The 59,830-nt window shown below is 58.0% G+C and overlaps 4 protein-coding genes across 4 annotated transcripts in view; 3 read left to right on the top strand and 1 right to left on the bottom strand.

Moving 5' to 3' along the window:
• Positions 1–346: 346 nt before the first annotated feature.
• Positions 347–13,478, top strand: USP43 (ubiquitin specific peptidase 43; the record flags this gene model as incomplete). The annotated part of the gene is made up of 15 exons (XM_080356769.1): positions 347–871; positions 2,970–3,110; positions 5,562–5,662; positions 5,954–6,046; positions 6,358–6,493; positions 6,610–6,733; positions 7,407–7,578; positions 7,671–7,782; positions 8,705–8,808; positions 9,193–9,270; positions 9,363–9,492; positions 10,091–10,427; positions 11,134–11,292; positions 12,566–12,682; positions 12,763–13,478. 15 exons carry the CDS (start codon positions 347–349, stop codon positions 13,476–13,478), a joined length of 3,045 nt encoding a protein of 1,014 aa, XP_080212895.1.
• Positions 13,479–15,656: 2,178 nt separating this feature from the next.
• Positions 15,657–40,449, bottom strand: ARHGAP44 (Rho GTPase activating protein 44; the record flags this gene model as incomplete). Its single annotated transcript, XM_080356625.1, has 21 exons — positions 15,657–15,793; positions 16,909–17,250; positions 17,340–17,437; positions 19,812–20,033; positions 20,317–20,334; positions 20,882–21,062; positions 21,813–21,904; positions 22,024–22,137; positions 22,223–22,303; positions 23,207–23,288; positions 24,574–24,685; positions 24,807–24,934; positions 25,770–25,851; positions 25,926–25,994; positions 26,258–26,375; positions 27,115–27,191; positions 28,033–28,144; positions 28,912–28,988; positions 29,056–29,160; positions 31,031–31,070; positions 40,397–40,449. The coding sequence occupies 21 exons, from the start codon at positions 40,447–40,449 to the stop codon at positions 15,657–15,659; spliced, it is 2,340 nt and encodes a 779-aa protein (XP_080212751.1).
• A 10,182-nt stretch (positions 40,450–50,631) lies between these two features.
• Positions 50,632–55,857, top strand: LOC308047949 (cytochrome P450 2C5-like; the record flags this gene model as incomplete). The annotated part of the gene is made up of 9 exons (XM_080356770.1): positions 50,632–50,808; positions 51,263–51,425; positions 52,335–52,484; positions 53,260–53,420; positions 53,576–53,752; positions 53,840–53,981; positions 54,405–54,592; positions 55,351–55,492; positions 55,664–55,857. 9 exons carry the CDS (start codon positions 50,632–50,634, stop codon positions 55,855–55,857), a joined length of 1,494 nt encoding a protein of 497 aa, XP_080212896.1.
• A 2,946-nt stretch (positions 55,858–58,803) lies between these two features.
• The window catches only part of LOC308047950 (F-box/WD repeat-containing protein 10-like), a gene marked incomplete at both ends in the record, with an annotated part of 12,095 nt that continues 11,068 nt past the window's right edge, over positions 58,804–59,830 (top strand). The window contains one exon of the mRNA XM_080356771.1: positions 58,804–58,870. Within this exon, the coding sequence (XP_080212897.1) occupies positions 58,804–58,870 (67 nt within the window). The remainder of the gene's footprint in view (positions 58,871–59,830) is intronic.

Here is a 59,830-nt window from a genome sequence, read left to right on the forward strand (position 1 = left end):
CTGGTGTGATGCTGGGGACATCAGGCTGGGGTACCCGCGGTGATGCTGGGGACACCGGGGCAGCCGGTGCCGCCCGCCGCCAGCGGCAGCAGCAGCTCCCGCTGCCGCTCCCTCCTCCTCCTCCTCCTCGTCCTCCTCCTCCCGTCCCTCTCCCCGCTCGCAGCCCCAGCCCGGCCGGGGGAGGAGCCGGCCGCGCACAAAACCGCCCGGCCGGTCCCTCCGGCCCCCGCAGCGGCACCGGCACCGGCGGCGGGGCTGCCCAGCGCCCGCCCGGGGCCATGCGCGCCGCGGCGGGGCCGGGGCCGGAGCCGGAGGTGCCGGGGGAGGGCGGCGGCCGCCCGGGGCCATGAGCGCGGCGGCGGCGGGGGGGCGAAGCGGCCCCGGGCGGCGGCGGGGCGGCGGGGGGAGCCCGGCGGGGCGGCGGGCGGGGGGCGGGCGGCGGCGCCGCGCCCTGCGCTCCCTGGGCAGCCTGGCCGGGCGGCTGCTCCGCACCTGGGCGCGCCTGGCCGGGGGCCGCGGGAGGCGCCGAGCCGTGCCGGAGGACGATGAAGGCGGGTTCCGGGGGGGCGGCGGCCCGGGGGTGGGGGGCCGGAGGCGGCGGCCGGGGGGAGCGGTGGCGGAGGCGTGGGGCGGCGGGAGCGGCGGCGCGGAGCGGCCGCCGGGCGCGCAGGGGCTGCGGAACCACGGGAACACCTGCTTCATGAACGCGGTGGTGCAGTGCCTCAGCAACACGGCGCCGCTGGCCGAGTTCCTGGCGCTGGGCCGGTACCGCGCCCGCGGGGCCCGCGCCGAGGTCACGCACCGGCTGGCGGCGCTGGTCCGCGCCCTCTGGACCCGCGACTACACCCCGCAGCTCTCCGCGGAGTTCAAGGTACGGCCCGGCACAGCGGGACCCCGCGCACCGCGCCCGGCCCCGCACCCACCGGCACCTCCCGCACCCACCGGCATCCCCTGCCCTGCGCACCCACAGGAACCTCCAGCACCCACCGGCATCCCCGGCCCCACGCACCCACCGGCCCCCTCTGCCCTGTGCATCCTGCCCGGATCGCCTGTCCCAGCACCCACCAGCATCCCCTGCCATCAGCACCCAATGCACCCACTGCCCTGCGCATCCTACTCAAAGCCCCTGCCCCACAGCACCCACTGGCACCCCAGCTCACAGGACCCACCAGCATCTCCTGCTCCCAGCATCCCCCAACTCTGGCACCCACCTGCATCTCCTGCCTCCGGCACCCACCACACCCCCTGCCCTGCACATCCCACCTGCACCCCGTGCCCCCCGCACTCACTGGGACCTCCTGCTGCTCCCAGCACACCCAGCTCCCAGCACCGTCTCCTGTGCCACGTCCTCCCCATGGGCCTTGCTCTGCCCTGCCAAATGCCCCCCAGCCCTGCTGTCCCTCCAGCCCCACTGCCGTCACCCACCTCCTGCCTTCAGCTGAGCTCTGACCTCCCTTGGGTGGGCGAACTCACTGTCCCGGCCACCGTCACGGAGCCCAAGAGTGAGCGCCATGCTGGTCTTGGTGGCGCCACCAGGGGATGGTGCCACCAGGGGATGGTGCCATGGGAGCCCAACCCAGTGGCCTCAGGCCCTGTGGCTGAGTGCATGTCACATCCCTGCAGGGCACAGGCCAGTGTGCTGCAGACCTGCACCCATTTTAGGGACAAGGACAGGACAGCACTTTGATCCTGGTGTGGCAGCCGCCTGTGCTCAGGGACACACGCCTGTGGGGTGACATTTCCCCAGGGACTTGCTGCTGCAATTAAACTGCTGCTGCCATTAAACTTTGCAAAGTGCTCAGAGGAGCTGCTGAGGGGCTGGACCTGCCCTGGTCAGGGTTTCTGGCGCTGCTGGGAGAGCTCATCGCCTTTAATTTCCCTGTAGCAAAGTAACCAGCTCTTGCAGCACTGGGCACAGGGTTTCCATGCCCTCTGCTCCCAAACACGCAGGTTTCTTGGGCACAGAGAGGCAAACAAACCCAACCAAACAGAAAAAAACACCCCAAACTTGCAGCCTTTGCTTTGAATTTCCTCCCTTCAGGTGGTTATCTCCATCTGCCATGTATTGCCACCTTATTTTAATTGTATTTAATCTGTCTAAATAAGATTTTAAAAATCAGAAGCGAGTCTGTGGCTCATGTTGTTTAAGGCCATCGGGGTGGCCTTGCTCCCTCTGCTGCCAGGAGAGCGGGGCTGGGACAGGCGGGGTGGTGGCCAGAGGGGTCTTGGCTCTGGGGGGTCCCGGTGGTGCTGGAGCTCTGACCCCTGCCCTGACGTGCTGGTTTGTGCTTTCTCTGTTGGCTCTGAGCAGCTGCTGCCAGCCCAGGCTTGGAGACAGGTCCTTGGGGACCCCAAGCTCTGCCTTTTGGGGAGCTCCATGGGGGAGATGGGGGCAGAACGCTCTGGGGAACCCTGTCAGCAGCTGGGGACCCCCTGAGGGGCTGGGGGGAAGGAGGAGAGGGGACAAGGAGGGGGCAGCCTCGGGGAGGGGGAGCTGGCAGGGCCTTGGGTGGAGGGGCAGAGCTTGGCAGGGCAGGCAGCACCCCAGCACTGCCCTTGGGGGGCTGGTGGGAACCCCCTGGCACGTGGCTCCATCAGGGACATGTCTGGTCCACTCCCCGCTCTCAGCTGCTCCGCTTCAGTTGGAGAGTGCAGAGTGCCAGCTCTGCTGGGCTGAGCACCCCCGGTTTTGGGTGCAGGAGGTTTGCTCAGGGGCTTTCCTCCTGCCTGTGCAGGCAGGGCAGGCAGGGCTGGCAGCTCCCCTGCCCACGGGCCACACTTTTGCTTGGCTGTATGAACAGCCCTTGTCTCTTGTAGGGCCGTTCTGGCTGTGTGTGCTCAGCTGTCCCCAGGGTGGCCGCAGTGTCCCTGCGGAGGCAGGAAGCAGGGAGGGGTTTTTGTGACGGGTGCTAATGAACTTGCCGTTCGTTAGCGCCAGGCTCAGCGCCGTCCCTGCCCGTCTCTTGCAGAACATCGTCTCCAAGCACAGCGCGCAGTTCCGGGGCAACGCGCAGCACGACGCGCTCGAGTTCCTGCTCTGGCTGCTGGACCGCATGCACGAGGACCTGGGTGCTGCGTCCCCCACCCAGCACCCTCGTGTCCCCGAGGAGGTGGGTGGCCCTTGCCGAGTGGCTGCACCCCCTGGCTTTGGGGGGGATGTCCATGCTGGGCCTGGGCCTGGGGAAGCCGAGATGTGCTGGGAGGGGCCAGGCTGGAGTTGTCCCCCATACTGGTATGGAATGGGGATGCGGGTGATGTGGTTTGGCCCGTGTGGGAGGGGGGAGGCTGTTGGGATCTGGGTGCTGCGGGGCTGGGTAGGGTGGTTGGGTGCTGGGAGAGCGCAGGGCTGTCAGCAGGAGCTGGTCTGTCGGGGTGAGCACCCCAGTTCTGGTGGGCACCGCAGTTCTTGGGGTTGCTTGGCTGGGAGGAGATGCACCCCCCGTGCTTCCCCACCTCCAGCTAAGCTGTAATTACAGCGCTTGGCAGCTTTGCTGCTGGCAAACCCAGTAATGAAGTCTCCCTCCATCCATCTGCGCGCACGGCTTCACCTGTTGCAGCGGATGGGTTTGTGCTGGGGGTGGTTGTGCTCGGCAGTGCTGTCCCCGTTTTGGGGGTGATGCCAACCTGGGGCACAGGGCTCCTGGGACCATCTTTGTGCTCCGTGTCCCCAGCGTGGGACGCGGTGGCTGTGGCTGAGGGGCGGGGGCCGGGGACCCCGCGGGCAGCCCCTGCCCGTACCCCAGCCTTGCCTGGGCTCTGTCCCCATGGGAGAGCTCAGCTGCAGTGCCCGTCCCCAAACCCTGGGGCTGGGGCAGCCCTGTGGCTCCTAGAGCTCCTTGAGCAGGGTCTGCAGCCGTCCGTGCACTGAGCTGAGTTGTTCCCAGCCCTGCGCGCCTTTCCCTGGGGGTGTGTGGATCCCCTCGGCTCTCAGGGAGAGCCTGGCAGCGAGCAGCTTGTTTAATGCGAGGTGCCACCAGCTGCCATGGGCTATGGTGTGACACCGCTGGCGGTGCTGTGGCAATGCCCGAGATGCCCGCCTGGCTCCAGGGACGGGACTCTGTGTCCCCCCAGCACCCGCAGTTTGGCTCAGCCTCCCCCAGCCCCTCATTGTGGTCTTGTCCCCTTTTGGGGTGTGCCACCCAAGTGTCACCCGTGTGCTTGTGTCCACGGGGACGGGGTGTCCCGTGGGGGCCACGAGCATGCGTAAATGGCTCTGAAGTGCCTGGCTGGAGCTGGGCACACATGTGCCCATCCTGGTTCAGGAGGGGTTGTCGGGCATTGGAACAGGCTGCCCAGGGCAGTGCTGGAGTCACCATCCCTACAGGGCTGGACAGATGGAGATGAGGTTCTCGGGACATGGGGAGTGCCAGGGGTGGGTTATGTTTGGACTTGATGATCTAGAGGGTTTTTTCCAACCAAATGATTCTATGATTCTAAATACCCTCCTGGGTGTTTGGTGGCTGCCCTGGTACACAGCGGCTCTGGGGCCACCCTGGTGGGGACCAAGGTTTGGCTGCTGGGAGGGCTGATGGAGGAGGAGGTATCCCCTTGGGTTTTGGGGGGATTTTGGGGGCCACGTGGGGCACAGAGTCTGGGATGACGTGGGGCACAGAGTCCAGGTCCACAGCACATGGACCCTGGCCCTGCACAGACTGTGAGGACACGTCAGGCACAGCAGGACCCGGTGCCAGCAGATGGCACGAGGAAAATCTACCTCCCAGCCAGATAGCTCACTGATTTTCAGTCTTGCTCATTGCGACTCCAAAAATCTTCCCTCTTGCCCCAAAACAGCTCAGTCCTTTCCCAGTCTATTGAGGCTCCTTTCTGTGACATCTCTTCTGCCATCAGGCTTTGTGTGCCCATAGCAGGGGGTGAAGCTCGTGGCTTCTGTCCTGTGTTTGTGGGGACAGGGACTCCCTGTGGTTCCCAGGGCAGCGGGTGCCAGAGAGATTGCGTCAGGGAGATGTTGGACCAAAAACCCAAGTAACAAGAGACAGGATGAGAGGAAATGGCCTCAAGTTGCACCAGGGGAGGTTGAGGTTGGATCTTGGAACAATTTCTTCCCCAAAGGGCTGTGGGGCATTGGAACAGGCTGCCCAGGGCAGTGCTGGAGTCACCAGCCCTGGAGGGCTGGACAGATGGACATGAGGTTCCCAGGACATGGGGCAGCGCCAGGGGTGGGTTATGGTTGGACTCCATGATCCTGAGGGTCTTTTCCAACCAAAATGATTGTACAATTCTGTTATTCTGTGTCTCCTAACCGGGCAGGTCTGGCTGCATAATGTGGTCATGTCCCAGTGTCCCTGTTCCCTGTGGAGCAGAGCAGAGGACCTGGTTCCTCTTGGGCATCCTGGGTGCAGGTTCTCACCTCCCACAGCCGGTTCTGGCAGCCCCTGAATATGGCAAAAGCGGCTGCCTCCCTGGCTGAGTGTCCTGCCTTTCCTCGGGATGGATGCCACGAGGACACCAAAGCTGGGCTTGGTTCACTGGGACGAGTCCCCAGCCCCTCAGTGGTGGGGGGTCACCTCTGCACCTTGCTCACTTGTCTCTTGTCCCCACAGGCTGGCAAGGATGGGATCATCGATGCCAGCAGTTCCCCACCGGCCGCCTGGCAGCCCCGTGGGCAGAGCTTTGTGCAGAGCCACTTCCAGGCACAGTACAGGTGAGGGGGGCGGACAGTCCTGCCCCAACGGGGCTGTGCTGGGGGGTGGCCGGACTCTGCCAGCCTAGCGAAGGGATGAGCCAGGAGCACTCAGCCCTGCAGAGAGGCTCCATCCATCCCTCCCACCCTCCATCCTGCCAGGAATGTGGTACCCAGGATGCGGTCCCCGGGATGCGGTACCCGGGATACAGTACCTGGGATGTGGTACTGCCAGCAGGGTGGTGCGGCCCCCGGTGGGGACCCTGGGGTGCTGTCCCCATGCCAGTGACATGCTGCGGCTATGTTCCTCAGGTCCTCCCTCACGTGCCCGCATTGCCTGAAGCAGAGCAACACCTTCGACCCCTTCCTGTGCATCTCCCTGCCCATCCCGCTGCGCCAGACCAGGTGAGCCCGGCCCTGCCCCCCCCAGCTGCTCGGTGCGGTGAGAGACATGGCTGCAGCCCAGCAGGGTTTTGGCTTCAGTGAGAGAAATGTGTGTATTTTGGGGTAAATCATTAATTCAGGAGGTGGTGGCAATGTTGGGACAAGTGACAGCCACCGCCACGGAGCTGTGTCCGATGGGTGTTTGCTGTCCCGGGGTCAGAGCTGCCGTGCAATGGGTTCCTCCGGCGTGGTTATGAGTGGCATCAGGTCTCGGTGCGGTGCGCAGTGGCTTCTCCGCTGAGCTGTGCGTGTGTGTCCCCCGGTGTCCCCAGGGCTCTCAACGTCACCCTGGTGCTGCAGTGCGAGCGCTGGCGGTTCGTGCGGGTGGGCCTGGCCGTGCCCCTGTTGGGCACCGTGGCTGAGCTGCGGGAGATGGTGGCGCGGGAGGGACACATCCCCCCGGAGCAGGTAACGGGGACATGGGAGGGGACACCCCTCCTGGGGGACACTGACAGTGCTGTCCCCTAGTGTTGGGGACATGGGAGGGGACATCCTCCAAGGGACACTGAGGTGCCACCCCGCAGGTGATCCTGGCCGAGGTGTCCCCGCGGGGGTTCCTGCGCTCCCTGGGTGACTCGGACGCGCTGGGCGGGGCCGGGGAGGGGGCGCCGCTCTACGCCTTCCAGCCGCCCCCTGCCCGCCACACAGGTACCGCTCCCCCATCCCCATTGGCTGCGGCTGGCACCTGCAGAGTGCTGATTGGTTGGGAGCGGCTTGTGGGTGGTGGGGGCATCCTTGGGATTGGTGGTTCCTCTCACTGTGATTGGCGGGGGAGTGGTGTCCTGTCTGTTGTGATTGGTCAGGGGCAGCTGCTCTCCACTGGGATTGGTGGGAGGCTGATATCCTTCGCTGTGGGTTGCATGCCTGCACTGCTGTGATTGGTGGGAGCTGCGTCCTCTGCTGTGATTGGTGGGAATCTTGGCACTCATGCTATGGTTGGTGGGAGGCAGGTTGTGCTCTGCTCTGATTGGTGGGAGCCTTCCCCCCCGTCCCCCTCCCCAATTGGTTGGAGGCAGGTGTCCTCTGTTCTGATTGGTGTGAGTCTTGTTTTCCTGCTCTCCCCCTGCCTCGTGATTGGTGGGAGGTTAGTGTGCTCTGCTCTTATTGGTGGGAGTCTTTTCCCTCTCTCCCCCTGTCCTTTGATTGGTGGGAGGCAGGCATGCTCTGCTGTGATTGGTAGAGGCTGTGGTTGGTGGGCAGGAGGCAGCGCTGCAGGCAGGGCCCCCGTGGGGAGGTTGCTGCGGGAGAGGAGCATGGATGCTAATTAACACCTAATTAATACTAAACGAGAGTCACTGGCTGACCCTGGCCCTGTCTGCAGGGTGTCCCCGCAGCCTGCCCGCCTCCCCCGGGGGGGCCCAGCCCGAGGGACAGCGCCTGCTGCCCGCTGCCACCCGCTCCTGCGACTGCCTGCACGGCTGCCTGCACGGCCCGGGCGGCCGCATCCTGCTGCTGCTCTGCAACACGGCGGGCACCGGCCCCCGCCTCGCCAGGTACCTGCCCGCCCTGCCCGCGCCTGCCTTGCCCTGGCGGGAGGGGCCCCGGAGGTGTCCCCTCCTCACCCAGTGTCCCCTGTTGTCCCCAGGTTCGGGCCCCCGCTGGTGCTGCGGGAGGAGCGGGGCGTCTCCTGGGAGCAGCTCCAGCAGAGCATCCTGGCCCAGCTGCGGGCGCTGCTGCGGGGAGAGGTGCGGGCACAGGTGAGCAGGAGAGGGGACACTGCTGTCCCCTGCTGGGGACACCGCTGGACAGGGCTGCTAGCACTGCAGCCATGGTGGGGATGGGCTACAGGTGGCCAGGGTAGAGCTTTGAGTGCCTATGGTGTCTCCATGGGTGTCTGTGGTAGAGCTGTTGGTGCCCATGGTGGGTGTCTCCATGGATGGCCATGGTAGAGCTGTGGGTGACCATGGGTGGCACCATCACTGGCTGTAGTGGCACCATGGGTGACGATGGTGGAACTGTGCTTGGCTGCAAGGTCACCAGTGGTGTCATCATGGCTGTTTGTGGTGGCCTTGGGGTGGTTGTGTTGTTGCTGCTGATGGTCCCTAGCGGGGGGCCATGCTGTCCCTGGGGGTGATCATATTTGCACTGCAGGCAGCCAGTGGTGTCACAGTGTGTCTCTGCGTGGCAGTGGTCTCCCTGTGGGTGGTCATGTTGTCACCACAGCTGGCCGGTGGTGTCACCATGGGTGGCCACACTGTTTCTGTGGGTAGCTCTGGTGTTCCTGCAGGTGGTTGTGTTGTTGCTGCAGGCAGCGAGTGGTGTCACCGTGGGTGGGCACGGCATGGCCATGGCTGCCCGCAGTGCCAGCCGGCTCCCACGGCAGAGCCACCCCAGCCCAGCCGCCCTCTCCAGCGCCCAGGTGCCACCATCCCACAGGTGCTGGTGTCCCCGCGCTGCCCCTTTGTCCCCAGCCGCACTGCAGCGGTGGGACAGGCCATCCCTTAGCCCTGCGTCCCCAACTCCATGGGTGTCCCCTGCCAGCCCTGTCACAGGGACTAAAGGAATCTGGTTTTTGGGGCTTTTTTTGTCCTGTGTCACAAGGCATGGCTCCCCATGGGTGACACCAGAGGGTGGGGGGGCTGTGCCCCACGCACCCCACAGCCCCTTCTCCCCTTGCAGGGCGCAGGGACCCTCTTCCGCATCCGCCTGGCAGGGGGCTTGGCCACCTGTGCCTACCTGTCCCCGCAGGACCCCTACCCCCTCTGCCACCCCGCTGTCGACAGGTAAGGGCGCTGCAGGGACAGGATTGTCCCCAGGATGTCCCCTCACTCCCCAGGGCTGGCCAGTAGTGGTCACAGTGGCAGATCACAGTGTCCCTGTGGGCGGCCGTCATGTCCCTGTGTGTGGTTGTGTTGGCACCATGTGGGGCCAGAGGTGTCCCTGTGGCTGGCCAGTGTCCCTGTGTGTGGCCAGTGGTGTCACCATGGGTTGTCACTATGGTGGCCACCCCCCTCCCTGGGGACTAGGTCCCCAGCCCTACGTCCATGCCATGGATGCTGCATGGGGAAGCAGTGGCTGTCCCCAACTGCCACTATGGGCTGCAGAGAAGTGGCCCTGTGGGTACGGGGGACTTCAGGGGGCCATCTCACTTTGTCATTGTCCCCCAGAGCCCTGCAGCTGAGCCAGGGGGGTGGTCCTCCCCACGTGAAGCTAACGGTGGAGTGGGACATGAGCACCAAAGAGCGGTGAGTCACGTGCACTCAGGGCTGGCGGGGGACAACCCAGCACCCAGGTCACTGACCCTGCCTGACTTTATGTCACCCCCCTGTCCCCACAGCCTTTTTGGGGACATCCAGAAGGAGGAGGTGCAGGACGCGGAGAGCGTGCGGCTGCAGCAGCAAGCGCACCGGCAGCAGCACAGCTGCACGCTGGACGAGTGCTTCCAGCTCTACACCAAGGAGGAGCAGGTACCGCACACCTTGCCTGTCCGCGGGGCCAGGGGTGGCTTTGGCGGGGTCGGGGGTGCTTCAGAGGTGGCTGTGGCACAGTACTCACCTGGAGCATTCACTGTGTGCAGGGCTGAGGACAGAGGAGAAAAGGAGATAAAGCTACTGGAGAGTGTCCAGAGGAGGGACACCAAGTTGGTGAAGGGTTTGGAGGGGAAACTGTGAGGAGCGGCTGGAGTCCCTGGGTTTGTTGAGCTGGAGCAGAGCAGACTGAGGGCAGAGCTCATGGGCTGCAGATTCCTCAGTAGGAGCAGGAGGGGCAGGGCTGAGCTCTTCTCTGTGACAGTGACAGAGCTCAGGGAATGGCAGAAGATGTGCCAGGGAGGGTCAGTGGGACGTGAGGAAAAGGTTCTTCACCCAGAGGTGCTGGACACTGAACAGGCTCCCCAGGGAGGTGTCATGGCCCCAACCTGACAGTGTTGAAGGAGAGACTGGCCGACGTCCTCAGACACACGGTGTGACCTGTGGGGTGTCCTGTGCAGGGACAGGAGCTGGACTCCATGATCCTGGTGGGTCCTTCCAGCTCAGGACACTCTGTGGTTCTATGTGTTGTCCCCAGCTGGCCCCAGACGACGCCTGGCGCTGCCCGCACTGCAAGGTGCTGCAGCAGGGCACGGTGAAGCTGAGCCTCTGGACGCTGCCCGACATCCTCATCATCCACCTCAAGCGCTTTCGGCAGGTGGCTGAGCACCGGCACAAACTCACCACGCTGGTGAGGTTCCCGCTGCGGGGCCTGGACATGGCCCCCCATGTGGCACAGCGGGGCCAGGCCAGCGGGCAGATGTTGGGGCGCTGGGTGCCCTGGCAGCCCCCGCCTTGCTCCCCCAGCGACTACCTCTACGACCTGTATGCAGTCTGCAACCACCACGGCAGCATGCAGGGGGGGCACTACACCGGTGAGTGGGGTGGGGCACTGCAGGGGTGTGGGGCCTGGGGTGGGGTTTGGGGTCCTGCAGGGTTGTGCCATGGGGTGTGCTGTGCAGTTGGGGGGCACTGCAAGAGCTGTGCTGGGGGCATGTTATGGGGTTCATGGGGGTACTGCAGAGGGTGTGCCGTGGGGCAAGGTGTGGGTTTGGGAAGCAGGGGATGTGCTGTAGGGCTGGGGCACTGCAGGGGTGTGCCATGGGGGGCACTGCAAAAGGGGTGCTGGAGGGGCTGTGATATGGGGTTTGGAGGGGCACTGCAGAAGGTGTGCCATGCAGCTTGGCAGCAGAATGGGGGGCACTTTGGGGGGCACAGCGTGGGGTTTGCAGGAGCACTAAAGGGGCTGTGCTGTGGGGCACATTGTGGGCTTAGGGGCCACATCAGAGGGATATGCCATAGGGCACAGTGTGGGTTTGGGGGGGGCCACCTCGGTGATGTGTGGGGGCACAGCATGGGGTTGAGGGGCAGCTCAGGGGTATCTGCTGTGGGGCAGAGCACCAGGGAGCAGGGGCATAGGGGACACACAGGACGGTGCTGCAGCCGTGGCACAGGGATGTATCCCCCAGCAGCGTCCTGCACCCCCAGGCTGTCCCTGCACTGTGGGGTGGCCAGGGGGGACAAAGGCAGAGCCTGATCCCGCCCCACCCCCTGTGTCTCCCCCCTCACCCCCTGCCCCAGCCTACTGCTGCAATGCCCTGGACGGGCGCTGGTACAGCTACGACGACAGCCGGGTGGAGGGGGTGCGGGAGGCCGAGGTGAGCACCCGCAGCGCCTACATCCTCTTCTACCAGCGCCGCAACGCTGCGCCCACCTGGGCGGCCGGCAGCTCTCTCCGGGGTGAGCACCCACCTCCCTGCCCGCCTGCACCCCACAGCACCCACAAACCCTAAGGCTGCCGCCCCGGGCACGTGTGGCACGGCTGGGTGCACGTATGTGACACAGGGTGCAGTAAACGTGCAGCAGAGCCACAGGTGTGTGCGTTCAGCATGTGCACGTGCAGCGTGGGAGTGCACACAGAGCGTAGGTGCAGGTGTACACAGGGTGATGTGCACACATGCAGAGCACTAATGCATGTGCACATGGAATGGTGTGTGCATGCACACATGCATACAGGCACACATGCACACCCATGCATGAACTGGATGGCCTGCAGATGCATACACACATGCACATGCTTGCCTGTGCACATTGGCATGCACGGTGTTGTGCACACATAGCACAGGCTAATGCACACGTTTGCAGACACATGAACAGTGTGGGAGGTGCACATGCACTGTCACACAGCACAGCTGAGTGCACACACGTGCACACAGCATGGTACCTGCAGCAGAGCTGAGCACGTGCGCATTCAACACATGCAGCATAGTGTGTGCATAGCACAGCTGCATGCACAGACATGCATGCACATGGACAGGTGTGCACACCTGTGCATGGGTTGTATGGCAGGCAGGCACACATATGGCATAGCCAAGTGTGCACATGTGCATGCCCATGCACACAAGCATGCACAGGGTTTTGCACAGACAGCACAGCCACCTGCACCCCCTTGTGCACACATGCACAACCACTGTGATAGGTGCACATGCACAGATGGCACAGTCACATGCACACATGTGCGGTGTTGTATGTGCACATACAGCACCACTAAGGGCATATGTGTTCAGCACTTGCACACACAGAGTAGTGCATGCACACAGACATATGTGCACACCTATGCAGGGACAGTAAGGCAGACAGGCACACACAGAGATACACACACACCTACGTATGCAGTGTTGAGCACACGCAGTACAGCTGAACATGCCCTGGCATGCACATGCACGACCAGGTGCACGTGTGCTGTCCCAGCAAGCCAGGTGTGCACGTGCACATACCTGTGCATGGAGCTACACACCAGAGTGGGCACACACGCTAGCACATGGTGTGGCAAGTGCACACAAATCTTCGAACTGCAGCCACACGGCACACACAGCACAGCCCGCTCACACCCACCATGTACTTGTGCAGATTCACACAGGGACTTGCACCTGGTGCAGCCCAGTGCTCCCCATTGCTGGGCACCCCGGGGTGCAGGGTTGCTGTCACCCTCCCCACCCTCCTGCTCCCGCAGGTTCCCACTGGCTGACGCGCCTGAGCACCAGCACAGGAGACACCGCAGCTGTGGGTCACTCGGCCACCCGGCCCTCGCCGCCTGGCACCCCTGATGCCACCACTGCCCTGGAGAAAGGTGATACTGATCCCCCTCACCACTCCCAGCACCCCAGGGTGGCTCCAGAACCCCCCACTTATTATTTTTTCTAATTGCAGGTGGCTTCGAGGCCAGACCCTTGGTTCGGGGTGTCCAGGGCCGCAGCCTCAGTGTGAAGCTCCCACCCGCCAGTGCCCCCTCAATGGCTGTGCGCCCCCGCTGGTCTTTCTCCAGCAAGGAGCGGGGCCGGCTGGGGGTCCCAGGGGGGCTGGTGGCATATCTGGAGTCAGGGCGCTGGCCTTCCTGTGCCCGCCGCTCCCTCCTCCCGCTTGGCACGGGTGGGGAGAGTGACCCCGCCACCCCTCCAACCCCCAGCCCCCCGCCAGGTGGCCCCCTAAAACAGCCCGGCAAGGGGCAGGAGGAGCCGGGCGCTCCCCGAGCCCCCCGCCAGCCCCTCCGTGTACCCACACTGCGACGAGCCGCCAGTGCTGGTGCCGAGAGGACCCCGCGCCAACCCCCCAAAAAACAGAGCAGCCCGAAGCAGAGTGGGGAGGGGACAGGGGGGCTCCACCACCCCAGGCGGCCGCAGCCGGAGGGGGATGTGGGTGTCCCTCCAGCACATCTGTCCTCCAGCCCGGTGGCCATAAATCGCTCACAGAGCTCGGCCAGCCTGCCCCTGCGCCCCGAGAGAGGCCTGTGGCGCTCAGCCTCACTGGGCAGGGGTGTGAGGGAGCCACCCCTGCCCGCCTGGGGTCCCCCCAGCACCACGCTGCAGCGAGGACGGCAGCCCGTGGGCTCTCTGTGCCGCCTGGCCGTGCCAGAGTCCAGCTTCTGAGCCACAGCCCCCGGCAGCACCCCCCCGGGCATCCCAAAACAGGGCTCCCAAACTGGAGGTATCTCAACCCAAGAGGTCCTGAGCCAGGGGACCCCAAACCAGGGCATCCCAAAGCAGGGTCATCCTGAGCTGGGAACCACCCCAAGTGGGACACCCCAACCTGGGGGCTCCCAAACTGAGGCATCCCCAAACTGGAGGCATTCAGGTATCTTGAAGCTGGGTCATCCCAAACTGAAGGCTCCCAGCCTGGGCGCATCCCAATGCAGGAGCATCCCAAACCTGGAGCAGCCTGAAATAGAAGCTCCCAACCCAGCGGCATCCCATCCTGGGGGCTCCTGACCCAGGGGAAATCCCGAACCTGGGCATCCCAAACAGGGAATCCTGACCTGAGGGCTCCCAAATAGGGGCATCCTGATGCAGGTCATGCCAACCCAGGGCATTCCAGACTGGGGGCATCCCCAAATGGGGGTTCATGACCCTGGGGCGTCCCAAACAGGGGTCATTGCAAACCGGTGGCTCTGAAAATAGGGGTATCCCAACCCAGGGGCATCCTGAACTGGGGACATCACCCACTCACCTCCTCACGTCCCTTCCCAGGGAGCAGGGGGGCAGGCATTGGCTCCCGGCTCCGCCACCTCTAAGGCATGAGAGTTATTTATTGTACCAGGAGAGTTTTATTCAGAGACGCTTTTTGTTTTCTAAAAGGCGACTATTTTTGGGGGGGCGGGCGGGTCCCCCACACCACGGTCTATGCAATACGCGATTCTTCCAGCCAGCTTTTTTATGTGGGGGCTGTGGCCCCACCGCCGGCGGTTTCTATTAAAGACACGTGAAAGGAGCCTGGTGTGGTGCTTGGGGACAGTGTCCATCCCAGGAGATGTATCCAGGGCACCCAGCCTTCCCCAGCATCTGTGTCTGCCCACAGTAGTGATGGTCCAGAGGCACCTCCCCACCACTCAAATCCAGGCTGAGACCACCCAGGGCCTGATGCTGCCCCATCCCTTGGGACCATGACAGCCCACATAGAGTAAAAGCCACCATTCTATCAACCAAACCTCCAGAAAAGCCCATTTCTTGCAAAAAAAAAAGCATCTTCCAAGAGCCTGTGTCCTAAATCCACCAGTGGGCACAAATGTGGTCTGGAACCACCCCAAATCCAGGCTCAGACCACCTTAAATCCAGGCTCGAACTACTCCAAATCTGGGCTCAGACCACCCAGAATCTCGGGTGGGACCACTCCAAATCTGTGCTGGAACCACCCCCTGCCTGGCACTGCCCCATCCCACCTTACCAGGACCCCAACATCCCACACAGCCCCTACTCCACCCTTTTACCCCCCCAACTCTCATCCCTCCTCACCAATGCTTCCCCCCCGTGGTGACACGGGTGCATTAACCAAAGGCCAGCGCTGCCAGGGGGGTCAGAGCAGGTGGCACATGGATTTATTGATCGCTTTGGGGTGCTGGTGCCCCTGGTACCCGCCTGGGGCGAGGGACACAGGGCGAGCAGGGTTGGGGGGGGCAAAGCGCTGTCATTTCCATCCTCCCTCTGTGCACCGGGTGGGTGGGAATGGCTCCAAGTAAAACAAATCTCTATATATTTTTTCTATATATATACAAATATATAATATATATATCTCTGCCGATATATATATATATCTCTCTTCTGTCTCTCTGGAAAGGATAAAAGGTTAATTTCTCTTCACATGCACAACCAAAGCCATCAACCCATGGGGACAGCGGGTGCCAAGGGATGCATGCCCTCGCCCACCGGCACCCCGAGAGCCCAGGGGGCCACATCCTGCATCCCCAGGTTATTGCTGATCAGGTCCCGTCCTGCTCCGGCAAACAAGCGGAGGGGGAAGAAGCCAAAGAAATGAAATTCCGCTGCAAAGCGCTGGCAAGCTCGTTGTAACCTGGCCGGTACCCAGCGCCACCCACCATGGGGACACAGAGGAGACGGTGGCATCACCGCAGGACCGTGGGTGCTGCGGGGTGGGGGTGGGAGAGGAGGCACAGGCACCCAGTTGAAAGGCAAAGTCTTGGATAAGGCGAAAAAAAAATGAAATAAAGAGCAGCGACCACCCCCAAACTGGGTGCCTTGCCGGTGGCCCTCGGTGCCGGTGGCCGGTGCTGGCCCCTGGGTGCCACATGGGTGAGCTGGGGGCCAGGGACACTGTCATAGAGCTGTGCTCTCCGATTCCTCCTCCTCCTGCTGCTGCAGCCCCGAGAGTCTCTGCGATGCCTCCGGCGGGTCCCGGCGCATGGTGGCATCCGGGGGGACATGGAGCGAGGGGACCTCAAAACGGAGCAGACCTGCGGGAGGGCAGAGCCATGGGGGACACTGCGGCAGGACGCCTCACCAGGGCTGGTACCATGTTAGTGCCACCAGCAGGGATGTCACTGCTGCTTCCTGCTCTGTGCCACCCCATCCTGGCCAGAGCCTGTGACACCAGCACTGATGTCCCCGCATGCTGCCTGTGCAGGTGCCATATTGGGGCTGCACTGGTGCCAGGGCCGCAGCCCCCCTGGAGAACAGTGCAGCCTGGCTCTGCGGGGTCCACAGGGGCTCAGTGTCACCTGGGCTGTCCCCATCTCGTAGGTCCCCAGAGGAGCAGAGTCCCCATGCCCAGCTTGGCCAGAGCCAGGGGCTCCCAGCTGTGCCCTCACTCCCCCAGCCTCTGTGTCCCACGGTGTCCCTGACGCCACCTGGCACTTCCAAAGCATGCCCCTGACTGTCCCCTCCAACAGCCCCACTGCTGCGAGGACACCGTGGGGACACACCGCAACAAACCCCAGGGACAGGGAGGTTGGGACAGCAGCATTGGCTTGTGCTCCACGGGGATGATGCCACCTTCCATGGGACACTGCCATCTTCCTGGGGACAGTTCTGCCATGTCAGAAACATTGCCACCCTCCTGGGGACACTGTTGCCTTCCCAGGGTCATTATTACCTTGCAAGGGACATTGCCACCTTCTTGAGCACATTGCCACCTTCCACTTGAGGATGCTGCCACCTTCCCAGTGACACTTCTACCTTTCCAGGGACATTGTCACCCTCCCATGGACACAGCCAACTTTCCAAGGATGTTGCCACTGTACACTGTCACCTTCCTGGGGTCATCATCACCTTTCCGGGGACAGTTCCACCTTTCCAGGGAGGATGCCACCTTCCTGGGGACATAGCCAACTTCCCGAGGATGCTACCATTCTCGAGCACACTGTCACCTTCCTGAGGACACTGTCACCCTCCCAGGGATGTTGCCACTTTCTTGGGGACACTGTGACCTTCTCAGGGACATCACCACCTTTTCCAGGGGACATAGTCACCTTCCTGGTGACAGTTCCACTTTTCCAGTGACACTGCCACCCTCCCGGGGCCACCAGCACCACCGAACCCGGGGCCACCAGCAGCCGCCCCCCCGGGTTACCTGTCAGGGCTCCGTCCCCCGCGGTGTCCGTGCGGGGCAGCTCCGGGGTTTGGGGGGGGGCGGGGGTAGGGGGAGGCTGGGGGGGCGGGGGCAGCGAGGGGCGGGGCCGCGTTTTGGGGGTGGGGCGAGACTTAGGGGCGGTGCTGGCGGGCGGGGGCAGGAGCGGGGGGGGCGGGGGAGGCGGCGGGGGGGGCGGGGAGGGCTGCGGGGGGAACAGGCAGGGCCCCGGGGAGGGCGCGGGGGGGCCGTAAGGGGAGGGGGTGCTAGGGGGCGTGGGGGAGAGGCTGGCGGGGGAGGGCTGTGTCCCCCCCTGCGGCGTGATGGGCGCCAGCTTCTTGGCCACTGCGAGAGAGACACGGGGGGTCAGGGTGCGGGGGGGTCACAGCGAGCGGGACCCCCGTACACCCCCACACCCCCCGCCCCGCTCCTACCTTTGCGCGGGGCGTGCGGGCTCTGCTCGGCGGGCGCGGGGGGGGCGGCAGGCGGCGGCTGCCCAGGCCCGGGGGAGAGCTCCTTGGGCTTTAAAGTGCTGGGGGGAGACGGGCGGAAATGGAGCGGAGAGAGAACGGACCGGAGAAGAGCAGCAATGAAATAACAATACTTGTAAAAAGGAAATTAAAGACAAATTTAAAGAAAATAAGAAGACAAAATAATAATAAAAAGAAGAATAAAAATAAACAATTTGAAATAAAATAATGCAAAATTTAAAAAAAAAGTAAACAATAAAAATAATCAAATAATGAAAAAGGAAAAATAGAATTAAAGGAAAAAGAAGAGAAGAGAAAAGAGAAGAGGAGAGGAGAGGAGAGGAAGAGGAAGAGGAAGAGGAAGAGGAAGAGGGAGAGGGAGAGGGAGAGGGAGAGGGAGAGGGAGAGGGAGAGGGAGAGGGAGAGGGAGAGGGAGAGGGAGAGGGAGAGGGAGAGGGAGAGGAGAGGAGGAGAGGAGAGGAGAGGAGAGGAGAGGAGAGGAGAGGAGAGGAGAGGAGAGGAGAGGAGAGGAGAGGAGAGGAGAGGAGAGGAGAGGAGAGGAGAGGAGAGGAGAGGAGAGGAGAGGAGAGGAGAGGAGAGGAGAGGAGAGGAGAGGAGAGGAGAGGAGAAAGAAGAGAAGAGAAGAGAAGAGAAGAGAAGAGAAGAGAAGAGAAGAGGAGAAGAGAGGAGAGGAAAAGAGAGGAAAAGAGAGGAAAAGAGAGGAAAAGAAAAGAGAAAAGAAAAGAAAAGGAAAAAAAAAAGAAAAGAAAAAAACGAAAAGAAAAGAAAAAAAGAAAAGAAAAGAAAAGAAAAGAAAAGAAAAGAAAAGAAAAGAAAAGAAAAGAAAAGAAAAGAAAAGAAAAGAAAAGGAAAAGAAAAGAAAAGAAAAAGAAAAGAAAAGAAAAGAAAAGAAAAGAAAAGAAAAAAGAAAAGAAAGAAAAGAAAAGAAACAAGGAAAAGAAAATTATAAAAATAACTTGAACAGGAAAATAGAAATAAAAGAATATAATGCAAAATAATACAAAAAGATCTGAACTAGAAACAAAAAATGGAATGCAATAATAAAATGAAAAATAAAAGAATAAACATTAAAGGAAAATAAAATAATATAAAATAAAAATATGAATTTAAAAAAATGGAACCCCCTCAAATTAAAATCCAAATGAAAATAAAATGTAAATTAAAATAAAATTAATAATAAAAAATAGAAAAAGGAAAAGCAAAAAAAATAGGGAAGGAAGGCGGCAGAGCCGCGAGGTCCTGCCCCCCCGCCCCCCCCGCCGCTCCTCCCGCTGCCCCCCCGCGCATCCCGGGCAGGGCCGGGGGGGTCGCTCCCGCCTTAGCGCGTGTTTCTCGGCGCCCAGCCCGGCTGCGGGGCGCGGGGCCCCCGGTGACAGGTTCCCCCCCCCACCCCGGTGCGGTTCCCCGTTACCTCTCCGGGCCGAGTCCCGCGGCGTGGGCGGCGGGGCGGCTGCCCCGGGGGGGCGGCCCGGGGGGGAGCCAGATGGGGGAGCAGTGCCAGGGGGAGCGGGAGCAGCGGGGGGCGCAGGGCTGGGCGGGGGGGAGGGGACTGAGCGGCGAGGAGGAGGAGCGGGGCGGGGGAAGGCTCCGGGTGCAGCCCGGCCAGAGGGGACGGGGCCAGCAGTGGGGGGACAGGGGGACCCGCTCGTCCTCGGGGCGGGGGCGGCTGCACCCGCCATCCAGCCAGGCAGACACCAGGTTAGCCCTGCTGCAAAATGTCCAGAAACGGCAGAAAAGAGGCAAAAGAACAAAAAAGGAGGGAAAAATAATAAAAGAGCAGAAGCATTGGCGAGGGGGGGACAGGGGAGAGCAGTGGTGGAGCCCTCACGGTGCTGAAATCCCCCCACCTCGTCCCATCCACAGCATGACCCCAGCCAGGGCTGCCACCCCACCCATGGGTGCACCCCAGGGCAGAGCCCGGCTTGCAGGCTGCTGCAGTGCTCAGCTCCTCTTTTGGGGGCAGAAAAGTGGAATTTAGGTGCTTTCTCATATCTGGCCCATACAAATTACAGCCAGACACAGACTGTGGGCAGAGGAAGGGCTTGGGGGACTCTGGGCTCCTTCAGTCTTTTCCTTGCACCTCCAGCCCAAATTTCACTACAGCCCAGCAACACCCAAAGTGAGACAGACAAGGGACCCACAGGAAAATCCCTGAAGGTAGCACAGGTCCGGCGGGACAGGGACACTGTGGTGGCTGCAGGGATGCTGAGCATCCTCTGCCCCCCGGATGTGGCTCCTCTCCCAGGGATGCTGAGCATCCTCTGCTCCCACTGTCCCTGGGCTGCTGCTCCTCTGCCTGGGATGCGGAGCATCCTCTCCTGCTGCCTCCAGCATGGCTGTGGGGTTGTTTTGCTGCTTGATTCACACACAGAGATGACACCCAGGCTGGGGACACGGGGGTGCCGGTGGCCTTACCTTGTCCGCTCGGCTCCTGGGGGGAAGCCGAAGCTGGTGGGAGGTGGGGAGGGGGTGGCTGAAATATCCGGTGACTGCTCGGGAATGGGTGAGTGGGGCACGGCGGGGAGCTCGGCGGGCGGCGCGGGGGGCTGAGCGGCCGGTGGGGTGGATGATGCCTTGCGCACCCCCGAGGTGCCTCGGCGAGCCACCCACGAGGTGTCCATCACCCTGACGCCCATGCTGGGGGGGACACAGAGACAGGCTGTCAGCCTGGTGGGAAGGGACCGCTGGCACTGTGTCAAGGCTCCTTTGGGGTGCCTGGTCCCTAAGAACTTCTCTTCCACCGGGAAGCTGCTGGGAATGAACCTCCACGGCAACAGGGTGGGGGTGGCAGTGTGGGACCCATCAGCCACCTCCCCCTTCCCCAGGTACCAACAGGTACCAGCATCCTCCCAGTAACCACCCAGCATCCTTCCAGCAACCACCCAGCATCCTCCCAGCACCACTGCAGAGGATACAGTACCTTTGGATTTTCCTAAGGCTGCATGGGCAGAAACACATGATTATTAGTGTAAAAAATAGCCCTAAAACCATACAATGCACAGGGTGAGAGCACAGTGCCTGGAAAAGGAGCTGCGAGGTCATGGGGCTTTGAGGGAGGGGGCAGGGGGCACAGCAGGGACCAGGCTATGTTGGTGATGGGGAAAGCCCTGGGAACGTTTTTTGGAGATGGGGAGAGCCCTGGGGGTGTTTTTTGGAGCCGACCTGACCGGCTGCTGTCCCTGTGAGATGCATGGGGGTGGTCATGCACAGTGCAGAGCTTTCCCCAGGAGCAGAGCCCACAGACCTTGGGGACACCAGGGCATCTGACCCCATCATGGCACAGGCCACCCCACTGCCATCACCAGCAGGCTGGGGACAGACATCAAGCCCTGTGCTCACCTGAGCATTCCCAAGAGCAGGAGAGCAGGGGGGTCCTCCCACCCCAGGAGCACCCAACATCCACCAGCTCAGTGCCACTCCCACCAAGGGTGATGGCAATGCCACTGTCTCCCTCTCCCAAAACCCTGGCCCTGCGGAGACCCTACCCATCCTTCTTGTAAAATTCCAGCATCATGTTGTCTGTGGCCACACTGAGGGGCCGCCGAGCCTGGTCGTGCTGCCGCCGGTCGGCGTGGTCCATGTCCGGGGAGGGCATGGAGCTGTAGTTGGCGTTGTGGTTGACGTGCATGGGGCTGCCGTAGTTCCCCGTCACATTGAACTCAATGTCTGGGGAGTGCAGGAAGAAAGGAGAAGGGGCGATGTTGGGTTGTGGGTCCTCAGCGAGGGGTGGGATGTGGGTATTGGCACTGCAGGAATTCTCAGGGGGTGCGGGAGCGGCTGGTTGGGCTCACTGCTGTGATGAGTCTTGCCAGATCTCCCCTTGAGCCCCAACCAAACCAAGGCAAGTGGGGGCTGGTGAAAAGAAATATGGAAGCTCAGCAGAAGGACAATAGGACAAGGAATTACTGGAGAGAGTCCAGCTACAAAGATGCTGAGGGTCTGGAGCATTTTTCTTACAAGGAAAGGCTGAGAGAGCTGGGGCTGTTGAGCTGGAGAAGAGAAGCTGAGAGGGGTCTGATCAATGGGATCAATATCTCAGGGTGGGTGTCAGAGGATGGACCAGACTCTGTTCAGTGGTGCCCAACGCCAGGGTGAGGGGCAACGAGCACAGACTGAAGCACAGGAGGCTCCATCTGAACAGGAGGAGAAACTTGTTTGCTGGGAGGTGCCAGAGCCTGGCCCAGGCTGCCCAGAGCGGGTGTGGAGTCTCCTTCTCTGAGACATCCAAACCCCCTGGACCCACCTGTGTGATCTGCTCTGTGACCCTGCGTGAGCAGGGGCTGGACTGGGGGATCTGCAGAGGTCCCTTCAGACAACACCAGCTTGGGATGCTGTGATTCAGCTCCCGCTCCCCAGGGAGGGCCGGGGAGTCCCCCAGAGCCCACCCCCCCGCCATGGCCAAGGGACACAGCCTACCTCCGGGGAAGAACCAGTCTGCATGCTGGATGAGCGGCTCGATGATGCCCACGATCTGCAGCGAGACAGTTGTCATCATCTCCGTCATGTTCCTGAGAGGTGGTGGGCAGCAGCTCAGCAACCTCACCACAGCCTGGCCTTATTCCCGGTGGGATTTTTGCCCCCTCGACCTCCATCCCCAGCATCCCTGTGGCACAAACGGATCCCTTACCCGTCCGCCTGTGGCCAGAGGAGGTTGGGCCCCAGCACAATGGCCACATTGCTCGGTGTCATTTTATTTGTGTCCTGGTACTCGGTCAGCTTGGCCAGGAATTTAATCAGGTACCTGGAAAGCAGAGCCAAGATGTGTCGGTGTATCAGAATCACAGCTGCCCTGTCCCCTCCCCGGGTCCCACTGTCCCCAGGCTCACCTGATGTTGTTGTAGTTGGCTTTGGGCAGCTTCTCGCAGGCGCTCCAGAGAGCCTGCAGCCGCTTCTCCTGCTCCGGGATGCTGCGGAGAGGTGGGCGAGAGGCTCATCCCCATCCCCAACCCACCCTGGGGCTTTTGACCCCTGCAGCCCTGCCTTTGGGGACCCAGCCAGACCCTTGGGCTGCTGCCAACATTATGTCAGTAAATTAACCCCCAAAACTCAGGCAAAATGAGAAGGGAATCGTTCAGCTGCAGGGTGGATACTGGTCCTCTCCTCACTTCTGTGCAGTCCCCCCAAGGTTTGTCTTTTGGGGATGTATTCGCTTTGGAAGGGGAAATTACTGCAAACAGTCCCCCAAAACAACAGCCCTCTCCCCCATGTGCCACCCTTGGGGACCGTTCCCTCCGTTGAGCCACCACCATGTCCCTGCTGCGCTCCAGCACTCCCAGGGCAGGTGGGGGACATGGTCAGATCCATATTCAGATACCATCGAGGTGGGTCCCACCCCAAAAGTGATGCTCCTTTTCCTACCGCTCTCTGCCCCTCTGTCACCTCCCGTGGTGGCACAGGTTGGTGCCACCTCAGCTGGCCCAATCCTGCCGGGTTTGGGGGTTCCAGGGTGCAGAGCACCCCAGCAAAGCAGGTGGGAGCTCCCTTGGCCAGCTGTCCCCAGGGTCAGCACACCTGTCCAGAAATGGCACCAAGGGCTCACCCTAAGCTGCTGAGAGAGCTCAGCCACCTCGCCCAGGGTGCTCTGGACCATGGTGGGGACACCATGGGGGACATTGAGGTCACTCTTGCTGCTGGGAGCCATGATGTTCAAGGAGCATCACTGAAACCCTCCAGGCTCTCAGATTCCAGAGGAAACATCCCAAATGCTGTGAGCCACATCAGAAATAACTCATGACCCCCAGACCATCCATGGGGACCCAAGATGCCACCCCCCGTGTCACGGAGGAGTGGTGGAGATGCCCCAGACTCACTTGGAGGCCTGGATCCACTCCTCATACAGCTCAAACGTCATGAGGGGCTCTGGCAGCTCTCGCAGGTAGGACTTGAGGGCTCCTGTGACACACGGGGGACAAGGGCTCAGCAAAGTAGGAGGTGCTGCGGGTGGCACTGGCCAGCAGTAACCAAGCAGTTTTGCTCTTCAGCATTTTGACTCCCAACCCTCCCCACCCACATGTCCCCCAGCACCCGTTAGTCCCTCCAGCCTGGTGGAGGTTCCCACAGAGTCTCTCCTGATCAGCATCACCTCATCAGCGTCACCACCCTCATTAGTGTCACCACCCTCATTAGTGTCACCAGGGCCCTGAGGTCACCTCAGATTACAACTGCATCCCTGTTTTCTTCCTCACTTGTGCCCAAAAGTGCAGCTCAAGCCCTTGGCTGGAGGGGACATATGGGTTGGGTTTTGTGCTCCTCGGTGATGGCAACTCCTAAATGTCCCAACTGCCACCAAGAGCTGTATCTCTGCACCTGCATTTGTCCTCCTGTACACTCTGTCTTTGCTGTTCAAAGGCTTTGGAACAAATCAGAGAAGGGGTGAGGTGGGAAGGGACCACTAGATGGTCCCCTGGTCCCACGCCCTGCTCCAGCAGGACCACTCAGAGCTGGTTGCCCATGACCATGTCCTGATGGCTTTGGAGTGTCTCTAAGGATGGAGACTCCATCACCTTCCTGGGCAACCTGTGCCAGTGCTCAGTCACCCACACAGTGACAAAGTGTCTCCTGATGTCCAGAAGGAACCTCCCATGGTTCACCTGGTGCCCATGGCCTCTGGTCCTGGCACTGGGCACCACCAGAAAGAGGTCTGTGCTGCTTCGCACCCTCCCTGCATGGCTTTATATCCATCCTGAGCCTTCTCTGCTCCTACTGTCCCAGCTCCTCCAGCCCTTCCTCCTAGGACAGATGCTCCAGGCCCTTCAGCATCTTCACAGCCTTTCACTGAACACTCCATTATGTCCAGGTCTCTCTTGTTGCACCCAGCACTGGACCCAGCGCTGCAGGTGGGGCCTCCCCAGTGTTCAGCAGAGGGGAATCACAGAATCATTTGGGTTGGAAGAGACCCTCAAGATCATCAAGTCCAAACATAACCCAACCCTGGCACTGCCCCATGTCCCTGAGAACCTCATCTCCGACTGTCCAACCCCTCCAGGGATGGTGACTCCACCACTGCCCTGGGCAGCCTGTTCCAATGAACATGAAGATGTTAATCACACACATAGTACCAACTACACCGCTAATTACTGGCCTCCAACTAGACCCCACACCAGCAATGACCACCCTCTGGGTCAGTGCCTGTGGGCTGCAGGGGCCACCACAGCACCCCCGCACCGAGGAGCGGTACCTGCGATGGCGTGTGGGTCAGCCGAGTACTCCTGCACGTCCACCACGCAGCAGTCCAGTGCAGCCTTCAGCTTCTTCAGCTTGGAGGCCGAGGGAGCCACTCGGAACAGACCCTTTGCAGAGGACACAGGAAGGTATCAGAGAAGCTTTGGGACCGGCGATGTCCCCAAAGGCCCCCCGGTTCCTCATCCCCCTCCATCATGGCCAGCGGCAGGTGGTGGGGCGCGGACGCACCTCCTCCTGCATGCCGCACTCCAGCAGCATGGTGACACACGCCTCCACCGGGAAGGCGATCTCCCGCCCGCTGACGGCCAGGTGCTCCTCCAAGGGCTTCCCAAAGGACGGCTTCTCCATCCACGCCTCTGTGACGGGCAGAGGGGGTGACAGGAGGGGACAGGACTGGATCCAGCATCCCCTCCCCAAAAAGGTGCTTGGATCACAGCATTTTGGCAGCAGAATATTCCACGTGGATGTTGTTAAAACAACAGGACCCCACACCGCTGTCCTGGGTGGCTCGGGAAGGGCTTTTTAAAGATGAAATCCAAACAAAATGTTTTCCAGTCACCACACAGGACATTTTCAAAGGGGCTGGATAATGTTTTCCGGAGGGAGCAATCACAGGCAAACCTTTGCAATATATTCCCCCTTCTTCCATCACAGTTTGAGGCAGGAATATTTTGTGGGATTGAGAGAAAAAAATAGAATACAAATCACTCCCTGCTGTGCTGCAGTGATGGCAGCACCCCAAGCCCTGCCCCGGGAAACGCGCTGTCCTCGGGCCATCGTGTGGGGCTGTCCCCAGCCTCGGTGTCCCAGCCCCAAGCTGCAAAGCGAAGCTCCCAGATCCCACCTTGGCGCTGGGTTCCCCACCCTGTGTTGAGCTCAATATGCTGGCAGGTTCCTCCCCCCATCCCCAGGACGCTGGTTGGATCCTGTGCCCTGCGACTGAGAGGGATGGGATGAGATGGGATGAGGATGGGATAAGATGGGGACGGGATGGGATGCCCTCTCCAGTGCCAGGACAGGTGGGATGCAGATTGTGGAGCACAGGGAGAATGCTCAGCTGCAAACCCAGCACCACGCCACAGGGTGACAACGCAACCGCTCACCACCACGGTGAAGCCCCGCACGGCTCCGGCGTGACACAGAGCCCTTGGCCTCATGGGTAGGAGCGGGACAGAGCCCACGGGCACTTACCCTGCTGGGCTTTAATCTGTGGCAGAACATTCTGCAGAAGCGCTAAGGATTTCCGATGGTACTCTGCCTGCACCTCGATCAGCTGTGGGGAGATGGCACCAGCTGTCACCCCCTGGCCTGGTACAGAGGAGTCTCGTGGGGACGGGTGGCACTTACGGTTTGAAAATAGTTTGCATAGTCTACTTCTTTGGCCACAAAATTGTACATGTCAGCCGAGAGCTGGTCCTGCAGAGAGCAGAGAATTAGTCACTGTCCCACTCGTGTCACCCTGATGCCACCATGATGGCCCTTTCTGAGGCCACCGGGAGGGACCAGCTCAGTGACAACAGGAGTTAGTTGGAAACAAGCCACAGCCAAAGGTTGCACATCCCAGCACAAATTAAAACCCAAGAGGGTGAAGACCGGGATAAGAGGAAAGGCTGCAGGTTTTCTGCGGTCCCCGGGATCCGAAGGTCTCCCCATCCCAGCAAGGAGTGGCTCCCCGGTACCCTGCAGATCTCCACTCTGTTGGCTGCCTCCTCCATCTCCTCCCGCAGAGCGTCGGCTTTGGCGCCCGAGGGCTGCAGGTTGCTGGCCAGACCCGAGGACTTGGCCGACTGTTGCCACCTGCGGAGAGAAGACAGGGCTGTCACGGGGGGACGGGGACCTGCGCAGAGCAGTGTCTGGAACCCAGGGCCCCATCTCAGCCAAGGCCACCACGGTCCCCAGGGCTGAGCCCATGGAGATGGTCCCAACCCAGGATGGGGTGCAGCACCCACTCCCAACCTCAGCATCCCCACTCCCCGCAACCAGTTGCATGCACCCAGCTCTGATAAAGCAGTTTATTTCAGTAGAACGAGCCTCATCCAGGCAGGAGGAGAGAGGAAGGTGATAGAAGAGCCTGGACATGATGTTGGGGACAACGGACACCTCCCAGACCTCTCCCCAGGGCTTGGCCAACTCAATGACAGAAGCCAGAGTCCAGCCCAAAGTCCCACCACAGTGTCTGGGACACAGAACAATCCCAAGGGACAGCCCTGCGCCATCCCAGCACTACTCTACAGCCGCAGGAGCACCCGGCTCTTTGAGCTCATGTAAGAACTCACCCAGGTAGGGAAAAGAGGAAAAAAATAAAGATTTGTGCCAGTAAAAAGTACAGGCAAGAAAAAGGGATCTGCAAACTCTGCAGATGAGCAGAAATCTTGGCTCATCACAGAGCTTGGCTTCAAGGCACATGGTGACACGGCCCAGACTTATTGTCCCAAGGGAGCTGTGGTACCAGGGCTATGGGACGTGCCCTCTCTGGCGCTACCCATCACTTGGGAGTTTTTCTGTTTTATAAAGCAGCTTTGAAGCTGCTTCTTACCGTGTCCTGGAGGAGTCCATGTCCAGCACAAGCTTTGCCAAGTGCTTCCTCTGCTTTTGGATATTTGGGATTTCCACCTGCAGCAACACACAGGAATGGGAGGAGATAAACACCCTGGAGAGGTGACAGGGACAGGGGGGACCTGACTGTGACACTGCAAGATTGGGCTGGTGCCAGCCTGGTGGATAAGGATGGAGCTCATTAGTTTAACATCATTAAGGAGATGGCACCATTTGTCCCTCCTCCATGTCCCCACCTGGGCTGTGTCACCCCCCTGACATCCCTGACTGTAGAACCCGCATCCCCAAGAGGAGCATCCTTGGGGGACCAAAGCTCCCTGCACTGGGGAGCGGGGGGAAGGCACGAAAAGGGCTTTTAGGGACAGCAAATATGAAGCCCCCATGCACAGACACCGCTTGGAAAAGGAGACAGAAAAGGCTGAAAGCCCTGAACATCAGCACAGTGATAAAGCTCTTGTTTCTGCTGGGGAAAAGAAAATCAGAACCAAGCCTAAGACATTTTGTGAGATGTTAAAGTGGGGCCAAAAAGTGTTGGGTGAAATAGAAAAACAAAGTTGGCAGCAGAGGGGAAAAGGGGGAAAAACTTTATATAATATATCAAACAAGAATGGGTCAGAAATAAGAGTGTTAGTACCTCTGCCTTCAGGAGAGGCAGAAAGGAGCACGGGCAGCAAGAGTGGAGCTTGGGGGGACGATGGCCACACAGCAGCCCAGCGATGGAGCAAACGCTGCCCCAGGGGAAGCTCCAGCAAACGGCTCCGAGAGAAAAGTCACTCACCGGAGCCAGGAACCAAACACACCGCTGGAGCAGCGAAACCCTGTGTTCCCCGGGCTTGTTTGGGGTGTGAGTCCCCAGCACGGTGACACCCTGAGCCCAGGACCCCTACCCACCGCTCACCTCAGCCAGCACGAAGAGGGGCTCGATGACGTCCCGCTCCACCTGCAGCTCGAAGTGGATGAGCTCCTGCGCCAGCCTGTCCTCCGCCTCCCCGCACAGCCGCAGCATCTTCCTGCAAGGGCAGCGGCAGCGCTGGGCACCACAGGGGACAGGCAGCCATCCCACACCCACCAGTGTGGGTGACGGTCACCCAAAGCCCCTGGGGGTGGCAGCAGTGGGATGGAGGGAGGGTGGCAGTGCAGGGACTGTGGGCATCCTGCGTGTTAGGAAAATCTCGTTTCCTGACTTTTGTACTAATTATAGTCAGAAATCGTACGGACTTTCTTAATATAGATTATATTATATAGTGTGTGACTAAAGGACCCCAACTTATCACAAGGAGGAGAAGAATAAAGAAAACTCCTGGACTATAAAGGTGCCTGTAAGAAGGATGGGGACAGACTTGTGAGCAGGGTCTGTTACAACAGGACAAGGGGTGATGGTTTTAAACTAAAGGAGGGAGATTCAGGCTGGACATGAGGAACTGTTGGCCCTGAGGGTGGTGAGAGCCTGGCCCAGGCTGGCCAGAGAGGTGGTGGATGAACCATCCCTGGAGACATCCCAGGCCAGGCTGGACGGGGCTCTGAGCAACCTGAGCTGGTGAAGATGTCCCTGCTTATGGCAGGGGGGCACTGGGGGAGCTGGGAAGGTCCCTTCAACCCAAACCATTCTGTGATTCTATAATTCTATGACTACCAAGATCACACCAGCATCCCAGCCCCTCTGACACCGCTGTGAAACCCCTCGTTGTCCGACACCACAGAGAGAGAACCACAGCAATTCTCAGCAACAACATCCCAGCATCATCCCAGCTGCAGCAGAGCAGCCAGGCCCCCTTACCCCAGCAGGGAGTCGTCGCCCAGCACAGCCGATCCCTCCATCAAACACTGTGCCAGCGTGGTCAGCGGCAGCTTCTTCTGCAAAGACAGGGCTGCGTTCCCCACCGCACCGTCCCCCAGCCCCCCGGCCCTGCCGCAGCCTCACCGAGCGCTTGTCGGCGTCCACGCCTTGCTGGCCCTGCAGACATGCCGTCAGCTTCTTGTGGGTGCTGTGTGAGACCTGCTTCACCAGCTCCAGCCGCTTCTCCACCTGCGGACAGCGCTGCCCATCACCGGGGTGTCCCGCCTGGTCCCGCACCCACCGTGCAGGGACATAAGGGACTTCTTGCCGGTCAATCAAAGCCATTTTAATTGCTGCTGTATTGGATGCAATGGCCTCGGAGCCCAGCACCCCCGCGGGCAGGGATGCCTTGAGGTTTCACAAGGATGATGCTGCCCCATCGCAACCCCAAGGGCCAGATCCAGAGCAGCCACATGTCCCTGGGCAAGGGCAGGAGGTGTCTGACAAACCAAACCGGCTGCAGCTCCAACGCAGGGCTGGAAATTGCTTATTTGCCTCTGCATTGAACAAATTAACAATTTAATCCCAAAACTCAGCGAGATGAGACATTAAATATCAGCAACCAAGACCTGCTGAAAACCAAAGCTGAGAGACTCAGGGAAAACATGGAAATCTCAAAGTCTGGAAACAAAAAAGTCCCTGAAGTTTGAAATCTTGGGAAATGATCTGCAAAACAAAATACTCCCTGCCCGGGGGCAGCGTGGGAAGCGCTGAGGCCACAGAGAGTCCTGGAGGCACCTCGCAGAGCCTGGCACTGCAGCCAAGCTGCCCTCTGCCACTGCACTTATAGCTATATAATCATATGTATTATATATGCTAATATAACAATAATATGTGTTAGACACTATATATAAAAATATTTTATATATATAACTAATAGATCTCTATGATGCCCAGCTGAGGCAGAGCAGCCTTTGCCATCTCTGCAACATATACATGATCCTTTCAACATATACATGGACATGTGTGTATATATATATATATATAATTTTTATATAAAGTATGCATACTATTCGTATATATGATCTACAAATCATGCGCCCTGCCCATCCCTGGGGACAGCAGGACATGTCATCACTTTTGCCAAGAAGGTTGGACCAGATGATCCTGGAGGTCCCTTCCAACCCAGGATTCTCTGAGTCTCTCATTCTGTGCTGTGGTGGCCAGAAGGAGTTAAAGGTCACTCTGCAGCCACTGTCACCCGCAGGTCGCTGCCTCCTGTCACCAGCATCCTTGCACTCCGGTTTGCTGGCTGTTCCTGCACAATTTGCTACCTGATAGCAACGGCATGCACCAAATTCCCAAGCCGGAAGGTAGAAATACACCAATTTACCCTCAAAATAAGGTTTTGAAGTGGATCCAACAGCAGCCGGCCTGGCTGCCACTGCACCGTGATGGAAGAGGAAGGTGAGCACCCTCGCCGAGGGCTGGGCAGCGGTTTTGCTCATCTGTGCCCGAGTTACCAGTCATGATTTAGAGAATCTGTGAGTTGGAAACCTCATAAATGCAGTGGTGGATTTGGGAATTCATGCCCCTTTGCTGGCACCTTCTCAGCTGCCTCCATCTCTGGAGCAAAACGCACCAAGCTGAGATGTCCCCGAGAGACCATGACCTGCCACATCACAGCCGTGCTCCAGGGCACCACGTGAGCTTTTTGGCTTGGGCTGTTTTGCTGAAGTCGCCCAAACCATCAGCTTTATGGGAAACTCAACCCATCAGCTTTGGGAACTGTCCCCTGCTGTCACACGTACCGCCCCCCAGGGCAGGTTCTGCAGCACAGATGGGAGACCCGGGTGCCCGCAATCCGGCCAGCGGTATCACATCGCCATCCTGACAGAGCCAAGACTGGATCAGATTCCAGCTGACCTGAAAACCAGGCTGGGAAAGGGCTGGGAGGGCGTGTGGGAGGGAGTTGATGCCGCTTCCCACGCTCCCAGCCTCCTCTCAGCTCCTCTCATCACCGCCGGGCACCGCGGCGCCGACCAGCTGCCACATCCCACACCCACGGGTGGGTACCCGGGCACCCAGGGTGGGTTGGACCAGCTGCAGAGCATCTCACCTGCAGGAGATCTTCACTCAACACCTCCGTCTTCTCAGCCCTGCGAGACAAGAGAGAACACTCAGTGTTGGCGAAGGGTCCGGCACAGGCGGCAGTGCCAGGGCTGCACGCTGCGGTACCGGGCACGGCTGAACGTGCTCTGCCATCCGGATGCAGCCGGTGATTTACAGCTCTCTGGGTCCACCAGCCATCACCTCATCTCCTAAATAAGCAAGGGATGGAGCATCTTCATGGCTCACTGTGACCATGCCAGAACCCAGGGTCCTCCCCTCACCTCCCTCTTACTCCTCCATCATCCTCAGCAGAACAGGGATGCTAGATTCCCAGCAGAACGCGGAGGAGCGGGTGTATCTACGCACACAAGCAGCTCCCGGGGCCGAGCCGGGGATTTCAAGGACACAACCCATCTGCACGACTGAGCCGCTTCGCTCCGACGCAGCCACCGAATCTGCAGCGGCAGCTGCCACCCGGGGCTTCGCCGCAACCCTCCCTGCTGCTCGTCGGAGCGGATTTACCGCTCCAGAGCTCGTGTTACCGCTGTCTGTTCTAGGGAGGAGCCGCGGATGCAGGAAGAGACACAAACCTGCTGCCAGACCCTCCCTGGCCCCGCAGCATCCCTGCCCGCGCAGCCCCACGGCTGCTCAGGCTTAGTTAAACCATCACACTCTGGATCATTTACTCATTTCTTTATGTTTGTTTGTTTTTTACCATTTTAACGCATCATTTCTCTTCGAAAAATGACCTCCGTCAAGATGCGCTTGGGCAGAACTGTGATGTAGTCAATTAGTCCCTAAAAATTCATTAACAAGTAACAAAAGCTTGGTGCTCTCATCTTTCTTAAAATAACACCTTTACCGCCTGAGCCCTGGATGCTTTCTGCTGTCCAAGCTGCTTTCTCAGCTTTGAGAGACTAAGTAAAGTATTGAAAAAGGACACAAGGAGCAAGCACCAGCAGAGCCGGGTTCAAAGAGCAGCAGCGGCACCAGGCAGGGCCAGGCTTGGGCTGTGGGCTCATCCCCAAGTACACAGTGTCCAAAGACGTTTAAAAAGTGTAAATTAACTGCGCTAAATCTGACGTTGGTTTTAAAAATGAAAAAAGTGCTATTTATTTTATTTGTTTCTTTGTAAAAGAAAGGGGTTAAATGAACGCATGGTTATATCTTCTATCTGAAATGCCAGTGATGTGCTGGCCACCTGGGAGCAGGTTTTCCTCCTCTTCTGCAAATCGCCTCTGCTATCATTTACAGACAGGGCTGAAAAAGCTGCAGAATTAGCAGAAACGGGGAAAAGAGCAGCAAATATTCACTGGCACAGCCACCGCGGCCGTCCCCACTTCCCTGCTCGGGGTATATTTAGCATCCCGAAGGAGGAGGTGGCAGGGAAGCAGGCGAGCAGCGCGCACCCACGCGCAGGCAGCGCCAGCACACATCGCTGCTCTGCACCCCAGAAATCGCTGCCAAACTTCACAAAGGCTGGAGGAGAACCAAGTCCCTGCATCCTTGCACTGTTGGGAAAACACTCCCCCAAAAAGTGATGTTTTTAGCATGTTTTCCCCTCTTCCAGCCGAGCTGCTGGGTAGGCTTTGCACATCCCATAGTCCTACACCAGCACATCTCTCTCCCAGCAGCCACAAACCAACACGTGCTACGCTCTCACACACATTTTGGAAGCAGAAAACAACATTTCAAACAGGATAACAAAAATCTGCCATCGTTTTGCTTATCAGCACATCATCAGCATGAGAAATCTCAGTGTCCCGCACCCACAGCCCCGGCACGGACACCTGCGCCAGCCCTGCCACGTCCCGGGATGCTCCATTGGGTTGTGGGGCCTGCCAGAGATTAACTTGGCTTTAAAAACGGGGGCAAAAGAAGTCTGCAGCATCTAATGGACAGGAACAACCACAGAGGCTGCTGGAGCCACTCGACAGCCGCCCAGGGCCGGGTGGAGTGACAGGCACACAGCGGGAGCACAGTTTTTCCTGCCTGGTTTTGGCGTCTGCAGGAGCCGGGATGCTCCCTCCTCCCCTCCGGCTTGTGATGGGGATGGGGCTCTCTCTGTGGTCTCGGGGACACGCCGCAGTGGCACAGGGCTGGATGTGGCACTCTGGTGTCACCTGTGGCAGCGGGAGCAGGTACCACGTCCCCAGGCATCCCACTGCTCCCACGCCTTGTTGTGCGGAACAGGGCAACGTGTGTCCCCAGAAGCCACCACAGGGTGTTTTTGGAAAGCCAGAGCAGGGGACAAGTCTCCTGCCTTGGGGCACCTGGACCCTGCGGGTGATGCCACCAGCAGCCACGGCCAAGAGCCTGGTCCCGGCTCCACCGAATGCGGTTTAGCAGCTGCAGGTGAGACAGATCCTGCTCCTGTACCCACGCACAGTCCTGTTGACCAACGTCCTGAAACCCCCTCTAAAGCTCCTTATTAATTTCCAAGAATGTATCAAATAAATACAAATAATTGCCCTTGTCTCTGCACTTGCACCAGCAGCACTGCAAAAACTGCAAATAATATCCAGGAGCGTGAGAACTTGGTAGTGCCTCCAAACCCACAGAGCGCCCAGCCCAGGCTGCTCCGCATGGTCACGTTTTCTGCAAAGACTGAAAAATAACGTCATCCTACTGCACTGACATCATGCTGCATTACACCTCCGTGCTAATGCCACCAGGAGAAATCCCATTATATCCGTTATGTTTCTAAAGTCTCAGTCTAAAGATAATATGGTTTCACAGGAGCTTAGATGGTTTTATGAGCCATCCTGCGAACCTGCAGCAGGTGACGCTTGGCGGCAAAGCACCAGCGTGCGTGTCCTGCCAGGGAGCAGTTGGGGACATGGAGACTCTCCTGCTCCCCCCAGGCTCCATCCTGCCTGGGTAGGGTGTTTTTTGGGTGCTGAGCCCTGGCCGGCACTCAGAGATGCTCAGGGAGATCCTGGTGTCCCAGTGTCACCTCCCTGGTACCCAGGGGTTTCCCTGGGGCACCCGGGGGGATGGAGAAATATCATCCCACTTGCCTTATATTGGAGCCAGTTGGCAGCATCTTTTCGAGGATTTTGGCAAAGCACCTTCAGCGGGCTCGGCCCTTCCTCTTCAACAAACCTTTCTGGTTTGTGCTTTATTCTCCCTCCCCATATCATGCTCACCTTAGCATCCCACCCACGGACAGCTGTGCGTCCCCACGTCCCCCCCAGGCCCTCTCACCTTGGCTTGCCATCCCCAGGCAGACCCACTCGCTGAACCCCCTGGGATTCCGGAGCCCCAGCTCCCGGTTTGCTCTCAAGTGCTCAGTTCAGACCACGCGGGAGCCCAAAGCACAGTGCTGCTTCTGAACTGCAGCCCTACAGAAACTCATCAATAGCGTTGAGAGGAACCAGTTCGGATGCAACTGACGCTGGGAAACGCGTCGCGCTCCAGCAGAGATGCTCTCTCTGTTCCAGCCTGGCATCTTGCTCCCAAGCAATGAACCCCCAGCCCCTCCAGTCCACCCCAGCACCCACCAGTCCATCCTCAGCATTTCTATGCACCAGTTTAAACCAGTGTCAGCTCTGGGCAATTCCTTTCACCCATTCATTTTCATGTGGGTGTTTCCAGCCTTGTGTCTCAGAGCTCCCCCACTGAGCCACAGCCTTTCTTGGGGAACCAGAAACTGGTTTTGCTTATGCAAGGTGACCTCAGCAAACAACAGCACCCAGAAGAAGAGGCAGGGACCCCGCAATTTCCCTGGCTGGTCCCTAATCCCCCAAAACTTTATGCCTTAGGAGTTACATGCATCCTGTGGGAGCAACCCTTAGCGAGGCAGACAAGATTACTGGCTTTCAGCACTTTCATCTTTCCTTTAGGCAAATAAAAACTCATTCCTCCCTTTCCCCTCCAGATTTCCACCCTGAAGCTGTTTCTCTCAGCACAAATCCAGACAATGCTCAGCCTCAGTCAGCACTCACATCCCTGCAAACAGCCAGAAGAAAAGGACAATTAATATGGAGAGTTGAAAGCAAACGAGCAGGGAATGCAGCTGCAATTTGGTTGGGCGTTCACTTCTGCAAAAAACTAATTGCTGCCAGCAGGAATCAACACCAATCAAGCAAATTAAGTTGATTTCCAAATAAATACTACATGAGCTGCCAGTGTCTTGACCTGGGGAGTTATAGCAAAGCTGGTGCTTCTCTGGAGTATCTCCCAATGTCAGATATCTCTATCTCGTTGGATCATCCATCGCCAGCATCCACCCTGTGTCCCCACCACCATCCCCCTTCTGATGCTCAAACCACCCAAGACAAGGAGCTCCCCGTCTTGGATCTGACCCTGAGCCAGCAAAACTCAAAGCATGACGGGGATTTCACGGTGATATTCTGTCTGAATGGGAAAACCACGACACCCAACTCAGGCAACACTTTGGCTGGTGTGCGGATGGGCAGGAGCCAGGACGTGTCTCTGGAGGTCAAGTGTCCGTGATGCCCTGAGAAGGCCTTTGCCCATGCCTCCTGCGCAAAACACCCCTTTCGCCCCCATGCCTGGCCACCCCTTTGCTGCAACATGCCCATAAATATGTCTTCACTATTGAAGTACTGATGCCAGCCGTGTCTTCCGATTTCTGTTTGCTCCAGCCTAAAAATAGCCTCGTGGGCAGACGGAGGCACAAAAATGCGGCCAAGGTCATCCCGCAGCAGGAGGGTTAACCCCCCTGGACGGGTATGTCCTGCCATCCCACACGGGGATGAGGATGGTGCCCGGCTCCATCCCGGTCCTGCTGCATCCCCCTCCTGTGCCGCCACACGTGCCTGGGGGCTGGTACCTGCGGGAAAACACAAGGTCCTTGAGCCCCCAGAGCTCAGAGGTGAGGCTGGTGTGGTGAGGTTCAACCACGCAGCTGGATGGAGGTGGAAGCCCCTTGGGTCTCATCCGGGCAACCCCTGGAAGCGCTGGGCATTGCGCTCTGGGCTGGATACTGCTCCAAGGACCATGCTGTCCCAGCGCCGGCACCGGCTGAGCGCTCCAGCCACCACGTCCCCGGGGACACGCAGCCCGACGGCTCGTAACCAGGATCCAGCAGAGGCCAAACAGGGCCGCGGATTTTTTTTCCAGTGCGTTTTTAGCAGACGAGAAGCGAAACATCAAATATTTATATCCTCAAATCGCTGCTCAGATCCCTCGGGGAGACAACTGCGAGCTGCAACATCCAGCGAGACGCGGTGAGACGGCCCCGCCGGCGCCTCTTCCAGCGCAGCCCAGGCGTGTCCTGCCCCAGCGGGTGACTCAGAGTGACGGTCCCTGTGTCCCAAAGCCACAGCTGAGGGCGGCAATGCCCACCCAGCGGGCACGGGGCCAGGGTCGCCCCAGCAGCTCGCCCACTGACCAAGCCAGGCTGGAAAAGTGGGATGAAAGGAGTGGGGAAGGCTGGTCCAGCTTTCCTCCGTCCTTCTGCCCACCACTGGGAAAACCAAAGGACTCAAGGCAAAATGGGGGATGGAGTTTTAAAGGCAGAAAAGCCTTTTTTCCTCATCTCCCTTGCTCCTGGTGCATCCCCAGCAAAGGAAAACCCACCCCAGGGTTCCACCCTGACCACACTGCAGTCCCCATTTGAAAATCACGGCAAAGCCTCCACAAAGCCTGGGGCCCGGAGGTTGCTGCTGCGAGGACAAAACCTTCAGGCTGCTCCATGCATACTGCAGTTTGTCAGCGCTGCCGCCTCGCCAGGAGGATAAAAATATCCTCCGGGCTGTGAGGATGCTGCTGGCACCATCTGAGGGGTGCGGCGGCACTCGGTAAAGCCAAAAACCCAAGGAGGGTCGGCTGACGGTGAGCCCCAGCAGCCCAAAGTGCAGACGGGGAAACCAGCTATTTAAAGCGCGTTGTTCCCTCCTGCAAATCCCCTCGGAAACATCCCAGGTGGTGGTTTTATTCCCTCTGTCCTTATTTCATACACGCAGAATAAGACATCCCTGTTCCTTGCAGAATATTCTTGCTGCACCAAGAATAAAACCTCGGTACTTAAAGGCTTTACATTTACATGCAGACGTCCTGGTGCTTGGAAAATCATCTGCCCTGAGAGCCGCCAAAGTGACGTGCACTCTGAAAAGCCACTGCTGTCCCCCGGCATGAGGGATACGGCTTGGGGATGCTCAGAAAGGACCAGGAGGACAGAACAACCCCCGCTGACAGCGGCACTGTCCTCCCCAGCGTCCCCCATAGTGTCCCTCCCAGTGTACCCCCGTTCGGCAGCACCGCCGTGCCATTCCCCATCCCCATGCGCCTGTTTTATTCCTGATGGGGAAAACAAATCATACTGAGCCAATTCTAGAAAATTCATGGGGTTCTTCTGCTGCTGGAGCCAGCGCTGCCACACGTATGTGCGCACGGTCCCATGGCCTCGAGGCGAGGACACGAGCTCCTGCCAACGGAACAGGTGAATAAATAGAATTTGGTTTTTTAAAGTGCTTTGCAGGGAGCATCTTCAAAATGTTTTACAGCCATTTAGCGATTTCTCTTCCCTTTTTGCACCCTATGGAGCTATTATGGCCCCCTAAAGACCAGGGGCAGTAATTCTCCCGAAGGTTGGGTATGAAGCACAGGTCTGGGCTGGGATGAGCATCCCCAGTTCTTTGTATCTGGTGAAACGACCTAAACAACATAAATAAAGTGCCCAGGGCACAGCAGAGCACGGTCTGCTCCGGTTGGCCCTGGATGACCCTGATCCTGACCCTAACCCTGACCCCAGCCCTAACCTTGAGCCCGGCCCATCTCTGCTGTTCCTGCACAGGTGACCCTGTCCCTTGGCCACCCGCCCCGCCCCCCCGCACAAGTGCCAGCTGTGGCCGCCTCGCAGGGACAAAGGCTCCTCCTGCCTGTCCCCTGCCACGGGATCTCAGTGAGCTGCTCCCAGGGGAGACAAAACACCAAGTTTCTATTATTATTCCTTGTTTCCATTTATTATTCCTTATTTTCATTTATTATTCCTAATCTCCATTCATTACTCCTCATTTACATTAATTATTCCTCATTTACATTAATTATTCTTTATTTCCATTTATTATTCCTTGTTATTCCTTATTCCCATCTATTATTCTCTATTTCCAGCCAGCTGGAGAAGGCTGCTCAGGGCTCTGCAGTGGAGAAGAGGGATAAAGAGTCAGCCCATGCTCCAGACAGGACTGACAGACAGGCAGAGGAAGAGGATGGTCCCTGAGCTCCTGCGGAGCCCTTGGAGCCTCCAGCCACCCCATCCCAGTGCTGAGCAAAGAGGGGCCCACACCCCCACCCCGTTAAACCAGCCTGAAGAGCCGGCAGCGCAGGCAGCCCTGCAGGCAGCAGACGTGCCAGGGCACTGTCACGAGCCGCCGTCGCAGCGAGCCCCTAAGAGGATTAGGGGTTTAGTGGCTCCGAGCCCCCCCGGCCACCATCCCCGCTCCCCAGGCTGCCAGTCGGGCACCGCAGGGACCCGGCGCGGCCCCGCGCTCCCAGGGATGCGGGAAGGAGGATGAGGATGCTCGCCTCGGCAGCGGCACCATTTTGAAGGCGTGCGAGCAGTGCCCGGCTCACGTCTCCCACGCCGCGGTGGAGGGACCTGGGGACAGCCCTCCCTCCCCTGCAGCCCCCAGCCGCGCTGGAGACGCATCAAACCCCCTCCGCCTGTCCGGAGAGCAAACACAGCCCAGTGCAGACACAAGGGGATATTCACATGCTGTGTCCTCAAAATAGCCTCCTCCTGCTGCTCCCCCAAGGGAGCTGGTCTCCCACACCATGTTCCCTGTACCACACTCCCACACAGTGCTCCCACACTACGTTCTTGCATCAGGTTCCTGTACCGCGCTCCCACACCGTGCTCCAGCACCATGTTCCTGCACCGCATTCCCACACCATATTCCTGCACCATGTTCCCACACCGTGTTCCCGCACCACGTTCCCACACCACGTTCCCACACCACGCTCCCACACCGTGATCCCGCACCAGATTCCTGCAGCACGCTCCCAAACGTGTTCCCGCACCATGTTCCTGCCGCTGTGCCGCTGCACCGTGCCGCCGCACACCGCTCCCGCACCACATTCCCACACCGTGCTTGCTCCCGCACTGCACTCCCACACCGAATTCCCACACCACGCTCCCGCGCTGGATTCCAGCAGCTCGCTCCCAAACCGCGTTCCCACATCCTATTCTTGCACCACGCTCCCGCGCAGCCACTGCAGCCCCGGGATGGTGTCCTGCGGCCACCCCAGCCCTGTGCCCGTGTGCTGGGGCAGGAGCTGCTGCCACCCACCCCCTCCAGCCTGGCTGGGGATGTAGAGCCAGCGCAGTGTCCCCATAACCATGGGGGACACGGTGAGGGGGGATGCGGGGAACACCAGCAGAAGTTCAAGCCCTCGACTCCAGGAGGGGATGCTGAGCCCGACACCCCAGCCGTGGCAGTGCCAGCGCCCCAGTGCCGCACTGGGAATGAAAACATAAATAAAGTCCCCCCAGCTGCAAAATCTCCAGGAATTACACAAGAGCCACCACCAAACCCTGTGTGTAGCTGGGAACTGGCACACACAGGCATCCCCGTGGGCATGGCCCCTCCACCCACGCCCCAGTGCACCCCCTGCACCCCTGCCCCACAGCCAGCCAGGGCCACCCATGGGTGCTGGGGTGGCGCAAGCCAGTGGGCCACCCGACAGCACCAGGGCTGAGGTGTCCAGACGGCAGGTGACCCTGGGACACAGGGAAAGGGCAGTGGGGCAGGCAGGGGAGCAGCAGATAAAGGGGGCAGTGGGGCAGGTCAAGGGGGCAGTGGGGCAGGGTGTGTGCAGGAGGACAAGCAGGGGTTAACAGGCAGACAGTGGGGCAGGCAGGGAGCAGGCAGGGAGCAGGCAGGATGAGGGCAGCAGGGCAAGTGGCACACAGGGAGCAGGAAGGTTGAGGGCTGGGCGCACAGGCAGTGGGGCAGGCAGGGGCAGCAGGGTGGGCAGTGTGGGAAGAACAGGGGCAGCAGGAAGAGGGCAGGGAGCAGGCAGGGTGCAGGAAGGGAGCAGGAGCAGTGGGGTGGCAGGAGGCAGCCCGGTGGGTGGGCGGGGGATGCGCAGGGGCAGTGGGGCAGGGAGGGAGCGGGCAGGGGGTGGGATTAGTGGCCGTGGGGTGGCAGGGTACAGGCAGGGAGCAGGGGCAGTGGAGCAGGCAGGGACTGGGCAATGTAGAGTGGCAGTAGGGCAGGCAGGACACAGGTGGGGTGCAGGTCTGGGGCAGTGGGGCAGGCACGAGTGTACAGGGAGCAGGGGCAGCAGAACAGGCAGAGAGGGGGCAGGATGCAGGCGCAGTGGGGCAGGCAGGACATCGCTAGGATGCAGGATCAGGGCAGGGAGCAGGCAGGGTGAGGGCAGGGCCCGTCCTCATCCCTACCTGCCCACGGTCTGGTTGGCGAGCTGGCGCATGCGGTTGAATTGCTTCTTCATGGTGGCGGCGGGGCGGGCGCCCCTCGCCCGGGCAGCGCGGGCGGGCAGCGGGGGCCGCGGGCCGCCCCTCCCGCATCCTCGCCCGGGCTGAGCCGGGCTGGGCTGAGCCGGGCTGGGCCGAGCCGGGCTGGGCCGAGCCGGGCTGGGCTGAGCCGGGCCGAGCCGGGCCGGGCCCGCCGCCCCTGCGCGGCTCCGCGCCTCCGCCTGCGTTCCGCGCCCCCCGCTCCGCGCCGCACCGCCCCGCACCGCCCCCGGCCGCGGCGGCGATGGGAAATGTAGTCTGGAGCCGCCCGCCCTGGAGGGCTCTGCCGGGCAGAGGGGCCCTTGGAGTGGCCCTGGCCCCGAGCATCCCTCAGCACCTCCTGGCATCCCCCCAGCATCCCCTGGCATTACTTGGCATCCCCAGCATCCCGCCAGCATTCCCATAGGAACCCCCTGCGACCCCCCCAGCAGCCCCCATCACTGCTCTCCAAAGCCCTGGGGATTTGGGTCAGTCAGGGCTGTGGCAGGTTTAAGCAGCAACTCACTGCTGCGTGTCCCTAGACATAAGGAAGAAATTGTTGGCCCTAAGGGTGGTGAGAGCCTGGCCCAGGTTGGCCAGAGAGGTGATGGATGAACCATCCCTGGAGACATCCCAGGCCTGGCTGGATGGGGCTCTGAGCACCCTGAGCTGGTGCAGATGTCCCTGCCCATGGCAGAGGGGCACTGGGGGAGCTGGGAAGGTCCTTCAACCCAAACTGTTCTGTGGTTCTATGGGAGGAGCAGGAACCTGCCTGCAGCCTGCGGGCAGGGCAACAGGAGCCGGTCCCAGCTGGGACAGGGCTGGGGTGGCTGGGACGTCACCACCCAGCTGCTCCGTGTCTGCTCTGCACACCCCGAGGGGAAGGATGGGTGATGCTCACCCTGGTACCATCACCCCAGCTGCCTGCGCAGGGCCTGCACAGCGCTGAGCCCTGGAAGGGCAGCTCTACCCATATTGGCATCACTCCCAGTTTAAAGGGCACTTGATTGATTTAACTTCTCTGTAGCTTCTTGGTGTGGAATAAAAATCTCTTAGGCACTGATGCCTGTGACCGGCTTAGCAAAAGCTCCACTAACACTCTCTAAAGGCACCTGCATCCTCCCCATCCTGCATCTGGATCCGACCCCCAGAGACGCCCTCGGAGGGCAGTGCTGCCCGCAGAGCTGTGCCAGCAGCTGCTCTCTCCACAGCAGCAGCCAGGCTCAGGTAGCAAGAGCACTTGCGCAGCCCCTGCACTGGGCTGCGAGATCCACTTTGAAACACTGCTACCCCCAGACAGTTTCCATATGTCCATGTTTCACTCTGCTAAAATGGGCTCAGGAAACCCATGCTCGCTCTTGGACTCTTGAAGCATCTGCTCCATCACAGCCGCTCAACCCTCGGTCTCAATCTTCCTGTTTGTGAAATGGGGCTAGAAAGGTGCTCCCGGGATTTTTACATCCTCTTCTGGGGCTGATGGGACTTTCTGGTAGTCAGCAGCTCCCACAAGTTTCTATGGGCACTGTCAATAACCCCCCCAAAATAAGACGACAGGATGCTGTAGCTGCTATTTCGGTCAGTCCAAACAAATCCCCGAAATAGCGTCTCCCCCGCCAGCTCCAGGGTGATGCTCATTGCAGGCAGGGCATGCTGCCCACCAGGCGTGTGGAGGGCGGCTGATGCACGCTGGACACGGGAGCATTTGTGGGGCACAATTCCTTAAGTAAATGATCAAGCCTCAGCTGTTCTCGTCCCAGCTCTCTGAAAACCCAAGGAAAAAAAAAAGAAAACAATGCTCATCTAACAGAAAGATCTAAGAAATTTTGCGTTAACGGAGAAGAACAAAGCTGCCCTGGGTGGTCCATGCTGGGGGCAGCACTTGCTTGCTCCCCACGTTGTGCTGTGACCCTCTCCTCCCATTCTGCTTGGTGCCATCTGAGGGAATTCCCAAGCTTTGTGGGGTTCTATGTTATTTGTAAAATAATGGTCCTCCCTCCCCGTTATGGTTTTCTCGCAAACCCCACGCCCGCGGGCAGCACCGCAACCCGCCTCCCCGGTCCCTGTTTCGGACAGCTGCCTGAACTGTCTCTCACAAGCTCCTCAAGCCAGACCGAGCTGAGCCCCGCATCCAGCCCCCACCATCTTGGCGTCGTTGAACCTCCAAGATCAGATAGTGTCGGCCCAGATGGGTCAAAGCTAATTAGCATCAAAACAACCCATTTTAGTGGAAAACCATATGATAGTTAACAGCACTGACGTGAACTGGGCACTGGCCCAGTTGCCCCTACCCGCAGGTCCAGCACAGGCTCCTCCTGACCCACATCCATCACTTCATGACCTGACCTGCTCCCAAAATACATCACAAGCAAAGGTCACATCCCACTGAGCCTCTCTTTGGGCTTTGGTGGGTGCTGAGCTTGGGCTATGTGTTGGAGGAAGAGCAATACCTCCTGCTGTGCTGATGACAGCCCTGGGGGCCCAGGGATGCTCTCTCCCAGCAGCGATGAAGCTGATGTCCTTTCTGCAGGGTGATAAATTCCTCTGTGAAAAGGCTTTAATCATATTCCCCTGTTTTCTGTTCCAGGAGGCAGAGATGACAAAGGCCATGGTGGAAGCAGTGCCTTGCAATCCCCACCGCAGGAAAACAGGAGGAAAGGGAGGTGGGGAGCTGGGGAATCATAGAGTCATTTTCTTTGGAAGAGACCCTCAAGATTATCAAGTCCAACCATAACCCACCCCTGGCACTGCCCCATGTCCTCAGAACCTCATCTCTGTCTGTCCAACCCTCCAGGGATGGTGACTCCAGCACTGCCCTGGGCAGCCTGTTCCAATGCCCCACAGCCCTTTGGGGAAGAAATTATTCCCCAGATCCAACCTCAACCTCCCCCGGTGCAACTTGAGGCTGTTTCCTCTCGTCCTATCGCTTGCTGCTTGGGAGAAAAGACCAACCAGACAGCTCCCAGTGACGTCCCATCCCTCATCATTTGGTTTACTGGCACCTGCCTGCAGCAGGCAAGCCCGGCCAAACCCGGCTGGCACCCACCATCCTTACCATCACCAAACCCCTGTGGCTGAGCTGCTGCTGGAACACAAACCTTCATACAACAAAGGGCACTGCTGCCCAAAAAACAGGAAGCACCAGACTCTGATTTCAGGTTTATTCCTGTGCAAGTGTAAATACCAATTTGGACCCAAAGGAGTGCAAAGGAACACATTCCCAAGCAGCAGGGCTTTGCTGCCATGCCTGTGCCGCATCCCTCTGCTCCCCACGCCTGCTCGGATCTGGCTGCTGCCGCCTGGCACACTGCCGTGCCCCGGAGCCATTCGCCGGGGAAGGGCAGCTCTGCTCCACCTGCCATCTGCTCACCTGGCTCCACGGCGCCTGTCCTGCTGTGTCACATATGGCACTGGAGAGGCCCCTTTTTGGACGGGTAACGAGGGATGCTGCTGCTCGGGGCCGTGCCGGTGGCTCCTGCGGAGGTTCCAGCTCATGGGTCCCTTCTGCAGGGAACGTGTCCTGCTCACCTGTGGCTGACGGTGACAGAGATACTGGGGGTTAAATCCCCTGGGAGAGAGACCTGGCTGACACACAGATGTGGCCAGAGCCCCTTGTCCCCACCCCAAAGACATATGGGTTGGTCATGCAAGTGCACAAGGCACAGCGAACCCCACTCTGCCCTCCCTGGCTGGAGGGGAGAGGGAGCCCTGAGCCCCAAACCAGGACCTGTTACCCGGTTAGAGAAACACAGAGAAAGGTTTTTGCTGGCAAATCCCCGACAGAGCTGCTCCCTGTCCCCGGGGAGTGTGCTGTCCCGTCTGCAGGGACACGGTGCCGGTGCCAGGTCGCCCGCCTGGCTCCGAGCTGCGTCTCTCCCAGACGTGCTCGGGCGGGTGCAGCATCGTGCTTGGCTGCATTGAGTGCAAGTGCTGTTTTTCCCCTTTCTTGGAATCAACCTGTATTAATGAGGTTTATAGATGTGGTGAAAACACACGCGCTCAGAGCAGAGGAATGGCGTGCCCTGGGTAAGGATGTGATGTGTTTGCAAGGTGGCAGAGGAGGAGGGAGGGATTTTTTTCTCTGTAATTATTACAGCAGGATGGGAAGATTTCAGGTCAGTGCAGCTGTTCTAAGAAATCCCATGTATTTTACATCCTTTAAGTGATTTTCATAACAACTCACGTCCCCGCTGGGATGCCCATCTCACTAACAGAGAAAATGGGAGCATGGTTAAGGCTCGGCTAATTTTCCATGTGCACAGCACAATATTTCCTCTCTCCAGACATTCTGGATGGTACTTGGGCTCCTGGCATGTTCTCCTTGCCAACCCCCACTGGAAATCATCTTGTTTAACAACAGAGCCATGTTTACAAGGAACTGGGATCAGGACCAGTGCAAGTGGTCCCATTAGAAGCGAGGGTGCAGGGACAACAGCAGGATCCTTTCCGGAGTGATCTGGAGCACAGAATTGCATCTTTTGTCCATAATCCAGACCCAGTACCAGCAGCACAAACTGATCCTCCCTGCTGCAGCCAGCCTTGCTCCCCATGGAATTACAGGGGGAGATTAATGCTGTGTAATTAAGCAAGCGCAGGCCGTACATGGGGCGCCTGGTGCAGCTGTAAGTCCACCACATTCACCCCTTGCTCCTCATGCCCGACCGCAGTCGACACACATCGGACAGGCAGCACGAGGAAGAGGGGGAAGATTAAAAATTACAACATTATAAGAAAGTTAATCACATATTTTTTCAATCACAAGCACGGTTTGAGGTAGTTTCCCATGGTGGGGACGAATTTCCACCCCTCGCTGATTCATCAGGCTCATTTGATTCACCATGTGGCAACAGGGCTGTACGTGCACCCGGAGACCAGGACCACGCTCTGTGTCGCCAGCCAAGTATTAATAGATATTTGGGCTGTCTTTGTGCCTGGCTCACCCAGTTGAGTGACCTTCAGGGCATGCCTGCCTCTGATGTGCATCGCTTTGGAGCAGGCACTTCAAATACAGTCTGCTTTTGTTTGCCTTCTGTGCAAGCTCTGATTAACGGGCAAAACGTCTGTCTCTTTTTTTTGTTTCTGACCACTGGAGGAATGAAAATGAAGACTGGCAGTCCCTGATTAACCATTACCCTTTCCACGGCTGTTCCCAGTCCTGGGATCATGCTCTGCTCTCCTTTGCCACTGCTGTACAGATCACCCGCTGTTGCCACTGTATTAAAAATAAGCCATGGTAGACTAGAAGCAAGTTGATGATGATATTATTGAATGCAAATGGGATTTTTTTAATCTTCTTGCTGGAATTATGTTTTTCTACCTGGCAAGACAGGCAGCAGGAGTACTTGCCCACATCTCCCACTTGCAGCAGGACCTGGAGAAGTCATAGAATCACAGAACAGTTTGGGGTGAAGAGACCTTCCCAGCTCCCCCAGTGCCCCCCCTGCCATGAGCAGGGACATCTGCACCAGCTCAGGTTGCTCAGAGCCCCGTCCAGCCTGGCCTGGGATGTCTCCAGGGATGGTTCATCCACCACCTCTCTGGCCAACCTGGGACAGGCTCTCACCACCCTCAGGGCAACAATTCCTTCCTCACATCCAGCCTGAATCTCCCTCCTTTAGTTTAAAACCATCACCCTCGTCCTATCGCAAAATCTCTGGGACCAAACCAAAACAATTTTATTACTGAAACAAATCAAACCGTAACTCTCCCACACGCTGGGGCAGTTCTGGGTTGTTCAGTGGTGTAAAACTGGATTTTCTTGAGGGATCCCATAGCAAGCCCCAGAAACAATGTCCCAGGAGTGTGAAAGGGGCTTTAGCATCACACTGCCTTGGAGCTATATCCCAGCAAGAGGAGACGACAACGATGACAAATGACATTCGCCCTATAATTACGGCCAGGCTCCGATGCACTGAGTACTGCTGCATTATTAAGAGCAACCAAAAATACTCCCAGCTTAGTCATTAGCTGGCCTGAGCTGCGCAGCAAGCGGCTGCCGGGGCTGTCTCACCCCTGTGCTTACAAGGGGAAAAGGGGAGAGGCTGGAACCGTTCACAGCTGTCTGCACATCCTTCGTTCTGCGCGGGGGAGGCCCCAGGGTGGGCAGAGCACTTCCAGAGCCTTTGGGCTGCTGACGGGGAAAATTGCATTAGGATAATATTAATTGCCTTAGCGTAAGTGTAAGAGCTTACTCTAAGCCAGCAGAGCAGGGGAACCTGCAGTCATAGCTTTGCTTCATACCCATGGTAGGATCTGGGCATCAGCCTTGAAAAATGGCTTCAAAGCGGAGGGTTAGAGGAGGAGGGCATGGAGGTGGGGTGGGCTTTGCAAAGCCCAGGCTGGAATCTCGCACAGCTCCCCACCGGTGCTGCCACCAAGACTGTGTCTGAAAGCCTATGGACCAGAAGTCTCCAGAAATGTTGTTTGACATCTTTATGACATGACACGGATGATGGGGCAGGGTGCACCCCCAGCAAGGGGGCAGATGCCACCACATGGGGAGGAGTGGCTGATGCTGCCATCCCAAGGGACCTGGACAGGCTGAAGAAATGGGCTGAGAGAGACCTGGAGACATTCAGCCAGGGGCTGTGCCCAGTGGTGCCCCTGGGGAGGGACAGCCCCAGGCACCGGGACATGCGGGGGTCACCCAGCTGGAAAGCAGCTTGGCAGAGAAGGCCCCAGGGGTCTTGGAGGACACCAAGCTGACCATGGGCCACGCCTCAAGTTGCACCAGGGGAGGTTGAGGTTGGATCTGGGGAACAATTTCTTCCCCAAAGGGCTGTGGGGCATTGGAACAGGCTGCCCAGGGCAGTGCTGGAGTCACCATCCCTGGAGGGTTGGACAGACAGAGATGAGGTTCTCAGGACAGGGGGCAGTGCCAGGGGTGGGTTATGGTTGAACTTGATGGTCTTGAGGGTCTCTTCCAACCCAAATGATTCTGTGATTCTATGGGCCAGCAATGCACTCTTACAGCAAAAAGGCCACCAGCTTCCTGAGCTGCATCAGGTAGAGGGCAGGGGACAGATCCTGCCCCACTGCTCAGCACTGGGGAGACACATCTGGCTGTTGTGTCCCATGTTGGTCACCCCAGTAGAACAGAGGCATGGACATGCTGGAGCAAGCTCAGCCAAGACTGAAGGCCTGGAGGATCTCTGCGAGGAGAAGAGGCTGAGAGAGCTGGGACCATTCAGCTTGGAGAGGAGGTGGCTCAGGGAGATGGCAGCACCGGTGGGGAGCTGTGCGAGATTCCAGCCTGGGCTTTGCAAAGCCCACCCCACCTCCATGCCTTCCACCCCACACTCTTCACTTTGAAGCCATTTTTCAAGGCTCGTGGCCAGATCCCACCATGGGTATGAAGCGAAGCTATGACTGCAGGTTCCCCTGCTCTGCTGGCTTAGAGTAAGCTCTTAGGCTAAGACAATTAGCTCTGCTCCCCATCCTCCTCTCTGTGATACTGGATGTGTCCCGCTCCTCCCCGCAGTTTTCACACCGTCTGCAGAGAAGCGTTAGCAGAGAGACAGGAACAATCGTTATGATTTCCTCCGGCAGATCTTCCCAGATCTAATAACCCCAGCAGTTTATTGACTTCTCTCACTTCTGCGCTGGCGTGTTTGCTTTGCAGCTTTTCCAAATACACGTCTGCACCAAAAAATACCCCATGAGCATAATTTCTTCTAATTCTTTGATTAGATACATGTACGTTCTGATTCAGCAACACAACCCTTTAATTGAGTGATGCTTTTCCCTGTCTCTTGCAGCCGGGTAGGCAGGAGCCGGCTCCATCATGGCACAGGGACCAGACGTCCCCGCTGTAGCGGGGCCAGCATGGGCTGCTCTGCTCCCCCAGTGCTCTTACATGTTACATTTCTCCATGAGTTTAGTCCCAAAATGTGACTTTGAACTAAAATCCAAAGGCCCTGGCAATCTCTAAATGGATCTTAAAATTTTTTTTAGAAGTCAGAATATTCTCCTTTGTCTTGGTCACGTCACATGTGGGTTTTTTAGCTGACCCTTTCCTACTGTTTCAGATTTTGGGGCAGAAAGGTCTCACCACCTGCTCCTGAAGGGATCCCAAAGCCTTGCAGCATTCTGCTTCGCTACAGACGTGTGAAAGACAGACAAAGTACCAACGATTTTGGGTCCATATGAAGCGGTTTGAGCTCACGTTGGGTCCCAGCTCCCCAGAGTGCTGACACGGCTGCACCAAAGCCCATCTGTGCTCTTCCCTCCTGAGTTGTCTTCAGGAAAAGGGGCATTCAGCTGCTAAAAGTTAAGGTTTTTCCCTTCTTTTTAATGCACACTTGATAAGAGATAGTACAGGGACACAACACTGTGGGTCTTTTGCTTCAGTTTATTCTATAGATTGTGAAGAGAAACCAAAGTTTCATCAAGCAGCTCAAGAAGACAAATGCAACATTTCATCATCCCTGGGAGTTACTTCTTGTTATACTGCTTGTCTGGTAACCTGGACTCACAAATCCCAGGGTGATTTTGTTTTATTTTCTCTATTTTATTATAAAATGTGATATAATATGTATTTTTTTGTAGCATTAGAGCCATTAATCTTTAAAAAACTTGCTGTAGGAATGGGTGTTGCCCTTAAACACTATCGGTGTCCAGGCAGGCGGCCACGGGTTCTGCCTGAGCTCACCCACCAAAGACGAAATTTTACATAGCATTTAAACTTTGCAGCTCCAATTAATCCCCATGGCCATTTATTTTCCTGTTATTCGAGTGATTCCTTTGTATTGTTTGGCTGCCATGGGAAAAAATGGTGTCAGTCACTGCAAGGCTGGTCAAGCGCCTGCCAAAATCCCAGTCACCACGTCACCTTCCTGAGCAAAGTTCCCCACTGCGGGCACCCAAGCCAAGAATTTAGAGAGGTCAGTGGGAAGAGCAGAGACGAGACGTGGTGGGACGGGGTGAACAAGTGAGTCATTGCCAGTTGCTTTTTGGTGATTTGGGAGAGAGTTGGTGCATATGTGTATGGAATTGCAGCGTGGCTGCAGAGAGCATCCCGCAGAGCCCAGCTGGGACGAGCCGGGCTGGCAGCACCCAGCATCCCTGGTCTGACACCCATGAAATGTCCCACTTTGTGGCTAAAAAAGGGTGCAAGTGCAGCTGGTCCTGGCTGTTCCCATCAGCCCTGCCCAAACACAGTCCTGGCTCTGCCAGACCGGACACTGGGGGATGTTGCCTTGCTCTGTTCCAGGTGGACATAATAATTCAGGTTCTAGAATTATTAGTATTCAATACCCTTAGCCAAGGGTCTCCTTCCACTGCAGAGAAATGCATGAACTCGAACCTCCACCCTCTTTTCATCTGTCCCTGTCCTCCAGGAGAAATCCCACCCTTTGCTGGGAACTGGCTTGTGACCAGCTCGCTTGGCCAAGGGCTGCGAGCGCTCCTGACCAGAGGTGTGGCGGCTGAGCTGGTGCCAGATGTGCTCATGTGCAGCCAGATGTGCTAGTGTTTGGAGCGAGATGCTCCAGAGCATCAGAGGAACACTGAAGTGGCTGGAGGAGCCCATGGAAATGTTAACCCCACGCCTGCAACAACCGCAACACCTTGGGCTGATGTTCCTGCAAAATCCAAAAGGAACCTCAGGATCTTTCAGAATAAAATTGTTGTTTTTCCCAGGACTGACCTATTTTCCATCAGAAAGGCATTGGATGGAAAACTGTCACCCAACAAGTACTTGACCAGCTGCACGTGTCCCGCTCCCTGGGCTACCTCAGTTTCCCTTTACAAGAACGTCCCTCTTGCGTCACTGTACTGGTAAGTGAGGCAGTGACAAGATGAGCAATGACCTGGTGGTGACACGTGAGCTTTTGTCAGGGTGGTGCCACCAAAACAGAGCACTGAGCAAAAAGTGATTCAACTGCTCTCCCCCTGGCAGCCCACGGGGTTTTGCAATGTCCTGTGTCAGCTCTTTGACACAACACGTTGGGGGCCGGTATGTGCTTGTCCAAGATAAACCTGAGTCTCTGTGTCACTGACCTTCCGGGGAGGGGTGGGGGACACGCAGATGACCCCAGGGATGCAGGAGGGGCTGTGCCTATACAGAGCGCGAGGCAGCACCAAGGCAGCAGGTCTGGACCTCTCTCTGCTCACCGCTCTGTTGTGATTTTCTCCTTGGAAGGGGATTTTCTTGACTTTTTCCCTGCTCAGTGGCACATAGTGAGATGGATGCTGGATCGGCTGGGGTGCTCGTTACCCTCCTTCTCCTCTCCATCCTGTGGTTCCTGGTCTGGAGAACCAGCAGGGTGAGAAGGCATCTGCCCCCAGGACCAGCCCCATGGCCCATTCTGGGCAACCTATGGCAAAAGGACATTGTGCCCCTCGACAGGACCCATGCGAAGGTAAGAGAGGAGGTGGTGGTGCTGGACCCACTCCCAGCCCCAGCAGGGCAGCAGGAGAGAAAGCAGGAATATCATGTATCAAAAACAAAGGGGAATTGTGTATTTGCCTAAATCCCTGCTACTGGGAGCATAATCACTACTGTTATGGAAGCCCTTCTCCTCCTGTAAGGGACTTGTGGTGCTGACACTAATCCCTCTTGGGGCTGTGGCACTGCCGACATCCAGAGCTGCTTCCTGGGGATGATGCTTTGAACCCTCAAAGTGTCATCGGGATCAGAATCCCGCAGGGACTGGTCTGGGTGGGGGCAGGAGGAGGACACTGGCTTCACGAGAGGTGCTTCCTCTCCCTGCCAGTGCGTTCACCAGCGTTGTGGCCACAAAACCAAATTTAAAATTAAATGGATGTCTGGGATGCAGGACCCTCATCCACAACAGCTTTCCCATCCTCCTGCAGCTCAGCAGCACATACGGCCCCGTCTTCACCATCTGGCTGGGGCTGAAGCCGGCAGTGGTGCTCTGCGGGTACGAGGTGGTGAAGGATGCTCTGCTGGGCCACTCCGAGGAGTTTGGAGGGAGACCTGAAATCCCTCTCCTGGTGCAGCTAACAAAAAACTATGGTAGGTATCTGGAGTTCCTCTAGGCACTTTATTACTCTCTGGGTGAGCACAGGTGTCTAAAAAGGCCACCAGCATCCTGGCTGGTACCAGCATCCTGGCTGGTACCAGCACTGGTGTGGCCAGCAGGACTAGGACAGTGACCGTTTCTGTGCTGGGCACTGGGGAGGTCAAACCTTGAATTCTGGGGGCAGTTTTGGGCCCCTCACACCAAGAAAGGCCTTGAGGTGCTGGAGCGAGTGGAGAGAAGGGAACGGAGCTGGTGAGGGGCTGGAGCACAAGTGTGATGGGAGCGGCTGAGGGACCTGGGGGGTTCAGCTGGAGAACAGGAGCTGAGGGGAGACCTTCTGATCTCTGAACTGCCTGAAAGGAGCTTGGAGCCAGGGGGGTCAGGCTCTGCTCCCCAGGAACAAGCACCAGGACCAGAGGAAACGGCCTCAAGTTGCACCAGGGGAGGTTGAGGTTGGATCTTGGAACAATTTCTTCCCCAAAGGGCTGTGGGGCATTGGAACAGGCTGCCCAGGGCAGTGCTGGAGTCACCATCCCTGGAGGGTTGGACAGACGGACATGAGGTTCTGAGGACATGAGGCAGTGCCAGGGGCGGGTTATGGTTGGACTGGATGATCTTGAGGGTCTCTTTCAATCAAAATGATTCTGTGATTCTCTGATTTAAACACCCATTTCCCACTCTACAAGTCCCTCCAACTATTGACCTCTTGTCTGAGGACAGCATTAGGTCCAGTTAGTCAGTTGCAGCTTTGTTTTGAGCTTTTCAAGGACTCTATGTATGCCCCAGGGTCATGTCCTGCCTCAGTGCCCTGCTGCTCTTCAGCCAAGCTCCAAGCAGGGTCCCTGTTCCCGAGGAGGTTCCGTGGGGTGGGCAGGTGAGTGGTCTCCACTGCCTCCCTCCAGGTTTTGTCTCCAACAATGAGAAGAAGTGGCGGGAGCTGCGGAGGTTCACGCTCAGCACCCTGCGGGACTTCGGGATGGGGAAGAGCTCCATGTCGCAGCGGGTGCAAGAGGAGGCCCAGCACCTGGTGAAACTGCTGGAAAAACTCAAAGGTGACAAGTGTCCTGTCCACTCTGGTCCCCAGCGCAGGTGGAGGACACACAACAGCCTCGTGGGATATGTGTGGTTTCTGGAGCTTTTTGCAAACACTGTTGTGGATGGTTCTTGTAGAGAGGGCTTAGACCATTGCCATCCCACCCAGAGAGGGCAGGAGGGACGTGGTATGGTCATGGCTTGACCCAGGGTGGAAGACCCTGCATGGGGTGGGGGACCACTGAGGAACATTTCATGCCGAAAGAACAGAAATAGAAAACTAAACTGTGTGGCATTGAGAATGCACAAATAAGATACTGCCCTGGTGATGGAGGGTTACTGGGTTAATGTCCTCTTCTCCAACAAAACTGATCTGCTACCAGTGCCACCACCTCTTCTGGGGCTTCCTGAATATCAGAGGAGATGGCGGCTCAGTTGTAGGCTGACCCCTCTGACTTCGATGTGCAGGGCTGGTGAGGGGCTGGTCACCATCTCTGGGGGGCTGGTTGCCACAGGGAGATGCTCTGCAGCCCCCCACATCCCCAGGGCACATCGGTGGGAGCCCAAAGCACCTGCAGGTACCTCTGCTTTCCTCAGTCCCAAGCACTTTAGGAGCAAGGAGGTAGATTTAGGAGCCCACAGTTCAGGAGGGCTTTTTGCTTTGGCTGTTAGACCTGGCAGACTCAACCAGGGCTCAGAGCTCAAAGGGAGGGGGATGAAGGGTGTTTTCTGTGTTGAAGCAGTTAAATAACTGTTGGTCTTTTGATGCCTTTTTTGACCCTTCTTTGGCTTCAGGAAGCACCTTTGTGCCAATGACAATGTTCAGATACGCAGTTTCCAACGTGATCTGCTCTGTTGTCTTTGGGAGCCGTTACAGCTACAGCGACAAGGCCTTTCTGGAGCTACTGAATGTGATCGGGAATTACATCAGCTTTTTCCTCTCCCCTGTTGCCATGGTAGGCATCCTTCTGTGCTCTGTGCCCTCCTGTCCCACATGCTTGGGCGATCAAAGGATGCTACTTTGGCTTTGGTACTACAGCATGGATTTGGGGCAAGGTGTGGGAGGCTCTGTCTAGGCACCTGAGCCCTCCTGTGTCTCCTTCTCCTGCAGATCTACAACACCTTCCCCAACATCATGCACCACCTCCCAGGGCCACACAGGAAAGCCCTGGCCGAGTGCGAGAAGCTGAAGGACTACATCCGAGAAAGAGTGGAGCATCACAAGCTGACGCTGGATCCCAGCTGCCCCCGGGACTACATCGACTGTTTCCTTCTGAGGGCGGAGAAGGTAGAGGTGGTGCCAAGGGGGGTGAGGGCTGCCCTCCAGACCTGCCTGCAGATGGTGCTGAATCCCCTCCCCACCACATCGTTGCAGGGGAAGAGCAGCCCAGACACCATGTACAGCAATGAAGACTTGGTCATGTCGGTATTCAGCCTCTTTGGTGCTGGGACAGTGACCACTAGCAACACCCTGGTCTTTTTCCTCTTGGTCCTGTCAAAATACCCCCATATTCAAGGTAAGGGCAGCAAAATGCAACTGTTTCCCATGCCTGAGGAGGCCATGGTACAGCAAAGGTGCAGACAGAGAGTTCCAGCCCTGGCGGTTCCTGTTCAGGAAGAGACCAAAATCATCCTGCTTGGGTCACCCAAGGGTGATAGCCATCAGATAGAGATATGCACAGGTCAGAGGGTAGTGCTCCCTGTCCTTGCACGTGCAGATGGCCCTGAACTGGCCTACCAGAGATGCCTTGAACCTTGATCTGGGCAGGTGTGTGGACCGAGACTGTTATTTCTGGTCTCTGCCAGGAGTTACACCAGGTTGCTCCCTCTCTGCTAGGTTGTCCTTTGGCTCTAAGACAGGTGCCATGGGGTGCAGTGAGAAACCAAGGGGGTGGCTCTGCATGGCCAAGACTGCAGCTCCATGCCTGTCCTTTCCCCAGCCAAGGTCCAAGAGGAGATTGATGCGGTGGTGGGCACTGGCCGTGCTCCCAGCACGGAGGACAAGCTGAGGATGCCGTACACCAACGCCGTGATCCACGAGCTGCAGCGCTTGCACAAGTCCCGCATCGAGAACTTCCCTCGGATGATGACACAGGACATCGTATTCAGAGGCCACACCATCCCAAAGGTGACGTGGCCCTGGACTCTCGGTGACCCTAAGAGGAGGGGTGGCAGGGAACCTTGAACAAGATTTGCTTTTGCCCCTGGACTATTTGCTCACTTGTGAAGGTCCCAGGTCTTTCCCAATCCTTGGTGTGGAGAGGTGGTGATAACCTTTCACCTGAGGAGCAGAGAACTGCTGCCAGTTCTGCCCACATTCATGTCCCTTACCTGTTCTGGAAAACACCTCTTGTCACCAGGCAGATGTGCAGGGCTGCTGGGGCTGGGAGCTGGGCTTGCCCTGGTGTGGGGCCACGCCAGCCCCCATCTCAGCAGATCATAGAATCATAGAATATTTTGTGTTGAAGGGACCGTCCCAGCTCCCCCAGTGCCCCCCTGCCATGAGCAGGGACATCTGCACCAGCTCAGGTTGCTCAGAGCCCCATCCAGCCTGGCCTGGGATGTCTCCAGGGATGGTTCATCTACCACCTCTCTGGCCAACCTGGGCCAGGCTCTCACCACACTTTGAGCAGTGAGAGGGGTTTTAACATAAATCAATGGGAATAACTCAATAATTTCTGTCTCATGAGCCACACAAAGACTGGCAGGACCATGGAGGCAGTGGAGCCCCATGTTGACTGCCCCTGCCTGGCACAGAGCCACCTCTCCGGGATGCACGCTCAGTCTCCCCCATGCCCACCCGATGCTCCTCATTCAGCTCAGCAGAGCCCGATGCTGCAGCACCTATGTCCCTCCTCACTCCCCTGCCCTGGCCCTCTCCTGCAGGGCACAGCTGTTATTCCGGTGTTTTCTTCTGTGCATATGGATCCGAGTCAGTGGGAAAACCCCAAAGAATTCGACCCAGGCCACTTCTTGGATGAGAAGGGCGAGTTCAGGAAGCGCGAAGCCTTCATGCCTTTCTCAGTAGGTCAGTGCTCAGCCCTGCCTGCAGTGGCTCCACTCTAGGGACCACAGAATTGGTTGGCACCAAAGTTATACCTTTAATATGAGCTTTCTCACCCTTTTATGCCCTTTTTCTCCCCAAATGCTGGGTGAGGCCACCAGCCTGGTGCTCACCCTCTCCTTTCTGTGTCCCCAGGGAAGCGGATGTGCCCTGGCGAGGCGCTGGCCCGCATCGAGCTCTTCCTCTTCCTCACCACGCTGTTGCAGAGCTTCACCTTCCAACTGGCTGTCGAGTACAAGGAAACGGATTTGTTCTCCCTATGGCTCAAGATAGAGAGGGGGGTGATACTGGGCGAGTTCTTTGCTACTCAGCGTATGGTGTCCTCTTAAGCAGAGAGCAGAGGGGAGAAGGAAAGGCTCATCCAGATGCTTTCATTTCTTCCCAAACCAGAGCAAATCGCACAACCACAAGCACTACAGCAGCAACCACCAAGCAGAAGGGTCCATTTGAACTTGTGCTGGATCTGTCAGGCAGCTCTGCCACCACCTCCATGGGCATCCCAGCTGCCAACCCGTGTATAATCACAGAATCATTTTGGCTGGAAGAGACCCTCAAAATCATCAGTTCCAACCATTAACCCACCCCTGGCACTGCCCCATGTGAACTTCATGTCCGTCTGTCCAACCCTCCAGGGATGGTGACTCCAGCACTGCCCTGGGCAGCCTGTTCCAATGCCCCACAGCCCTTCCTATGAAGAAATTTTTCTTAATATCCAATTTTCCCTCCTTCATCCCAGTAACATCCAGAAGACAGCACTAGTGTTCCTCCTCTCGTATCTACGGGCTCTGGTTGAGCCTCTGGCTCATTGTGGAGTCTGTGGTTCCCCAGCTCAGCTGGGTGCTCCCTCCTTTTGGTACTTCTGCAATAAAAACAACCATCCCAGCTGGATGCTGGTGTTTGTAAGGACACTCGTGATGTCTCTGGACATGCCGCAGTGCTCAGGCAAGGTGATGAGCACCCAATACCCGTGCTGCCCTGCTTTGTCCCCTCTCTGTACCCACCAGATTGACACAAGGTCCATGACACTGCAAGTCACACTCACTCCACATCCCTCCTCACAGGGATGAAGCCCTTGTGAAAACCCTTTAGGGCATCCAAATGTTACAAAATGATGCACAGGGGGAAATGTGCTGTAGGAAAAGGGAGCTGTGCTTGGAAACAAGGAGTATTTTGCCATCAAAGTCCCTGCTTCCTTCTCAGGGTGCTCCATGTGCCATCTGTGCTTGTGCTGCCTTAACCAGCCCTGCACAGAGAGGGATTTACTTGTGAGCGCCAGACACGCTCCAGCCTTTATTCCGAAACATCAGGATTTTAAATAAAAGGGGTTTTTTTTCTTTAAATGCTTGAGCAAGAGAAAAAGGAGCCAGACACATGCCCACCCTGCCTGGCTTCAGCGGCAGCCTGGGCTCCTCCTTCCACTGGCAGGCGGCTGAACGTGCCTTCAGCCCTCAGAAAACCAGTATGTTCCCCATTGTGTCCAGTTCTTCCCAGTACAAATCTCCCAGACACAGAACTTCACCTCCACGTCTGTTCCCAGGCTGTCTTCATCTTCCCAAGGTTCTTTGTGTCCCAGGACAGACTGAGCCAGGAAAACATTCTGTTTGCTTCAGCTGATTTGCCTCCCCAGCTTTAATCTTCACATGAATGTTACACATCTCAGGAATTTATTACCTGCCTCTAATCCCCATGGCTCTGACCACGGAGAATGAGGGTTCCCCAGCCGTGGACAGGCAGAAACACCTGAGCTCAGCAGCAAAATCATTTCAGATGGGGAAGGAACCCAGCTTTCCAATAAAAGGGCTGAGCTGCAGCTTAGAAGAGCTGGAGCTTGGGAGGAGTGTGTGGGAGAGTAGAATAGCTTGAAAAAAGTATATATCAGTTTGCTCTCCCAGGGGCTGGGCTGAGGTCCCTTCATGTCAATATTTATCTCTAACAAATAGCTGTGGGTGTCAGTTCAGTGCTGTGTGCTCATGTGCAGCTGGGAAAGTAACTCTGGGTTATCTGAGCAGAGCTGGCAGGGTGGGATGTGCTCCTGGTTCCCCTGGCAGGGTGCAGGTTTGGTGCAGAGGGTGACATCTCAGCAGTGGGGCTGGGGGTCTCTGTGAAAGCCAGGAGGTCATGGGGGGTTGTATGAGGGTCTCAGGGCTGGGTTTAGTAGGAGCTGCCTTATCAGGGTGCTTGCACCTTCTTGTGAACCTGAAGAAGGGGACAGAATAGAATCTGCCCCAGGGAGAGGTGGCTGCTCCCTCCAGAGCCCTCCTGGAGGAATGTGAGATCTGGGGTCTTGAGAGCTTCTCTCAGTGCTGGGTGCTGTAATCCCCAATGGACCGTTTTGCTAGAAAATATTATTTATGAGATACCACTAGATATCCAGGAAGGTAGGTAAGATAAGCATTTTTGTGCATAGGGAGTAAAACGTATTTCTGGAGGGGTTTGTGATCTGGGCAAAGCTCCAAGCTTTGATCTAGTTGAGCAAGCACACAGAGAGACCCTAGAGCAGTGCTTGATACTGGTGAAAAGGGGTGGATTTGTTGTAAGTAGCTCTTTGGGGCAGGAAAACAACCCAGCGCTGGAGAAATAGCTGGGGCTGGAGCATTGCATTTCTCTGCTTGCTCAGCCTGAGAGCTGTGTTAAAATCCTGCATGGCAAACATGACCATGGGGATGTGCATGGGATGGTGCCTCGAGTGCTTTGCACAGTGCTGAGATCTCCGCAGGGCAGAGACTGTTGTGCTCCCATCCAGCACCATCATTTCCACTCCTGCTCACAGTAAGTGAAAGAGCTGAAGAGGCACAGCGATAACCCCAAACTTGCTGTGCACAGATCATGACCCAGGGACGTGCCACTGCTGTCCTGATGCATCTGAGCCTGTCCCTGCAGGGCTGAGGGGAGTCCCTGGGGAGGTACAAGTTCATCCTGGCCTTTGCAGGCTGTTCTGCAGCACTTGATCTTCTTTTCAAAAGGTTTTTTTTTTAACAACCTATTTAATCCTCCTACATTCTTGCGAATGATAGATGATCAGGTCTTTAATCTTAATCTACATGCATTTTTGAATCATTAGATGGCTAAATAAGTGCGGTTTGTTGGTCGTTGTTTTGGAGTGTGTGTGGTGTTCGGCTGTTGTTGTTTTACCCCTCTCTTCTCTCCCACTTCTCTGAGGTCTTTTCACAGCCCCTCTGCTTCACTTTCCAGCTGCCTTGTGCTCCGGGGGCTGTGCCCCCTGCCCCGCCGCGGGTTCCCATCCTCGGCACGAACCACCGCGGCTATTAGCGGCAATGCGGGCGGAGGTTTCCGTTAAGCGGTGTCTCCTGGCAACGGGACGCGATGGGGACAGCGGGACGGGTGAGCAGGGCGGGGGGGCTGCGGGACCCCCGGGGCCGGGGAAGGGGCCGGTGGGCGCGGGTGGGACGCGTGGACAAAGGGGTTTGTCTGCACCCGGGCCTGGGGGCACCGCTTGATGCTTCACGGGCTGCTTGGAGGGGACCGAAACCTCGCCCCGAGGGCAGCCAGGCCGGCGGGGTTGGGTGTTCTGGGTGCTGTTGCCGTGCTGGTTTTCCCTTTAGTGTCTTTTGAGGGTTAAGGGTGTAGGAAAAGCGATTACGGCTTTGCTGGGTCTTGTGCTGGATTCCCCTGAGCTGCGAATATCCTCTTGATTTCTCCCAGCTGAGACTTAAAGTGGCTGAATTTAACACAAACTGCAAGCAACTGTGCCCAGGCAGGAAGATGTCACCTGTCAGAGCCCTTCCCTGCAGGGCCAGCGGTGGGGAGGAGCAGCACACAGCCCTCCCTTCTCTGGGGAGGGAGCTTTTGTTTGCAGACTAGAACTGGGATTCCGGGCTGTTTGGGAGCCCCTGCCTGCTCCGCGGGACAAAGGGCAGTGGGAAGAGTTGTCATCCCACACACTTCTGCCCCTCAGCCTTGCTGGGTTGAATTGTCCTGCAAGACACTGAGTGTCCAGTGTTTTCCTTTCAACAGTGCGATACTGAAGGGTTTAAGGAAAATCAACCGGCTCTTGTGGTGCACTGCTAACAACAGCACCATTTACAGCCACTGCAGCTCAAGTGCTTACGAAACTGTCAGTTCCTCTGTTTTCTAGGTGGTCACCCACCAGCACTGAGCCGCTGGCCCCACAGCACCAAGTGACTCCCCCGGGAGGGTCCTGATGCAAAGGAGAACTTGCCTGCTGAGCCCCTTGACTGGTCGAGATGAGGCTGTGGGTCCTGCTGCCCACCAGTCACCCTCTAATGTCTTTGGGTCCAAGAACTTAATCAGCTGCCTGCCATCTCACCTGTCCATATACAT

The sequence above is a fragment of the Nesoenas mayeri genome (assembly GCF_963082525.1).
Source record: "Nesoenas mayeri genome assembly, chromosome: 19".
Taxonomy (NCBI): Eukaryota; Metazoa; Chordata; class Aves; order Columbiformes; family Columbidae; genus Nesoenas; species Nesoenas mayeri.